This window comes from Oryzias latipes, chromosome 7 (assembly GCF_002234675.1).
Source record: "Oryzias latipes chromosome 7, ASM223467v1".
In the NCBI taxonomy this organism is placed as follows: domain Eukaryota; kingdom Metazoa; phylum Chordata; class Actinopteri; order Beloniformes; family Adrianichthyidae; genus Oryzias; species Oryzias latipes.
In genome coordinates this window covers 5181761-5251565 of record NC_019865.2, presented here as the reverse complement: position 1 = coordinate 5251565, position 69805 = coordinate 5181761, and the positions used below count along the sequence as shown (strand labels likewise).

The window sequence follows — 69805 nt, the reverse complement described above, 5'->3', positions numbered from 1 at the left end:
CCACAAAGGTTTGTACTTCTCAATAAGATAATTGTATGTGGGGAGGAGTCACTCAGTCAAGTTCTCATAGACAGTCAATAGTTACAAAAAAACAAAGGCTTGATCCAACACCAGCAGCAGCTTAATTATAAATAAAAGAACAATGATAAACACTTATAGAGATTGTTAGAGAGAAGGTTTTAGGAAGACCCGTAAACCTGGCATCTAGGGGTTGAACTGCTACAAAAAGAAAACTGGATCACAGTTTTGATATATTGATCAGTGAAAAGCATGTGTGGTTTTATCCTTAAAGCATCGCAGTGATCGTGCACACACACTCACACACACACACGCGTGCACTGACAGATGAAATGTGGTCGGGAGGTCCAGCGGGAGAGTCCAGTGGTGAGTGAACATCAAAACCTGATTTGTCTCGGGCCTGAAAGTCCCGTTCTGCTGTGATTTACTGTCCTCCTCACTAATGAGCTCCTCTGCAGGGGAACATCTGTTTCCAAGAGTCCAGGACGACCCACTGATGATGGTGGACGGGGACATTATCATGACATCTATAACTCTGAGTCATCTTGAAATATGAATCTCCATTCATGACAACAGCACATGAGCAGGAACGTGTCCTATCAGTATAAAAGCCACAGAATGAGCAGGCCAAAGGTTATGATACAAGTACCTCCATAAACCAAAGTACATTTTAGCAGAGGGGGCGGGGTTTACCGTGATGGACAGAGGCATGGTGCACACATTTACACACAACTGAACTACACATTAAAATAATTTTTGAAAGCTGCATTTTAAATCACACTAACATGTCTGCATGTGAAGAGTGGAGTAAAACAAAACTGCATAAAGTATTTAAAGCTTTGATAAAGAAAATATTTTTACCTGATTTCATTCATTTTTCATTCAACTCTACTTTCTTTACTTTCAAAACAAGAAGAATATTAGTCTTAACTAAACGTTTATTTATGGGATAATTGTTTTGAAAATTAAATTAAAATTAAAATAAAAAAAATATGTGTTAAATGTATTTTAAATCGTTTGTCTTTTTTCCACAATAACTGTTTCTGCAGTAAAACACGTTTATGTTTGTATGTGTTTTTTAAGCTGGTTTACAAATGTGTGTGTGTGCATGGTGTGTGTATGCATTGATTTGTTGTGCATTCATGTGTACGTGTTTATGCATGTGTGTATTTTTGTGCACGTGTATGTTGTTTGTGTGTGTTTGCATTTATGCTTGGGTGTTTGTGTCCGTATGTGTTCTGATGGATACATGTGTTTTCTGCATGTGTTTTTGTATACAAGTGCATGTGTGCTTGTGTGCAGGGGCGTGTGTGTGTGCATGCATTTGTTTGTATGTGCATTCATGTCGGTGTGAACATTTGTATGCGTGTTTTTGTGCATGCATGTGTATGTGTGTTTTTGTACATATATGTGTATAGGGCTTGTGTACATGTGTACGTATGTCTGTGCATGTGTGGGTGTATGAATCTGTGTGCATGATTGTGTGCATGCATTTGTGAACATGTGTATGTGTGTTTTTGTGCACATGTATGCATAAGCATATGTGTTTGTGAGTATATATGTCTGTGGATGTTTGTGTACATGTGTATGTGCATGTTTGGGTGTATGGATCTGTGCATGATTGTGTGCATGCATTTGTGAACATATGTACGTATGTTTTTGTGCGCGTGTATGTATGTGCATATGTGTTTGTGAGTATATGTGTGTGTGGATGTTTTTTGTACAATTGTATCTGTGTGCATGTGTGGGTGTGTGCGTTACATCGTTTGTCTTCTTGTTTCCTCCAGTGGATCGTCCCGTCATACCGCGTCCTTCCCTCCTAACAAAAGGCCGCCATTAATAGCGCAGCCATGATGACAGATTCATTATAAAGCAGACAGTCTTTACTGTTGATGCATGACATCCGTGTGACTCAAACTGCTCTGAGATTGAAAATAAAAAGAATCACGTTCAGAAAACAGTGTAAAGAACTGTTCCGGAGGTTTCCCACAGGGTTTGTGAGAACATGGAACCGACTCAGCTCTTCTGAGGAGGAGGCTGTTAGCAGCATCTTAAGGGTTTGTCCTTGCCTCGGAAATGTCATGAACTTTTTCATTTCTCTGATAATATTTAGTGCCAGCTTGTTGACAACACCAATGTGAGAGTTTGCTCTCTTTATCTGTGTGGGCGGACTCGTTGCTGTTTAAGATAAGCCTTTGGTGGATCAGCACATTGAATGATGGTGTTAGTGAGGAAGAGAGGAGAAGTACATGTACGTCGTGGTTTTCCTCCTCAGAGCTGGCATCTGGCTCCAAACTGCTCGCATAAATAGCTCTAATTTTGGTGTTCACACTGATACCAGCGCATGTACCTGCTGTTGGTAGAAGCTTGGAGCGAAATGTCGAAGCGATGCAAATCTTGCTCCAGGATTTGTCTTTGACAGATCTATAGGTATCACATAATTCTGGCTGCGAACAAATTGCATTAATTACTTTCTCCTCCATGATCAATTATTAAATGGTTAACACTTCCGTGAATTAAAAAGGACGCCATTCATATGTCACCACCAAATCCCAGTCTCGGATTGTTCAAAGGGCAATCTAAGAGGTCGGACTCAAAACCTTGTGTAGCGACACGTGAATGCGACTTGAACGTGGAAACCCACATATACGCACATTTACATAGACTTTTGATAGGAAGCGGTCACTCGAACGTGCGTTACTGAGGCTGGTGTGAACGTAGAATTACACAGGACTCTTTTGAAGCAAAGTTCTCGGTTTTTGAAGGTCAGTTTGTGCAGAATTCACATCCATTCATGTATATAATACTACTGGTTGTAAGGATTTGTTGAAAACTTCCCCACTCTGGTATGCTTCTGCATTTTTGGACAGAAATGTTTCCACAAAACCTCAGAGGAAGGACAGGAGTGTGGACGTTGACATAAATGAGCCGTTTCTACGGGAGCCTGTGATGGATGCTGGTGCCTTAGTTGCAGCCGGTTTTTGCTGTGAGGCGACAGAGCGGAGAGTCCAATGTTTCAGTGGGGAAAGTGTGTAAACTTTTTTAATAACACACTCATAGAGCGTGTCTGTGTATGTCCTATTGAAGGGTAGACAGGGCTTATTGATTTACCCCTCGGGGCAGAATTCCGTGACCCATGCCACTTCCTGTAACCTTTTTTCTTCCACCCAAGGAAACAATCACACTCGCGGTCGCGGAAGTCATCGTTCTCGGGTGTCTCCGTGTAATCCATCACTCCGCTGTTTTCCGTTTTATTTTCGGAGCTGCCTCTGCTGTTGTTTTCTGTTTTTCTGCCTAAAAATGGAAGAATACGGCTGAGCACGGAGCAAGTCTGGGTTAAGAGCTAACAATACCAACTGCGTGATTCATGGAGAATATAAAAAAGCCAGCCACGTCTGCCCACTCTCTTGAACTCAGCTATATGGGGAGCCAAATAATCAAAGCCTGGATGAAACATTTACCAGAGAGTAAGCTCTCGGCTGCCGGGTCGGACCTCTATTACTGCTGTGCAGGCTGAGTGTTGTTGACTCTAGATAAAATTATGAATGCAGCGCATATCGCTGAAGTGGTTGTCCCTTAAACAACCCGTCTCTGCCGGAGGGTTGGGCTATTTACCTGTATTCAAGTTCTACCAGACCATATGATTAAATGTTTACATTTGCCTTCAGCAGCACCTAAAAGCCTTTTGTAGCTGAGGAAACTCAAAGGATGAATTCCTTCTTCTTAGCTGGTATTGACTTGTTCTTTCGAGGAACCGTCTCTCACTTTGATTTTGGCTTTACTTCACAAAGACGGAGGCTGTGCTGTTCAGATTTTAAGCTGTTATCATTTTTAAAGTCCTGGACGAACAGTCTCTGAGAGATTTACAGGACAGTTGATAAACCTGGAAATAAAGTTCATCAACAGGAAGTTTCATCCACAGCAGGGGTAACCACTCTTTCTCAGCATGCGAGCTACTTTTGAAACAATCTACCTACATATGGTGTTCACCTTTCAGCCACTGAACTCTCACTGATTCCTACCGGCGGGTTGGCAGAGATTTTTTTTTTTTTTTTTTTATTCTTTATTTTCAGCAAGCAAACAATACAGACAGTACAATATCAAAACAACAAAAAAAAATAATAAAGAGAAGAAAGAAAAAGAAAAAAAGAAAAAAACCCTGCTATTTTACTATTGTGTGTTTAAATGGGGGTTGACTTGTCTATATACTGTTGAAATAGTCAATAAATGGTTGCCATGTTTCATAAAAAAGGTTTTCTTGCTGTGAAAATTTAATCTTTTCTAAATTTAAGTATTGCATTATGTTTCTCATCAAATGAAGATATGTTGGGGGAAATTTGCTTTTCCAATTAAGTAGGATTAGACGTCTAGCCAATAGGGTAACATAATTCAAGACATTTTTTTGTTTACTGTTTTAGCAAATTCCAGTAGTTGGCACTCCAAATAATCCTGTTATAGGGTCCAATGCTAACTTAACCTTAAATATTAGAGACAACATTTCAAATATTTTGGTCCAATAAGGAATGATTTTGTTGCAGTCCCAGAATGTGTGGGACAGTGAGGCAGAAGCGTGTCCACCACGTTCACATGAAGGGTCCACTCCTGAGAACATTCTTGATAGTTTTTTCCTGGACAAGTGAAGTCTATGAAGTATTTTGAACTGGATTAAACCATGTCTGCTGGACACTGATGAGGAGTGAACTCGTTGCTGAGCTTTTATCCACTGTTCTTCCGTAATTGTTGTTTTCATGTCCAAACTCCAGGCTTCTTTCAGATGATCCAATGTAGCGATACATTCAATGTTAAAAAGGTTATGATATATTATAGAAATTGAGCCCTTTTCCAATGGGTCATTGAGTAAAATCTCGTCCATAACATTTTCTTCTGGTTGACTGGGAAAGGTGGGAAAGATTGCCTTAATAAGGTCGCGTATCTGTAAATATTTGAAAAAGTCTTTGTTACCAAGATTATATTTTTGTTTTAATTGGTCAAATGTAGAGAAAGTCTTATTTATGAACAAATCTGCTACTAAGTGGATCCCTTTAGAGCCCCATTGTTTAAATGTATCATGTGATAGTAATTTATAAGCTTGATTGTTGGTCAATGGCATTTGTACTGAACAAAAATTCCATTTAAAATGTTTTCTTATATGGGACCAAATTTTAAGGGACTGAGATACAACTGGGTTCTGGCATTTAAATTGAGAAAGATCTGATGTACAATATAGCAGTGACTTTACTGTGTTTGGGAAGAAAGCTTGATTTTCCAACCGTTCCCAGTCAGTTCTGGTTTTTCCGTCCCAGAAGGACATACATCGAATACCAATAATACACACTAAAGCTGGGTAGTCCTAATCCTCCCAAGAATTTTGGTCTTTGCAAAAAACCTTTTTAATTCTGGGTGTTTTTTTATTCCAAATAAATGATGAGATAAGAGAATCAATTTTTTTTAAAAACTTTTTATGAATTATAATAGGGATGCATTGGAAAAGGAATAAATATTTTGGCAATACATTCATTCTAACTATATTTACACGACCAGCTAATGAGATGGGTAGATTACCTAGACGCTTAAATTGTTTGTCTGTTTGTTGGTAAAGATTCAGAAAATGTTGTTTAAAAAGTCCAGATATATCTTTTGTTATGTTAATGCCAAGGTATCTGAAATTGTTTGAAACAACAAAAGGAAAAGGTGCCAGTATATTCAAGTTTGTATTGCTGAAATTTATGGGAAACAGTATGCTCTTTGAAATATTAATCTTGTATCCTGATATGTCACTAAATTTAGAAAGGATAGTCATAATTGAAGGTATTGACGTGAGAGGGTCTGAAATGTACAAAAACAGATCATCTGCATATAAAGACACTCTATGCTCTGTATTTCCTCTCATAATCCCCTTATAGGTGCTAGAAGAACGCAAGGATATGGCGAGGGGTTCAATGACCAAAGAAAATAAAAGGGCCCTGTCTTGTTGAACGTTGGAGAGAAAAAGGACTTGAACAAATGTTGTTTGTTTGTACTGACGCCTTGGGATCGGCATAAAGTAACTTTATCAAAGAGATATAATTAGGTCCAAAGCCAAACCTAGACAGGGTTAAAAAGAGAAAATCCCATTCAACCCTGTCAAACGCCTTTTCTGCATCCAATGAGAGTAGCATCTCCAACCCTTCATTTTTAGGGTTACGGGTGTAAATAATATTAAACAACCTCCTGATGTTAAAAAACATTTGTCTATCCTTAATAAATCCCGTTTGGTCTGGAGACACAACAGTTGGAAGAATGCTTTCTAAACTAATTACAGGAACAGGAAATTACATTACAGTACTTACATTAGTTCTATAGAAGTTGTAACATAAGATAAATTTGTTCTTAACCGGATTAATTTTCAGCAATGATAATCCAAAAACACCACGGAGGCTTCCTTGAGAAAATGTAAAATCCAGATTAGCGAATTTTAGTTTGCTAATGCCAAAACATGATAATGTTTGTGAAGAGTTGTAGCAACATGGCCCCTTCAGGAAAGACACATAAAAAGTAATAATGTACATCTCTGGATTTTTGGGGTTTCCTCCATTTGAGTTGATGATGTTTTAGAATTCTTCAGTGGATGAAACAAACAGGTAAAGGCAAGAAAAACCAGGAAAAGATTTTGGGTGCGTCCACTTGAGTAGACATGGAGTGGGATCGGCGCTTTTGTGTGTTGTGTTGTTTGGATCAGGTGTTTTCCTGTGCTCTGATGGTTGGATCTTGTTGCTTCCCTTTTCAGTGAAACTCTGGTGTCAGCAACCTCCTGGTTGACCTTAACAAACCTGGTTCTTCCTTGTTTAGCAGCATCATTTTCAGAATTTACTGGTTGTTGAACTGAAAGATAAGATTCAAGATTCAAGGTTTATTGCCGCTTGCACATGCGGTACATCGGAATTTTTCTTTGGCATCTCTCATGTCAGGGTAAATAACAAAGGACAAAAAATTAGAAAAATAATAACCTAGAACAGCTGCAGCCTTGAAGAAAAGGTCTATAAGAACCTGAGCCCTTTACACCCTTTGCAGCATCAAAACCCCAACATGTGTTTTGTATTAAAGTCCACATTGATCAGAACTTTTTTAGCCCCAAATATCATTCCTTTGAAAGTCTTTAAACAATTAAAAACTTAGTGCTTCCTGGTTGGATGTCATGAGTCTTTTATACTTTTTTCAGAAGCTCAACTAAAGAAAAAGCATCACTTTCTCATTTTATGATGCTTTAAAAATCCTGAAATTGAAATAATATGTCAAGCTCCTATAGGCTGTCAGGTTTAGCTTAAAAGGAAGTTGGAAAACTTGCATGAATGTGTGGTTTTTAACTCTCAGAATGGGAAATTATATGATCCATCTCTCCACAGAGTCACAACTGAGTCCATGTCAATCTCAGCAACGCATAGTAGATGAGTTAATCCTGTCAATTTGACTGTTTGCAGAACACGTGTATCTAAAAGAAAAAGGGCTGAGTTGACGGGTTGGTTTAGTGACCTGAATGCTAACTAAGGGGGAGGGATGAGGAGCACGCTGGAGAACAATGCTCAGATCATCACACACCAGAACAATAAGGGCAAAGAGGGCAGCCTCTCCAAACCAAGGCAGGGGGCAAGACTCAACACCAGGGTGTGATCTGAAGTCTGTAGAATCATTCATCCAGGATGGTTCCACAGAAGAACACGTCTAAAAGGTTTGTTTGAAACAAGAAATGTTAATAAAAGAAGTGTGGATACTAAAGATGAAACCATTCATTTTCCCCACGATTCAGTTCAAAACTCCATTTTTTGGGTCACGTTATTGTATTTATTCAGCATCATTTATTCTTTGATTTAAAACGGGAGATCAGAATTAACGAAACGTAACAGATGCAAACACAAAGATTTGGAAAAAAAGAAATGGTATATTTGTCACATCAAACAATACCACACGCAAAAGTTTTTCTGTCAACTTCTTGGTTAACTTCAGCAGGAAACTAAAATTTAATCAAACTGTGGAGAAAATTTTCAGGATTTTTTGTTAAATAATCCAAAACAGTGATATTTATGTTTTGTTTACTGCTGAAGTTAACCAGGAAGTCAGCACTGAGACGTTATTTAAAGTAATAATTACTATTTCTGTCTTTCTAAATCTTTGTCTTTTTATCTGTTGTGTCAAATCGTGGTTTGATTTTTTGATTTAGGTCATTGACTTGTGAATTTAAGTGGATCACCACCTCAGTAATAATCCACAGCCCTGTTAAACAACAAATCCTGAAGATATTCTCCAATCTCGATTTAGATGGTAATATCTAAGTATTCAGATACTCGTCAAAGCCCCAAACCCTGGAGTTAAGTAATAGAACAATAAATAGCAAATCCTTTTTCAATGTAGCATGTTCCTGACATTTTCAACATAAACATATTCAAATGTATGCAGAGGGATGCACCTGTGCACTTTCCCCTACGATTTATGTCAATGGGAACACAAAACAGCTTGAAACCCCGAATTGCAGCCCCCCTGGTGGACGCAAAAGTGTGTTTGTTCATTTTTAACGTTTTTCTAATCTGCTGTCATGTTTTTAGTTTTTGGATTTTTTCTTCTTCTGTTGTGGTGGAGTCGACAAAAAAGGCCGGAGAGGCTGGGAAAGGCTCTGACGGTGAGTCAGTGTGAGTGTCTGCAAGGCTGCGAGGTGCAGAGTGATGGGTGCCAGGCCGGGCCCTCCAGCGTGGGCCTCCCCGCCTCTCTCAGAGCCGTTTCAGCGTGGCGTCGGCCGGCACGGAGGCTCCGAGCGTCTGCTGGTATTTTTACCAAACATCCACATGCTGACACTGATGGAGGCGTGTGTGAGTGTGTGTGTTCCATGCAAACACACACACGGTCAGGTGTTATCACCAGCGGGCCACAAACTTGTCACCGGTTGCTGACTGGACATTTTCACTGATAACAAGCACACACTTGGAGTCATATTCAACTCTTAGATGTTCGTCTTTAGTTTATTCCATAATTCAGAGTCAAGGGATGATAATGATAATTAGTTTATTTTTAAAAAAAGAGCTTTGTAAACATCTGTTTTACTTCCTGAATCAACATATGGTCAAAAAAGCGAGACCAGAGATGGAAAATCTACAAAGATTTCACAGGATATTTCTGCATGTTCACTTTTACTGTTGGTCTTCTGTGTCCAGGTGGGAAAATTTGCAAGACTATAACCTTTTTCTTTAAAGTTAAAATCGTATCGTTAGTATTTGTCTTCCTAATTTAATTCTGAATTAGTTTATATGCTGAACGAGACACATCCACAATCTGGACATTTCTAAGTTTTTTTTTTTTTCTAAAGCCAGAGAACAGGTCAATCTTGGGTTTTATTTCATGTTGTTATCAGTTTATCTGCTTATATTGGTTTATTCAGTTTCCTTGAAGAACCACTTTGATAAAAACTGGATATTTAGTGTTTTTAACACGTTTTTGAGCAGTTTTCTGATGACATAGTAGGACATAGGAGTATTTGTTTATTCAAATCGTTGTGTATCTGGAGCAGATGAAAAATGCTGTTTGAAGAAGATCACATTTGTGACAAAATACATTCGGCACAAAATCCCTTCTTTGAGGTCTCAGCAATAGGGAGGGGAAGAGGGGTGGGGTTGCTATTCACCAACGGTCGGTCCTTCGTCCAACTCAGAGATGAATTTCTGATGAACTCCTGATGCTCTGCAGAAAATCTGTCCTACAAAATGTCGCAGGTGTTTGATTTAGGCCATAGGATGTTAAGTTTTAATTGGGGTTTTTTGGGAAATTCTTTCTGTTTGGTTTTTTGTTCATGAAGTTTTCTGTTTCTTGCATTTTCACCAGGTTGGATTTTAATGGTCTCAGCTGCGTCTCGTTTCCGATTTCAATCTGAGGTCTTTTGTAAATTTAAGGTCTTTAAGTAAAAAGTGCAAATGTTTACGTTCTTTTTTTAATGTTACAACACAAAATCGACCTTAATTATAGGTGAATTTTATTTCCTGGGAGCAACTCAAACCTGGATTTAACCAATTTGATCAATTTCTGCAAGCCCGCTTCTCATTAGCCGTGGTTACATGCGCAAAACATGTTGATCGGATCAATGGTCGGATTAAAATTCAACCGTGTACATGGGCCCAGAAAACCTTTTTCCGATAAGAACGAACGTTCACATGGTCGCACTTCTCTTTAAAATACGGAGGAAATGAGTCCCGCTGTAAACAAAGTGAGCTGCCATATACATTTATGCAGCAGCTCGGTGATATACGAGATGATCTTCTAAATGTGCTTTTATTAATGTTATGAATATTATGAAGCGTCTGTTCGCTCATCAATTTATTTTTAATCCGTGTGGTCAGTGCTTTTTTTGTGGAAGAATGGAGCTGGAAGAAGCAGGATTAGGAGTAGGATAACACGCGCTAACAACATTTAGCCTTTGATGAACATAAAATCCATGCGAGAAATGCTGCAATCTGCAATTTGGGTGCACGTAAATATGTGGGAATAACGTCAGCCTTTATTTTGTCAGGACACGACTGGAAACACAAATCCACATGATTGTTTGAACAGTTTCTAAGGACTGAGCTACATTTCTGCTTTGAAAAGCTCACACACTACTCCAAAGCAGCCGTGCGGGCTGGCTCGGACACATGGTTCTCCTGAGTCCGACAGCCACTAACCCAGAGCGGTGGTTCGGAAGCCTCCCCCCCGGAGCGCACACGTAACAAAGCACCACCGCCCTGTCCGCAAACAAAAAGCTATAAGTCTGGCTGCTCTGCTCACAGACACGGTTCACTCGCGCGGAGCAGCTGGTCGGTCCCGTATGCGCTCCAAAGCTTTCTCTGAAGCACCGCACCTTCTATGCGTGACGTAAACCAGAGCAGTAGTGACACACAATCGGATGGACTGTTTACATGCAGCACGATCGGCATAACCCACCTATCTTAAATCAGAAAGAAATTTTGATCCGAACTAGTCTGATCGGGGTAGAGTATTCCGAACGGCGTGTTTACATGACGCATTTTTCTTCTGATCAGGCGTTTTTTCCGATTACTTTTATCCAGGTAAACGCAGCTACTTTGTGATCCGTTTAGTTTGTGAACCACGTCAGAAGATTGTGTCCATTTCATTTTCTATTCATATCTTCTTGTTGCAGGAATCTGCTTTTGTTGAAAATATTCAGATCTTTAAAGAAGTCCAGCACATTTAGAGTCCTCCAGTTGGTTCTTCCTAAAAAATGGAAAGCTTAAGAAATGGACTGGGTTCCTCCTCCTTTAATAGTCAACGATAATTGTCAACAGTTTTGATTTCCAAGCAGTAGCTTAGACCAAAATATTTTCTTGTTTTCTTTTAAACTGATGTTAAATTGCACAGTCCAAATCTACGGTGGGCCTGAAGAACCGATAACGCAACGCGAAAACATATTAAAATCACAACGCCAAATAAAACAGCAAAACAAATAATAAAAAAACACATTACATTTAAGAAAGAAAGAAAATTCAGAGACCGAAATGTAAAACAAAACAAAAAAACGCAATTAAAAAAAAGAGAATAAAAAGTAAATGTTTTGAAAAAGGAAAGTAATTTTAAAAAATCCAAATGAAATTAAAAAACGGTTGCAGAAGAAATATCTTCTGTCTAAAGATATCATCACGCCAAATTAATAACTTCCTGCTGGAAAGGTGAAAAAAATGTCATCATCCAATCAGTGACGTCCTGAAAAATCTACCTTTTCTGGGTTCTGCTGTTGTTTCGTTTAACATTTCATTTTGATTTCTGGAAATTACTTTAGTTTTCCAAAATGTTTTTTTTTTACGTAAAACTTCCTTCCCCTCCACCTCTCTGCCCTGTTGTGCTTTGAAGATGCCTTTTATATCTGCAGGATCTGCTGTGTTTGATGTTCCTCCACCCCCACCTCCAGCTCAGAGCTGCACCGACCAGTTATCACCTCCGTCCTCCTGGTTCGTTCATTTCCCCTTTGTCCGTTTTGATATCATTTTTCTCTGGATTCATTTTCCTCTAAAGTCTCCTCCTCCTCCTCCTCCTCGGTGGTGTCATTTTTAACTTCCCCTGAACTCTTCCTCTGCTCTTTCCATCTCCCCACTCATCTGTTTTTTCCCCGCCTGCTCCATTCCATCCTTCTTCTCCTCCGACTCCTCCGTCGTTGCTTTCATCCGTCTTTCAGCCTCATCTGTTTCTGTCTGAGCTTCTGAACGTGCACTCTGGATAACCCCCCCTTCCCAAAAGACCTCCCCCAGACCTGCTTCCTGCGTAGGGATGCACCCTATTTTGTTTCATGACCAAAGACTGACCCTCTGCAGGCTTCAGCTGAGAAGATCAGGGATGCAGACATTCATTCCTCTGAGCAGCAGAAACTATCTGGTCCTTGCAGTCCAAGATGCTGCAGGACATAGAAGTATTTGGACGTTTAGTCTCTTTGACCGCGCAGAAACAAGCATGGTTAATCAAGAAGATCCTCCTGCAGGCGTCTACCCTCTCCTCGGGCTGCAGATCGACCCGGCAGCTCTGAGACCAGCACGCGTTCAGGGACAAAAGACACAACGACGCACTTTGTGTTCACTCAGGTAAAGGATCGTAAACTGAACACAAAAGGGACCGACTGAAGTCCGACCTTCTGCAGCTCACCTGCACCTGTCCTGCTGCTTCCTCTTTTTTGAATGGAGCGTTTGACAGAAGCTGTAGAGTAAAGCAGAAGCAGACCCTCATGAAGCACAGGCACACAAACATTCACACAGAGAACAAAGGCTCATTACTGCATTCTTGTCATACATCAGGTAAACCTCCAGATAAGTGTCTTTACTGCACCTCACAGGAGAGAGCACAATGCAAAGAAGTAAATAGTTTCAGGACAAGAGAAGGGCCCACTTGAACTGTTGCAGGAGACGAGTCTGACAATCATTAAGATTTTACAGATTAAATGAAACAAAGAGGAAGCCCAAAAATGTTTCTGTCTTCAGAAAACAAAGATAAGCTGATGTAGAAGTGGGAATTAAAAATGTATTTTGTTTTCATTTGAATTTAGTTAATAATATAAAAAAAAATAATAGCTACAGGGGGCAAGAGGGGTACAGCTGCCCACCCCCCGCCCCACCCCAGCAAAAAGCTTTGGCTCACACTTGCCCCCCCAATTTCCGACTCAATGTTAGTATCATTATTGGCAAAGATTAAGAAATCATTAATACCAGCGTCATTAAGTATTGCAAAAATAACAAAGGCGACATTTTTAAATGAAATAAAAACAACTCATATTTTTGATTCTTTCATTTGTTAAGGCCTTCCATTCTGCTGTTTCGCCACCTTTCCAAAGTCATCCACCCCTCTCCTGGTCCCCCCCATATAAAATGTTTTAGCCCCGCCCCTGCTCCCTGCTCGTTAACACTCTGGTGTCTGTTGGTTGAAGTCTTCAGCTGTCAGCAGTGTTTCAACACGTAACAGCAAAACACCACACCTCTGCTCTGCAGAGACGTTCACACTTGCTAATGCTTGAATTAGCAGCACCTTGCTGCTGCTCATAAACTGAGGACCAGGAGTTCTGACTCGGGTCTGATGGGCGGGGGATACCGATGACTTTCACACTCTTTATTTGATTTGGTGTCCCTTTCACACTGAGGGAGGATTGGCACTGGCACGTCTGGCCCTCGGTGAATACAGGTTTGTTTTCTTTCAAGTTAACCTGAAAGGGAAACTGCTGGTCCGACTGTAGGGAGTCAGGTTACTGTCAAAATAAAACATGTCTATAGACACAGTTGTGCACAACTTTGCAAAACATTAAATAAAACATGTTTAACATGTCTTTTGGTAATACCATTTGGGTTTGTTTTAAATATGAATTCTCCTAAATGGCTGTCATCTCAAGGTTACAAGCATTTATATCAAGTCAGAACACATCAAGTCATCAAAGTGTGCATACGTACTGAGGTTCATTGGCTATTTCCATTCTTTTCTTTCTTTCTCTGAATGTTTTTCCTGGCATTCGGGAAGAGTTGTTTCATTGGAGCTTTATCTACACACCCCTAAATGTGGTGTCAATATTGTTCATGAAACTAGACTATCTATTGTTTATGACGTCACTGCTGCGATATGAAAGTTGGTGACGATTTACTGTGACCACTAACTTTAACAAAAAATACTAATGAAGTACCGGTAATGCTAATGAATATCAGTAATAAAGTCTTTTATAAAACATGTAAACTGTTCATCAGTACCTGTTTGTGCTCCGCTGCAGAGGCTTCTTCAATCTATGACGAAATAGCTCCCTGATTTATTTCTAACAGTGATTTGCAAGACAATATTTCATATTAATTTCATATTCATATTTCATATTCACAAGAGACATGTTCAACCTAATACCAAATGGATTTATATATTTTATTTTATTTTTTTCAAAGTGTACAAACTCTGTCTAATAACATGATTTATTTTGAAAGTTATCATTACGCCACGTTTTCCCATCAGGTATTTCCAACTTCTGTGATTTGTGCTGCTACAGATCAGCTCCTTGGACAGTTTTTTAAATGTTTTATTTCAGAGCTTTCTTGCACTGGGCTCCATTTTTGCTCTTGGGTTAGCTGGACAGTCAGTTTGCATAAACACTGTGGCTTTGTGCCACCAGGGTTCACTTGCAAGTGAACACAGACATTTCACACCTGCCCTTCAAAGAGGACTAAATGAACTCTTATCCAGACCAAACAGCTCAATGTGGATGTGTGAGTAATTCCTCTAAACATTTAGAGTGTGCTTGTGTTGATTCACACAAATAAATGAACAAAAAATAACAAAGTGTAATATCTTTGTGTTTTTCTTTTTGTTAAATACAACAATTTTTTTAGTTTCTTAAATATATCTTTTAAGGAAGCAGTTAGACCCTTAATTGTGTGGATGTGTGTGCATGTGTGGGTGTGTGTTTGTGTGTGTGTGTGTGTGTGTGTGTGTGTGCGTGCGTGTGCGTGGGTGTGTGTGTGTGTGTGCATGCGTGCGAGCTGAGATTCCTTGTGCCTCGATCATTGTCCAGGCCCTGTAAGACAAAGGGTTAAGTAAATGTTTGGGGAAGATAAGGCCACTCACTCTGACAGGCAGCAGGCCCCCGCTACCCAGGGGGATCCAGGACCAAATACATCACCCCCACCACCACCACACACACACACTCACTGTATGCGCACCCACACAAATGACTAATAAAATCATCCATCCCCTCTTCTCCCTCTCTTTAAGCAGAATGCATTTGTTCGTGTCTCCTAGAATTACTGTATTCTCTGCACCCACTAAATCACCCTCTGAGCGCGTGACGTGCACAGCAATGCTGGGCTGTGGCTGGATCTGGAGAAAACCTTGGGTAGGTTGCAACGCTTAGATTTCTGTCCCACTGTGAAGGTTTCAGCCTGGTGAAGCTGCAATAGTCTGGAAGACCCGTTTTATCAAACATGTGCTCAGGAGCTCACAAGTGCTTGAAGTATAAAAAAAAAGTGTTTGACTCATTTTAATCTGGTCCATTCCGCAGACTTTGTGTTTAAAAAGTCCTTCAATAATAACGTGTTTGGAATTTTAGTGACATTTTTTCTTTGTTTTTTAATAGCTTCTGCTCATTTAAAGGAAATGTTTGCATTTAAATAAGAACCAAAAACATCACATTTATGCATTTCACAGTACAATTTTGTCACAGCTTACTATATCTACACTTTTTTGCATGATCAGATAAATAATCCTTTTGTAATCCATTTTTTTTATTTTAATTTTCACAATTTTACTAACGTTTTGCTGTATCATTTATCCCAATTACCAGGAGATTTTTTTTTTACAATGTATTAAGAAAATATAAAAACTCCGCTAACATGAAAAAAAAACACACTTGCTTCAGCTTTCTTCCAGTATTTGAGCAGATTAAGTATTTTCATTTACCATTTTATGTTTTTATGTCAGGAATCTTTTTTGATTCTTTGTCATGCTGAATTGTTAAACTGAATGTAGCATCTACAGGTTAAAACGAGCATAACTCAGCTCATTTTAGGCATCATTTACAGTTAATCTTGTACTTTTAGCATATGTATTTTAAAACTTATTTTATTGATCTGTTTATTTATTTAACTTATTTTGCATTGAAATAAACATTTTCTATTTCTAAGATCATCACACATTATAAAATCTTGCTGGCTTCCAAAACATTAAAGTCGTTAACTATACTCCAATGATAAACATACTGGAAATTTTACATTTTTAATTTAGCATTTTATAAATATTACCTTTACAATTTCACTCAAGGATCTTCCGCCATCTTATGTAGGCTATATAAGCCAATAATAAATATTGAAAGGATTTAAAGAAATACATTTGTGTGTAATTCAGCATTTTTATGACATTTTTTAGTGTTTTAATTTATTATTTTGTTTTTGCAGCAACTTTTCTCCTCAACTAAGTTTTTTTCTAGCCGCTTGATTTAATTGAATTTCCTCTTTGCACCAAACAAGACCAGTTCCTATTGCTTTTTTTTAATTGTTTAAGTCACTGCAGCTGCTTAAAAAATACTCTGATTGTGGCTCAAATGAGTATAATGTTTATTGATTTTTTTTTGTTCAGTCAGAAATAAACGCCATTTGATTGATCTGCTAAAGGCAACCTCACCTAACATTTGGCAAAGTCAATTTTGCCACACTTGACCTCACCACTTAATCAGTCTAAGCAGGCAAAGCTCTGCTGAGGCTTTTGCAGGCTACTCTGAGCTTCTACACCTCCCCCAGCTGAGAATGAAATGATCAGAAAACCAACAGCAGAAGATTTATTTATTTATTTATTCATTTATTTCGTTAATTGAAAGGGACAATACACATAATGAACATCTACATCTATTTAGACCACATGTGTCAAACTCAAGGCCCGCGGGCCTAATGTGGCCCGCCATGTCATTTTATGTGGCCTGCGAGAGCAAAAATGTTTTTGATTTCTTAAACTAAAAAATAAAAATTGGTGTGTATTTATTCATATCTAGGGGGAATCAGACTTGAAATATCGGATTTGGCAGCTATACATTAGGACTTAAACACTGTCCATATAACTTAACCTGACAGAATCAAATGTAAAAGGATTCATGCTAGAGTAACAAGCAAACATATGTTTTCTATGCAACTGTAATTGTCACTTTAAAAAGTTAATATAAATAAATAATGATTTATTTAACATTAAGGAGTGGTTACATTTATTCTTCATTACATTTAGTTACATGTATAAGTTACATTTGGCCCTTTGAGGACAGCCACTATGCTGATGTGGCCCTTGGTGAAAATGAGTTTGACACCCCTGATTTAGACAGTGACACATGTAAATATGCCGGATTATTACAATGATGCTAATTGACATCAGTACTCCCTAGAACAATGATGTTACACTGGATGATACATTAAATCACCATAAAAGCACATCATGTGACAGTACAATACAAGAAGTTTAAAAATCAGTGTTTAATGGTCTGGTTTGCTTTCAACCAATGTTTGAGGCGAGTATTGATGGTTTGTGGCGTTCCCTTACAGAGAGTGGGAGACTGTTCCAGACGGAACAGCCTTTTTCAGAAACCATTTTGTCTAAAAGCTGTTTTTTTGTACGAGACTTCACAGTCCCCTCTCGAGAAGGCCAGTTCTCAAATTATGATCTTTTGAAAATGTATCTGGATAGTTTGCCTCTAAAGTAGCCATCTCTGCAGGGCAATCGAGTCCCGTCTGTAAGCTTTTATTTTGAAGGGTTGAATTCTTGATGTATTCGACTGTGGTTTTGTTGTAGTATCGGAGTACATGTGAGGCTGCGATTGTCCTAAAATACTACTGAAACTGAGCAGGTTAAACCAACAGCTTTGTCGGTCACTCGTGAAACAGACAGTTTTAGTTGCCTGATGCAGACAGGTGAGTGACAGCTGCCCCCTGGTGGGAAACAGTATACTACCTTAGAAAAAAAAAACAGGTTTACTGGATTTCTGGGTATTTTTGTTTTAATATGTGTAGCGTTTACAAAAGTTTACGAAAGTAAAAATACTGAATTTTCTTTTTACGCGTTAATGGAGGGCTAAGGCTGACTTTGCATACAGAGGGTTGACCCATACTGGTTTTTGGGTTATCTGTGCTCATGGAGGGTTGTAGAGAGGAGGGGCTGCATCTTAAGGGGAGTGCAGATGCGTCTTGCGGTTCACTTGAGGCTCGCACGGCCACCTCAAGGTACGTCATGAAAATGGTACGTCAGTGTATCGTCAAGTATTCAAAAGGGCTCATGTAAGTTGCGATGCCTTTGCGCAAGTGTTTGCCTCTTTCTGACCTCACACAAATGTCGCATGCACAGGGTGTGTGTGATACACACATAAGTGCCGGTAGGATGTTCACACAAACAACAGTCCGATTGTCTAAACTCCTCATTTCTAACACTCTGGCTGAGGAGAACACACTTGAGCAGCACTAATGGGAAGGATTTTACAACACGTCTGCGTCTCACCTACTTCACCCTCAATCACCCTTACATGTTGCTTCAGTGTTCTCTATGACCTGTCGCCCACAGCATACCTATTAAATCATAGAGCGTCTATGCCCTTGATATTTGGCGTGTGCCAACCGTGGTGCCCTGAACATGTTTACCCTACCCAAGTTCTTCTTGCTCATTTGTAGCCCACATCCGCCCAAACGGGTAGTTTTGACCTTTTAGCAACAACCAGGCTGCCGAACGTTTCTCACGCTGGTTTTTGTGTTTTTCCTAACCTGAGAAAGGCCTTTGTTGAAATGAAGCGTGCTCTAACACTGATTCATACTCTTTAGATTAGTCTGGACCGCCCATCTCCTCCGAGCGTCCATTCACCTCACAGATAATTACTCTTGCTGGAATATGAGTTCCTGATGTTTTCCACTTCATCACAGTAACAAAGACGGGCAGCAGAAGCAGATATTTTTAATACCACCCAGGACCTCCACTCACTCACTCATTAGCAGCTGCTGATCACCTCAGATTGGGAGTTTTCAGGGCAATAATAGCCTGAAAGGTAATCTCCTCCTTCAATTTTGCTTTTCACTTTGCTCCCTCAGTCTGTCTCTCCACCTCTCCCTCCCTGCTGGCCTTATCTGGAGTCCTGGTAAATGTCCTACTGTCATGTCTTGATGTGATTTATGTCATGGGCTGTGAAGTCGACTTATCTCTCCCAATTCTCCCTCCTCCAACCTCCTCCACCTCCTCAGCCGACCCTCAGAGGCTCCGCTCCCCGAGTCTCAGCCAGCCTGGCTCCTCCAGCGAGGAGATGTTGGTGCAGGGGAGCATGACACAGCTGATGTGTGAGAGGAGAATTCCTTTCCAAGCATTCACCTGTTTGGAGAAAGAAACGAGGAGGGTTCATCCGTCCAGCTCCTCCGTCCTCCTCTCTTTGATGTGCTTTTAAAGTGGCCCGCTCTCGCTCTGCTTTCCTTCTAAGATGACAATTGTTTAGGACTTTGGAAATGATCTCCATGGTCTTCTGCGTCTCTCGGTTGCATATTTAAGAGAAAATAACTGAAAATCTGGCTCTAAAACAAAGAGATAAATGACAGGAAAAGGCTGGGACACAAAAAATGAGCAAAACTGTTTATATATTTTATCTGGGTTGTTATGGTGAACTTTGCTGGCTGAAAACTTGTGGTATTGCATGAATTGGCTCCACAGAAAAATAATTGAAGAGGGAGAAGGAGTGTGGAGGAGAAAATGAGCAACGAAAAGAGCTGGAGGGCAGCAAACGATACTCCACATGTTCATCGACATTGAGGACACAGCTTCCGCTGTATTTTTAAAGGTCAGCACAGGCTTTTTTAAAACCAACAACCTTCACGCCATAACATCAAAGAAATTTTTTTAACAACAAATGAAGGTTGGTTGATAGAAAATCCATTTTCTTTTAAGTCTTTTAATACATGAGATTTAAATACAGTAACACACGCTCTTAGAACTACTGTTTGACTGTCATTTTCGTCATTTCCTAGAGCCGTAGAGGCTTGAGAATTGAAGTTTGAACTTTTTAAAGTAATCTCACCTTTCACTCCTTCACTTTCAAAGATAAATGGATTTTCATAAAGTGTCCCTGAACGTTGTGTCATTTTTTTCACATATTGCACAGATGAAAACTGGTGTGTGGGGTCAGGGGTCGCATGTGTTATTGGAGGGCAGTGGGAAGGGTGAAGGGTGGGTTGGGTTTTTATTGTAATATTGTCTGTTTTTTTGTTTTAAATGTTAATGCGCAAGGCATGAGAAGCGCTGTCTTATAAATAACGTTTGATTTAAAGCTTTTCTGCCTCTTTTCATCAGTCTTTCTCTTTTCTTCATCCCTCTTTGATGTAGCTTTTTCCTCATATGTTGATTCTTCTTCCTTTTTTCTGACTTGGCGGCTGCTGTCCTTTATCGGCCCTCAAAGAGCCTAAAAAAACAGTGTGAAGTTGGACTCTTACAGGACAGATAGACTGTAATTGCCTAATTGCTTTTTTCTTCTCTTTTAGGAGGGTTCTGCTTTCTCTCAGCCCAGACAGGAGCCCAGCTATTCTCAGCATCTCCCCTTATGCTGCCGCTTGCTTCAGTTTGATTGGCACAACTCCAAGGGAGCGTCCATTGTTCATTGGTCCCTGCCGGGATGAATAACCCAGCTGACAGCCAATGGGGCCACACCGGGGTGAGGAAAGCCAGTGAGAGGGTACGCAGCATTTTTATGAAGCCTTCGTGTAGATTTCCAAGCAAAGTTCCCCCCACCTGGCTCCCCAAGACAGACAAACAAGCTAAAGTTAGAGATGTAATCAGAACAAACAAGAGTTATCTATATATTTAAGGTTATTCATGTTGTCTAGGTGATCTCTCATCACCTGTAGGGCATCTTGGGTAACAAGAACCCCCTGAACTTTACAGAAGATATTGAGGTGGGAAGTTTGAAGGTGTAAGATGAAGGACATGACCTCGAAACAGAGCATAAATCCAGGAGAAAGTCTCCCTCACTCCATCCGAGGCCACGCAATTTGTCTGCTGAGGCTGAGAGCGCCGGTGAAGAAACTTTTGAAAGTGCTGACTGGAAACCCCCGAACGCATTGATCCTGAGTCCATCTCTGTCCGCTCAAAAAAAGACCAATGACTCTAATGAGCAGCTCTAAAAATGGATTCAGGTTGTGGCGACAAAACGCAAAACAGAAATAGACTCGGAGGGAAAAAGAGAAGAAACTCTGTTTTTATCAGCAAAGGCACACACTAATCCAGAAGAGGAAGCATGCCGGCGCCCCGCCATGGAGACGTACAGGAAACAGGCTGGTAAAGACAGGAAGTCACCAGCGATACAACAAGTAGGTTCACACAGTCCTGCAATAATATCTGCCTAAAAAGAGTCACCATGTGTGTGTGTGAGTTTGTTTGCTAAGGTCTTGCCATAATGTTGTATGTTTACAATAAACATGGTCTAGAGGTCAGAGTTCGTTGGGCTTTAGAGTATGGCTTTATCACAATGACTCACCCCAACTTCCATGAACTGATCCTGATCTCAGGAAATCTTGGGGCCGTGCTGAAAACTCCAGGCGTTAACCGCTGACATTCATAAGTCTGTCTGTCGTACTGGTTAGGAGTAACGACGCGACAATTTGGATTTCGTGTAACTATTTTCCAATTTCTAACAGGTCTTTCTACCAGACAGCAGTGAATGCAGTTTATTTTTAACAACAGAAGTACAGCCATGGATTTTAGGGATATCTTTAAATTACTTTTACTAAGACAGTTTCATCGGTATTCTAATCTTAAGGTTTTAAGGCAAAATTATTTATAGAGTAATCTATTTATATAGTAACATATTTAAATATTGATGCTTTTAAATAACATTCAAACAGGTTTGAGTTATCATTTCTTTAAGTCTACTTGATCTATGTATGTAATGCACTAAAAATTCCTTAATTCCCACAAAAAGAATTTTGTGGTTGTTTTGTCAAAATAGTGGTTTGCCCCCCCCTCAAAAAAAGAAAGAAAAGAAAAAGATGCAAACAAACAAACAGAGACCAAACTGGAGAAATGTCTGTTCAAAGCTAGGTCTAGTAGTTCTTTACAAGGTCACTGTTAACAAAAAGGCTTTACTAAACCTTTACAGGGTCTATAACCTGCTACGCGTAAGCCTTTCAGAGTAATCCATATATAGGAAAAATATATTAGTTTTGGCACACTAAAGAACCATTTTTGAATGAAATCACATTTATTAAATAACTAACTGCTCATTTTCCTACCCGGAAGTAAGACGACTCAATCTCTAAAGCCCCGCCTTTTGCTTCTTGTGGCTGCCGCCCATTTCATGACGTCAACCTAGAGCAGCGCGTCTGCGTCTCCCAACAAAAACAAACGACATCTGGAAGGGGCTGTTACCCACTTATCCATGACACGATGTGAGAACCCGGATTGGGATGGGCTGGTGTTTTTGCAGGAATAGTTAGAAAAGCAGGAATGGATCAAAACACATCTTTGGGATTGTTTTTTTCATGAGGGAAAAAAATTATAATACACATAAAAGCTCAAGAAGTTAGTTTTGCATGATATAGACCATTTAAGACTAAATAAAATAAAATGTTCAGTTAGTATGAAAAATCATTTGATTTGTCTTTTTTTCTGTAAAACAAACTAAAAAACAATGTTTTCTTTGGATCTCTGAGATTTTCAACAGACTGATGATCTGCTAGAACATTTTGTTTCTGCTGCCCCCATGTGGCTCATCATTTTGTCATTATTGGTCATTATGTAGTTTGATTGTGAGCAAACAAAATGAAACGTGAATACTAAGAGCCTCTAAAGGTGTATTTTCTTATTGACCTGTAGCTCTGACAGGAAACAGGTCTGTTGCAAATTTCAAAGGCAAATCACCAGTTTTCTTTTGCAGAGTGCGTTTCCCAGGCGTGTTACAGTGTGTTTCCAAACATGGGCTTGTTTCCAGCTGGCAATTTGAATTAGCTGTGTGGCAATAAAGTTTATCCAACTCATCGTAGCACTTCCTGTCCTCCACGGCCCGCCCAAGTCCAGCGACGGAGACCGAGTGAAACAAACAGGGACTCGGGGAGAAGGGCAGGAGGTGGAATGGAGTAGATTTCCACACAAACCCAGACAGTGTTATCTGTGATCGTGAGGAGGGCTTCATGGCTGCTTGGCAGTAACTCTTTGCACCCTTTCTTAGACGAGGTCATTTGCTGCGGTTGGAGCTGCTTGGTGCTGGTGTTGGGATGGTCTGATTTGTGGGTTAGGGGTTCTTGGTACTTGTGAGGTAATAAACTAAACGCAAAAGTGTCAAGGATCGTTATTGATAAATCATATTGGAGAATTCGCCTGAGTGGTTTACAGCAGATTAGGTTTTTGTTTTATGTTAGCCGTTTTGGTGGTCATGATCAATCTCACCAGCGCAGTTAAACAGTTTATTAGCGAGGAGCCCTGCCCTGCAATGTTGACACCAATGTTAAAGTATCCAAACTCCCAGTTAAGTCCATTCACATTAGCTACCACAATAAAAGCCCAACAAATGAAATGAACTCATCTCTCCTTAGATAAAAGGAGCATCATCTTCAAGTGGTCTCTGAACGGTAAACCACTTTTCAGGTAAAAGCACCACAACGTGCCAAACAGAATAAAAGCAATAAAAAACAGAGACCTTTACTCGTTGGGTAAAAGCCCGGAAATGACACTCACCCATGGAAATGACAGCTCAATAGCACCTTCCTACCTGGACCTCCTCATCCAGATCCAGGACTTCCTCCTCCTGAATGGTGACTGCTGGTCCTCTGTCTTTCCCTTTTTGTATGAGTCCACATTCTTCTCTGTTTTACCGTTTTACAGTCCCATTCACCCGCACACACAATCACACACTGAGGTGCCAACCTATAACCACCAAGAGCAACATGGGGTTCAGTGTCTTGCCCAAACCCGCGATTTTCCCAATCAGAACTTACACCGGAGCTATCGCCGGCAACAGGATATGACAGACACTCTTGAAACTACTGTTACTCTTTGACCATCTACTAAAAGAATGTCATTCTAACGGATGCTGACACAGAGAAAACCAGCTTTGTGCAATTGTAGTAGGTTTAGGGGATGTCATCTGGACTTGGTTTTTAAAGTTAGAAGACGTTTCACCTCTTATCCAAGAGGCTTTGTCAATTCTGAAATAGCTGGTCTAAGAGCTGGTATATATGCGCTCATGGGGGAGGAGTCAGACCTGAAACTGGAGGTGTTGTCCACTTAGCCTATGTGGTTTCGGGTCGTTAATAGTTCTTTGTCCTCAGCTGGGGGTTGGGGAGTCAGTGACTCGCTCTCCACATTGGTCCTCTCTTTCAGCGGTTAACGACTCAGGTGGAACTGGTTTGGTTTGTTTAGGTTTCAAAACACTGCCGTAGATGGATGGAAGAATAAACCTGAGACCACCATTCTTATTAAGAGAAGGTTTATCCTTCTTGACAAAGATGGCTTCTTTCACTCCTCGCTCAAACCATCCTTTCTCTCTGGCTAGAATTCGGACTTCACTGTCCTCAAAAGAGTGGTTTGTGGCCTTCAAACCACTCTTTTTTTCGCAGACGCCAAAAAATGCATCATGAAGAAGAAACATATAAATCACACTGGAGTATACGTGTCACTTTTGGTAGAAATGTATTTAACAAAATATGGGAACAAGAACGAATGTTTCATCTTGACAGGTAAATAATGTTAACAGAATAGGCAGCAATGATAGAGTGAAAATACCCATAATTCACTACTGTAAGCTATATTTAGCTTCATGAAACAAAGGACGAATTAAGTGTCTATCACTTTAAAACACTAAATCCATTGAATTTTTCATCCTCTTTATCGATTTTGAACAACTTACATTTTTTCAGTTGACGCTTCTTCTTCTGCGTTGATGTCAGTAGCAAACACTGAGAGGCACTCCTACAGTGCCCTCTAGTGGTTGTTACTGGGAAAATAACAAATACATGAGTCTATTTAGTTAGAAATCGCATGTAGGTCACACCTGAGTATGAGTCGCACCCTACGGTCAAACTATGGGAATTTTGTAAACAATGTGTCTATTACATTATACTAAGTATTGCATTTCAGAGCAAAGCTGCTTTTCTTTGTTCATAAGTCGTTGCAATGACAAGAAATGTTTAAATGCTTAAATGTTTAAGGAGCTACAGTAACTCAAAGGACGTCAACACTGGAGCTAAAGCTCTGGTGTTAAAGGATTAACTGCTCCAGCTAGAAAAAAAATGTGTTAATTTCACCTAAAATTAAACCTTTTTTTTTTTTTACTAGTGGATTGTATAGCAATATTAAAATGTTAAAATTCATTTATTTATTTATTTATTTATTTATTTATTTATTTTACCTCCCACGTTATACCCAAAAAAAGAAACAAAATGATTTGCAGTGTCAAACTGCAAAAGTTTGTTTCTTTTAGTCCTGCTCCAGAGTGTCAAAGTGTCAAAAAGGAGATTAACAAGGTGAAGCTAGTTAGCGAGCTAAACTGGTTTGTTGACGGCACATATGTGAGATTGTTCCAGCCGCTGCTTGGCTGGTTTGTTTCCTTTCTTTTTGGATCCACTCGGGTTGGGTGGAGCCAGGATTTGCCAAGATTGCTATGACAAGAGCGAAAATTGTCTCTTTGCAAAAGCCGCTTTGTGCAGACGCTCAGTGAAAATCACTTTGCCAAAACACACGTCATCAGATTCTCCTCAGTATGATTTCATTTCACGTTCACGTCTAATATGCATGTTTTTCTTTATGGAAACTAAAATGTGAAGGAACAGATAAAACAGACAAGTAGATTATCATTTCTAACAGGTGAGAGCAAACCACCAAGTCACCTTTCAAGGGTTTTCAAGAATAAAATGTCGACTCCTGTCCATTTTTTTACGCTGCAGTTAATTTCACGGTGTCAGGTCATTGCTCGTCTTCCACTGGAGCCTGACATGGACAGAGCTGCACAAACATTTGTGTAGCAGTATTTTTTAAGGGCCCTTTGCAGAGTCTTGTAAATCTGCCAGGCACTTTGATGTTTTATCAGCTATCTCTGTGTCACTATCACAGAGGAGCCCGTGGCCTGCATCTCTGTTTGAAAGTTTCTACACGCACAAACGTTTTGACATGAATAAACAGAGTTTACTGCGTATAATCACTGTAGGACAAACAAGGAATACGTGTGGTAATCTTTTTACATTACAGAAGTGAAAGGGAAAGGAAAATAAAGGCAAATCAAGCCAATAATCTTTCCCCCAAAAGAAGCTCAGCCTTCTGATAGTCTGACACTGAAGTCGCTCAAACAGATTCTTAACCATGTTATGTTCCTCAGTCTGACTTCATAAAGCCGTTCTGGCAGGAAACCCAGCGGTCAGATCTTCATATCTGATCCAATGAGCGGCCAAGTTAAGCCATACATAATTAATGTTGACTGACGCGCTGCCTTTACAGGTGTTTATGACCATTGTACTGTGGAACGTCATTTCTTCTGAATCCATGTTCCTTCCTGTGGACATGCAGGATGAGGGAACATTTAGGAAGCGGCAGTGAAACGTCTGGGGTCTCCCAAAAGAGAGGCTGGGAAGTTAAGCCGCTCAGGAAGAAGGCCAGTTAGAGTGGTTTGGATGTTTGATGACAAAGACAAACTTAGTTCTTACAAGTTTGTTTATTATAGGCATCTCCAGCTAAGAAGCCCGACAGCAGAGCCTGACTCACTGAAGGACCACATCTCTAATTAAAGAACCAATACGACGAAAATCCTGTTTTTGACATGTTCTCGTAGCAGTTTTCTGATGATGGATGTATAGAAATGAAATTAAGCTCATTGTTGCATTAAATACGTTTTTATTGATTCAAATCATTGTGAATCAGGAGCAGACTAAAAATTGCAGATGACTAGATCAATGTACGTCTTTGTTTTCCTCGTCTGAGCTGGAATCTGGAGCTAAACTTAACAGAACACAGACAACCTTAATGCCATAAAAAAACAAAAAAATACATGTTTGTATTCAACAAAATGTTTTGATGTTTGATTGAACAAGTTTGATTTAAAGCTGTACATTAAAGCTTCCTATAGTAGTTTCATGAAACAACAATCTGACAATTTAATTTATACAAAGACGTAAAGAATATAAAGATATAAGGATGTTTAATCCCTAAATATGTTTTCAACAAGATTCAGCTTTTGAAATTCATTAGTTTTATTGGCACAAATGGATGAAAACTATAGAGAAACAGACTTTATGCCATCATGACATCATTTTCTGGTGTTATAAAGAATAAGAATTAAAAAGACTTGCGCACTGTAGCACAGCAGGGGGGAAAGAGAGCATTTAAGTACATACAATAAATAAATATATTAAAAAAGAAAGGGAAAATAAAAACGTTAAGTATTTATTTAAAGCCACGTTTGTTCAATAAAGTTTGTCTCCTTGAACTTTCAACAATTTTTATCTCATCAGGAAGTATTTAATCTGGTTTACAAACCAGGTGGTATAAAAAGTGAACAAATAGAAATCAAACCAATCTTTTTGTATCGTCAGGGAGACCCTGGGGGTGTTTTCCTGGTGGGTACCCCTCCCTGCAGGTTTGTCCAATGGTGTTTATGTAACGCTGAGAGGGAGAGACCTCTGTGATTTACAGGCCTGTGAGTGCTTCAGTGATGTTGCTGCAGGTCAAGGTAATGATCATAAATAAGAGGTGAAGGAGAGGAGAGGAGGAGGAGGAGGAGGAAAAGAACAAGTGAGAGAACACCAGAGCAGGTCTGACGAAGAGTCTAAACTCTCACCTCTTCTCATTTCACAACTTTAGGGATATTGTTCTGATCCAAAGTCTGTCAGAGTTTTTTCTGATGGATTTCTAAATTGATTCTTTTTTTTACAGCAAAGCTTTTGTCGCATACTGCCTTAAGAAGATGAAAAACTTATTTAAATTTTATGTTTGAGTTAAAAAAAATATTTTAAAAGCTTATATTTTTCTGCTTTACTTTCTATAAATTATTTTTTTAGAAGAAAATCCTGAAACACTTGATCATTCTTTGCATTAAAACACACGTTATTTGTATTACTGATGTGAAACTTGAGCCTCACTGTGACGGAGCGCCTATAGATGCAGTCACCTGCGCACACGCACACACAAACACAAGCATACACACGCAGTTTTTCCACACATATTAACCTCTCACCGCATTTTCAGACGCTGTGTCACGAGGCAGGCGCTCCTTGGGTGGGTTGTGTTGAGGGTGCACACTCAATGCGCTTTACCGGGAGCCGTTAAGGACCGCGAGTTTCAAACGGAGGCGACACCTGATCAGCTGTGTTAAGACGCGACCGGCAGCAGTGGGCGGAAATGACGTCATCACACAAATGGGGGGGGGAACAAATTATTCATGTAAATATATTATTTATTATTGTTTGTAGCATTTTGGGATGGAGGGATTTATTCCTAAATGGTTTGGAATTATTCTATGTTTTTTTTAATTTTATTTTCTTTGTAAATAGGTGGCAGAATTTGCCAGAATGACAAGCAAAGGACTAATCAGAGGAATATGCAGAATCCAGCCTAATGGGAGGGGCTTAGCGTATATAAGAGGGAGAGGTTAGTTGCCGCGGGCGGGCAATGAGGGAAGACATGGATGTGCTCCTCTCCTGTGTAACTATGTAAAATTTCACTGAGGATTATTGCACTTGGGGGAATTGTGGAGAAAAATAAACCAGTTGCAATTGGAACACGACTGCCTGGATCTGTGAAACACCCATCCTCATCACAAGTGGTGTCAGAAGTGGGATGGCAAGTCGTGGCAAGAAGGCAGCTCGCCATCCCAGGCGTAGTGGATTACGCTCACAGCCCCAAAGAAAACCAGACCGGGCCACAGGTGCGGAAGCCGAGTGGGACACAGAAATGACCTCGGAAGAGGAAGAAGAGAAGCCCAACCCCGGCCTGGGACCATCAGGAGGAACAACTGACCTGGTTACCATGATGAAAACCTTCCTGGAGTCCCAGCAGCAGAGAGAACAAGGTCTCATACAGGAGTTACAAAATCTTAGGGTGGCCCTCCAACCTTCAGCCCCAGCAGTAACCACACCAAGCATGCATTCAGCCAGCAGCCCAAGATTGGTGCTTCCAACACCCTCTGCTGGTCGTAGTGCTGGTACCCCCTCCAGATCCTCATCTGAAGCTGAAACTGGGACTGACCGGCAGAGACCTGAGCCCAGGCCCAGGTACTACATGCAGCCAAAGATTCCTCCCTACCAGGAGGGAGAGGATATTGAAAACTATTTATTACGTTTTGAGCGGATGGCCAAGACTTGGAAATGGCCAGAGACAGAATGGGCATGCAGGCTGGTTCCTCTTCTCTCAGGAAAAGCCCTAGATGCATACACAGCCATGGATGAGGACAAAGCTGATTCCTACAAAGACCTGAAAGAAGCTTTGCTAACAAAGTTTGACATCTCTCCTGAGACATATCGACAGAAGTTCCGCTGTGCATCTGCACCTCGGGGAGAAACACCTCTGGAGACCTATCATCGGCTGAAGGGACTCTACCGGCGTTGGATTCAACCGGAGCGGCGGACCAAGGAGCAGGTTGGGGAATCCATCATCCTGGAACAACTTCTCTACGTGCTTCCGCCGGAAGTGAGAGCCTGGGTCAAGGAGCATGAACCGGGGGATGGATCAGAGGCAGCAAAATTGGCTCTTCAGTACCTCAATGCTCGGAGAGGAGGACCTTCTACACGATCCACCATGGCAACTCGACCCATCAACGTAGCCCAACCCACCACAGACGTACGTCCCCCAGTGTTTCCGACACCGCAGCTTGGGACAGAGCGAGAAGCAGCGGTGAGACACCGTCCAGGTATTTCCAGCTCAGTGACTGCTCCGCCTGGAACTGGTAAACCACTGATTTGCTATTATTGTCAGCAAGCCGGACACAAGGCTTCAGTTTGTCCACTGAAAAAAGCAAAGGTCACAGGGGCTTGCTATGTACCCAGAAATGAAGTGGAACCATCAGCAAATGACAATGTCAGGAAAAGAACTTATAAAACAGTGACTGTGAATGGTGTATCAGTATTGGCTTTAATTGACAGCGGTAGCTTTACCTCACTGATTAGCAAACGCTTGGTACCCATTGGTAGTCTGGACTATGGTCATCTTACAAATGTGGTGTGTGTTCATGGGGACAATCATGCTTATCCTCAAACTGAAATAACTGTGGACATTGATAAACAGCCCTATCTTCTGACTGTTGGGGTGGTTGATAACCTGCCTGTAGACCTGCTTTTGGGTAGAGACATACCAGTGTTGGTACAGTTACTACAAGGGGAAAGTTCAGGGGATGCTAATCAGGGTCATCACCAGAACAGTGTATCATGCCCAGTAATTACCAGAGCCCAGGCAAAAACTGGGGTTCTGCCTCTACCAGACTTGGATGAAAGTTTATGCGAAGGGGGTGGAAAAGGGCCAAAAAAGTCTAGACGACAACGGCGCTTTGAAAAGCAACTGGGCATAACTGAACACAATGTACAAGGTTTGAATGCTGATAAAATGTGGGAAATACCTGAAAACTTAGCAGAGTTACAAAAACAGGATGACACATTGAAACATTTGTTTAAAAAAGTGAAGAATATTGATGATGTAACCAGTATGGGGATGGATTGCTTTATTATTGAAAATGGGATGTTGTATATTTTGAATGACAACCACAAACGTCTTGTAATCCCGGTAAACTGTAGACCTATCATCATGCATTTAGCACACACAGTTCCGTGGGCAGGACATCTTGGGCGCCACAAAACATACATGCGCGTTAGCTCCCGATTTTATTGGCCTGGTATGTACACAGACATTCAATCATACTGTATGACCTGTCCAATATGCCAGAAAACAGCAGCTCCTCGCCGGTTGGATCGGGCCTGTCTTCAGCCGCTTCCAGTCATCTCCACACCCTTCCAGAGGATAGCGATGGACATTGTCGGGCCACTGGAGAAAAGCAGCCAGGGACATCAGTACATTTTGGTCGTTTGTGATTATGCTACTCGATACCCAGAAGCATTTCCCCTACGTACAATCACTTCATCAGCAATCATTCATGCACTAACTGAACTGTTTTCTAGAGTCGGGATCCCTGATGAGATACTGACTGACCAGGGAACCAACTTCTGTTCACGCTTGATGCAACAGTTCCACAGACAGCTGGGAATCAAATCCCTCAGAACTACCCCATACCACCCAGAGACTGATGGACTGGTGGAAAGGTTTAACCAGACTTTAAAGCGGATGCTGCGAAAATTTGTGTCCGAGACTGGTAAGGACTGGCATCGCTGGCTACCTTTTCTACTCTTTGCTTACAGAGAGGTTCCTCAGGCATCTACTGGGTTCTCACCGTTTGAGCTGCTATACGGGAGGAATGTTCAAGGACCTCTGGATCTCCTCAGTAAAGCATGGGAAGGATCGACCAGCAACCAAAAAGAAACTGGTGTGGTGCAGTTCATCCTAGAGATGAGGGAGCGTCTAGCAAGATACCAAGCAGAGGCTGAAATGAACCTAAAGGAGGCTCAAAGAGCACAGAAGACTTGGTACGACCAACAGGCACGTCACCGGGCCTTTAGACCAGGCCAGAAGGTTCTGTTACTCCTCCCTTCTTCAACCAGCAAGTTACTGTCCAAGTGGCAAGGGCCATATACCATCAGCCAGAAGATGGGGCCAGTCACTTATGAAATTCATCATCCAGACAAGAGGAAACAGTACCAGACGTACCATGTCAACCTACTGAAGGAGTGGAAAGAGCCACACCACAGCCCACCAGAACCAGTTGGTCTGGTAGTGAAAGAATGTGAGACAGAAGAGGACACAAGTTGGCATAACTTCACCAAGATGACGACACCTGAGCTGTCTCATCTCACCAAGACCCAAGAGACACAGATACAGCAGGTGTTGCAGGCGGTACCATCATTATTCAGAGGCAAGCCAGGCCGTACCAACCTTACAAAACACGCAATTCGATTGAAAGACAACAGACCCATCCGTCAACGGCCATACCGTGTCCCGCAACAGTTTGTGCGAAGACTGGGTGAAGAAATCACTAACATGCAGGAGTTGGGAGTGATTGAACCATCAGACTCCGAGTGGTGCAGTCCCATGATCCTCCTCCCAAAGAAAGATGGTTCGCTTAGGCCCTGCATAGACTTCAGGAAGCTGAATGCAGTCTCTGAGTTTGATGCGTATCCTATGCCAAGGGTGGATGAATTGCTCGAAAGGATTGGAGCGGCCGGATACATCACCACCCTGGACCTCTGTAAGGGATACTGGCAGGTGCCTTTGGAACCAGCATCTCGACCCTACACCGCCTTTCGCACGCCTGCAGGTCTTTTCCAGTTTACGGTCATGCCATTTGGCCTCCATGGAGCACCAGCAACCTTCCAAAGGTTGATGGATAAAGTCCTTCAGGGGTGTGAGAATTTCAGCGCAGCTTACCTTGATGATGTGGTTATTTTCAGTAACACTTGGGAAAACCACCTCCAGCATCTCAGGAGAGTCCTGGATGCCATTCAGCAGGCCGGGCTGACCTTGAATAGTGAAAAATGTGAGTGGGCAAGAAAAGAGGCAAAATACTTAGGCTACCTTTTGGGACAGGGAGAGGTGCGGCCCCAAGTGGACAAAGTAAAGGCCATTCTCGACTGCCAACGTCCAAGGACCAAAAAAGAAGTTCGGTCCTTCTTGGGTTTGGCGGGATGGTATCGCCGCTTTGTGCCACAGTTTGCAACCATTGCTGCGCCCCTCACGGCCCTCACAACCAAAGCACAGAAAAACCCAGTACCATGGGATGATGAGTGTGAAAAGGCCTTCAGAGCCCTAAAACAACAGCTATGCTCTTCTCCTGTTCTTCGCAGCCCTAACTTTGAAAATAAGTTTCTCGTCCAGGTAGATGCTTCAGCTGTGGGAGTCGGAGCAGTCCTCGCTCAAGGAGAAGAAGGAGCTGAGCAGCCCATCCTATACCTCAGCAGAAAACTACTGCCCAGGGAAACGAGGTATTCTGCAGTGGAGAAGGAGGGGTTAGCCATCAAGTGGGCCCTGGAAAGCCTGCGCTATTATCTCCTTGGAAGAGATTTTGATTTGGAGACTGATCATCGTGCCCTCACCTGGATACATTCAATGAAGGACCACAATAATCGACTGACCCGTTGGTATCTCGCACTTCAACCATTCAAGTTTACCATCAGACATCGGCCCGGAAGGACCAACGTGGTGGCTGACTATCTCTCACGGTTGCCACACAGTGTCAACCTGGAAGAGGAGGAAGGTGATGTGACGGAGCGCCTATAGATGCAGTCACCTGCGCACACGCACACACAAACACAAGCATACACACGCAGTTTTTCCACACATATTAACCTCTCACCGCATTTTCAGACGCTGTGTCACGAGGCAGGCGCTCCTTGGGTGGGTTGTGTTGAGGGTGCACACTCAATGCGCTTTACCGGGAGCCGTTAAGGACCGCGAGTTTCAAACGGAGGCGACACCTGATCAGCTGTGTTAAGACGCGACCGGCAGCAGTGGGCGGAAATGACGTCATCACACAAATGGGGGGGGAAACAAATTATTCATGTAAATATATTATTTATTATTGTTTGTAGCATTTTGGGATGGAGGGATTTATTCCTAAATGGTTTGGAATTATTCTATGTTTTTTTTAATTTTATTTTCTTTGTAAATAGGTGGCAGAATTTGCCAGAATGACAAGCAAAGGACTAATCAGAGGAATATGCAGAATCCAGCCTAATGGGAGGGGCTTAGCGTATATAAGAGGGAGAGGTTAGTTGCCGCGGGCGGGCAATGAGGGAAGACATGGATGTGCTCCTCTCCTGTGTAACTATGTAAAATTTCACTGAGGATTATTGCACTTGGGGGAATTGTGGAGAAAAATAAACCAGTTGCAATTGGAACACGACTGCCTGGATCTGTGAAACACCCATCCTCATCACACTCACCTTGAGATCAAATCTTGAATATAAATGTAACTTCTATTCCTGTTAAAAGGACAACACAAGTTTAGAATTTTGCTTTAGGAAGGATTTACTGCATTAAAACGACAGACTTGACCTTTAACCCCCAATCAAGTTCCTGAACAACTTCAGGGAGTGCACGTGACGTACACGTGGCTGTCTTTCAGTCATTTATTAGGACTATTAAAGTTTGTCATAAAGTCAGTGGCCAAACTTTCTGTATTTGACTCCAAGAGTTCCGTCTTTGTCTTTCAGCGTGGTAGTGCCCCCCGATGGACAAGAGTACTTATTACACTTGGGTGTGAGTCATCTGGTCTGATTGAGTTTAGAGTGGAGATGAAGGCTGAGGTGCAGGAAGGATCAGAGAATGAAGATGACATTTTTATGATCGTAATCTAACCTTGTTTGTTCCAATAAGACTTAATTGTCATGATGCTTTGGGTAATTATCACTCATGTTTGGTCCTAAACATGCTTTTATTTCCTTTTTTTTAAAATTTTCTGCAAATGTTTATGTTTTAAAATTTCAGTTTTTTCTCTAGTTTCATCCTTATTTTTGTATTTGTTTTGTACGGCATCTCTGTCTCTTCTCGTGTGTTTGGTTTTAGACCCTTTTCTTTCTTAGTGCAGGTTGTTTGTTTGTTCGTCTGCAACCTTCAACAGACCACAACCCAGTAGGAGCCACAAAGTCTTACTTCAGAAATATACGGCACTGCTTTGCATTTTTGTCGTTGTTACTATTTTGATAAAAATAAATACAATTTTGATCAAATGCAGGGAAGAAAATAGATTTTTTTTTGCTAATTATAAAATATTTTACAAGTTAGGACAGAGGTTTGCATGGTTTCGCTATAAATTATGAAACATTGTGCCCCATTAGATCGTCCTGCTGCAGCTAATAAAATGTAATGTCAAAAGTGATTTATTTTTTTTACACGCACAAAACTTTACTGTTTATTTTTTTGTTGTTGATGCACTTTAGCCATAAATTTGTAAATCAATCTAATTGAAATTAAATCAGAGCTAACTAATTTACCGTATTTTTTAAAAACTTTAAGGCGCACATACCGTATAATCCTTTGGTAATTTTCCCAAAAAGGCTGTTTGCTTTATAACCCAGCACACCAAAACTGTACATTATGGTTCAAACAGGTTTTCTGTGGTCCACAGTGCTCAAAAATTTGGGAAATTGTTTCTGTACAATTTTGGTAAACTGTGAAGTCAAACCGCTTGATCGAGTGTGGCTGCTGTAGTCAGGAGTCTAGCGGGAGTGATATATGTTATATATATATATTATATGGTGAATGAGTTTGACTTCTCTGACTGTTTTGGTTCACCAAATGTGCCCGCAGTCCCAAAAAAACTTCAACCAGAGACCCACTGTAGCCCTTGTGCTATCTTAAATGACCCCACCCTTACAGTGACATATTGTCCCTACCATGACAAAGGTGGATAAAGGTGGAAAGATTTCATGTACAAAAAAGGTTCAGTGCACTGTCTAGTGGGTCTAGATAACCCAACTCCCAATGTTAAAGTGCCTAGGATAGCTCAAGGGTTAAGAACATCTTTTGTGAATCTTCTATCAGAGTTTTCTGCCTCGCCATACTAACACGCCCATAGAAATAACACAGTGCCATAATTAGGCGCCTTCCCATCCCGCCTGCGCCACCAAACAAGTTGAGTGTGTTTGCGTAAAAGTGAGCACAGCTCTCTACAGGTTTAAGCTTGTTGAACAGGTGCTGTGAGAAATGATTCCACTGTTTTCATATTGAAAAAAAGCTGCTAACATGCAGCCAGGAACAAGTTTAGAAAAACATCTGGATGTCTTTGCTTCCCGCTAAACTACTGCCTATCCATTCATCGAAAATCATGTCAATTACATTAATACCATGTTTGCTATTACAAAAAGAGGAAGTTCTGGACTGATGAAAAATAAAACTCAAAATATTTAGCAAAACAGCAATAGGTATGATATTTAGCTGCTTCTTCCATTTTCAGTCTGTGAATTCCAAAGATTTTGTTTCACTCAACCAATGAGTGAAACATAAATCAGTTTGTCCAATTAACCAAAGTTTATTGGTTTGACGCCACAGGCAAAGAAACTTTATTAGAAAAGAAATAAAAACACAGGGGAGTTTCTTACATTATCAATTAAAAGCTAAATTGTGAGCCATTTTTACCCTCACTGCACAAGAGGATTTTAAGGTAAACAAGAAGTGGAGCAGAACAGATTAGTGTGAAGTTCTTGGAACGCCAGGCTTCTTCTATTACCTGGTATTGCTGTTCTGCTAAGTGACTAACTTCAGGCCTGCATGTTTGGTTCCTGTTTGGTGAAACCCGTTTTGTTTCCTGGTAAAGTGAACATCTCTGACAAGCCTGAAAACACGTTTGAACTTTTGAGCTGACCGATCAGGTGAAGGGAGAAGGTATTTAGGGGGTTAGGAAGACTTGTCGATTGTCCTAAAGTCCCACTCTGATTATCTGTTGATCTATTTTCAGTGTTCCTAGTGTTCTTTTAGTTATGAATATGCTGTTTTTAGCCAAAATAAAATAATTCTCTTAACCCTTGTGCTATCTTAGATGACCCCACCCTTACATTGACGTATTATCTATACCATGACAAAGGTGGATAAAGATGGAAAGATTTTTGGTAATCCATGTTCAGCGCACTGTCTAGTGGGTCTAGTTGACCCAACTCCCAATGTCAAAGTACCTAGGATAGAACCAGGGATACTATATGTCTTTGACCATCATAAAAATACACATCACAACTTGTGTAAAAAAAAAAAAACATTTTGTTTTGATTGGGTCTTTCATGCTCTTGTCAGTTATTATTAATAAAAGCATCCCTAATTGAGAAGCTCCTGGCACCACATGACTTTACCAGGTGATTCAGTTCACAGTCTATGAGTCATTATTGAGATTTTTGTGTGGGACGGCAAAATAGCTTCAAAGAAAAGCACAAAAAGCTGTCAGTTTTTAAATTTCTTCAAGGGATTTTATTAACTAAATGTATTAACTTGTCATTTTTATTTGTTTTTATAAACACATTACAAGAGAAACTACCTGTAAAGTAAGTAGTACTAAATAGTAAGTAGTGTAGTAGAAGAGCAGAGCAACAAGGACAAACATAGTAATGCAGATGAAAAATGTATTATATCTTGCTGAACAGCATTACTGCGAATGAAAAAGACAGATTGTTAAAAGATATTTTGAGTGTTATTTCCTAAAGCATAAAGAAAGCTCATTAAAGTCTCGTCCCTTTAAGGTGCACAGGTGGGCATGTTCCAAGAACTGGTCGTGTGGTTTGCTCCATACCCAGATTAGCTGATCAGATAAAAAAATGTTAAGCTTTAAGTTTCTTAGACATTCAGAAGATCAAGCAATGATTGCTTGTTATGGACAATTACTTAAAGCCCCCCTAGACATTCTTTTAAATGTTCCCAGTGGTGTTGTGATTATGATTATGAAGTTTTAACCAATGTCATAAAAAGCTAAATTTCATGTTTGTCTAAGGCAGAGGTTCTCAAAGTTTTTGTAGCGGAGGGCCAAATTAAGAACTCAACATTAGACTGGGGGCCAATTTTGGTGGGAAAAAAATGGATAAACAGAAAAAGTTGTTTTTAATAACTGCATGACCAAGTGTCATTTGTACAGTCAACCAGGCCCTCCAGATGTTTTCCCGGTTGCTGTCGGAGGTTGCTGCCCAGATCTTCCACTCGTCTATTAATTGTATCATTTGATAGACTTATTTCTTCAAACTTTTTCTTTTGGTCTGGACAAACAATGTCAGCTACATTCAGCATACATTCTTTTTACAAACTCTCCGTCACTCAAGGGTTTGCTACGCCGGGCCATGTCCAAAGACTCAACGTAACTTGCTTCTGCCACATCTTCACTGGATTTAGCCATTTTTGTAAACATCTCCTGTGCAGCATAGCCTCATTGTAGTTGTTGAAGCTTATTGTTGCGTTCCTCACCATTAAATTTGTCATAGTTTTTATGATTCGCAACATAATGACGATTTATATATAATTCTTTGAGCATTGCATTTACATGCTTGCAAATAAGGCACATGACTTTATCCAGCCCATGAGGTATGACAAAGTAAGCATTTGTCAACTTAGCTTGAAAGCGCCTTTTCTCCTAGCCAACACAACATTTTTTCTCAAAGGAACCTGCTCTGGCTCTCTTTTATTGAGGGCCACAAAAAATCTTCTTGCGGGCGGCACTTTGAGAACCCGAGGTCTAAGGCCTCTGTTGCCAAAATCTCCTCTAATAGGCGTGGCCGTTGGTGCTGAGTTGAGTATTCCCACCTTTGATCCCACCTTTCTGATGATGGCAGCTGTGTCTTGCATGAGTGAAGAGTTTGACACAAGAAAGGGCACAAACGATGGGCACATGGAGCTGGAGTGATCCCGCTCATTAATTCAAACCAAGTGTGTTTTCAACAGTTTGATTGACAGCGATTTAAAAGTAGAAATACTCACAAATATACAAGACTGAAATTATTTCCTATTATCTTTGTTCTCTTTCATAAGAAAAATGCCACACATTCATGTCAAAAACTCAAAAAACATGATTTTCATCTGAGAGGGCCTTTAAGTAGTGGAGAATAGCCTGATGGGAAAAGTTTGAAATGGAACGGGCTTGATGGGGAACTACCTGATGGGAAATGGTATGATGGGGAGCATTCTGAGGGAGAAAGTTTGTTGGGTAACAGTTTAAAGGGGAAGAGCCTGATGGGGAACAGCTTGAAGGGGAATGGCCCAATGGGGAGGGTTGATGGGGAATGGCCCAATGGGCAATGGCCTGATGGGGAACAGCTTGATGGCATATGGGCAAAGGCATGAGGGGAAACTGTCTGGTGAAGAATGGTTTGATGGGGAACAGTTGATGGGGGAATGGTCTAATGAGGGATGGCTTGATGGGGAACAGTCTGGTGAAGAATGGTTGTATGGGGACCAGCTTGATAGGGAACAGTTTGATGGGGAACATTTTGTTGGAGAATGGTTTGATCACGGAATGACCCGATGTGGGATGGCCTGGTGGGGAATGGCTTGATGGGGAATGACCAACGGGCGATGGCCTGATGGGGGCTTGATGGGGATCAGCTTCAAGGGGAACGTCCTGATAAGGAATAGCTAGATGGGGAATGGCCCGATGTGTAATGGCATGATGGGGAGCAACATGATGGAGAACACCCTGATGGGAAATGGCGTAACAAGAACAAGTCAAAGAATGAAAGTGGCCATTTGCAAAGAATCAAGCAGAGCTTGTATTTTCACATCAGACTTGACATGTGTCACATCTCGTTTCCCTGACAACACAAACTTGATGACTGTTGTCTATTGTTTCCTGACAAATTTACATACCAACATTGTAGTCATCGTGTTTACCACATGCTGGTGTTTCACTCACATCTGCCTGTTGATGTCTGCAGACACCAGATGACACGTGTGGCAAACAAAACTCTGATTTGCTCGAGTGTCTTTTCCCATTTTACATAGAAAGTGAGGAAATGTTTACATATCTATCAATAATTAAATAAATCAGTCAAGCTTCTCCTCCACAGAAGTAATCACCAGCAGCTTTCAGGTGCCATTTCTGCTCCCTTGCTGTCCCTCTATTGCTGCAGGCCTCTATGCGACTGGTTCAGCCGGTTCTGTGGGATTTCAGCAGAACAGGAATATCAAGGGAGAACTTGCCCAGGCCTCAGCGTTTGTGTTCCTCAAGGGGATGACTGCTCCAACCGGTTTTCTGGGGTGGAGAGATGGAAGAGATAGAGAAAAGACAGAAGAGGGGAGGAGGTGAAGGAGGAAGGGTGGGGGTTAGAGGCGTTCTCCTTCACATCGTTCTTTTCTCCTTTTTTTCTTCTGTATCACTCCGGCCATCTGCAAGGTCGGTGGCGACAGCGGCCTCCGTAGAGAGGAAGCAAGTACCGGCTGCAGGAGGTGAGTTGACTGGGGTGTGACTGAGGATGGGCTCACAGCTGCAGGAATGTGCGTTGAGAACTCAGCTGGCTTTCATGAAACAATCAAGCCCTTAGAAGATCAGGTGAATTGGTCGGCAGGATTTTGGGGAAGTTGTTGCATAGGATACACAAAATTGGAATAAAAGTGATTGTTTTGTGACGTAAACACTAAACTCATGAGCACAAGATGAAATGGGTCAGATCAGAGGCAAAAGTCTTAAATTCCCCCCTATGTTAATGATTTTTGGGTTGATTTGAAGGTGATTTACAATCATTTCATCTAGAGATGTGAACGTGTCTTCGTGTGGTTTCAACAGCTTTATTTAAAGGATCTGACACTGAGTTGTGTCTAACGCGGGAACAGCTAAAGCTCTCCTGGTCTCGAAGGTGTTTGACAAAGGCTTACATAAAAGCTACAGCTCCACTGGCGAGTGGCATCCACGACAGCATGGCAAGCACGCAGCTGGCAATCAATGACCGAGCTGAAGCACCAGAGCTCTGGAAATACAGGGAAACCAAGCCGTAGTGTTTGGGTGTGTAAGAGAGAGCAATGATCGAGAGACAGCATGGGGAGACAGGTCTTTTCATGCTCTGCTGAGGTGATCCAAACTGCTTCTCACTGACATATCCTGACTTGCCAAGACACCTAAATCTTCACAGAATAAATGAGGGGAAAAAGTCTCTGTGAGCGTATGCAATATTATCAGCATTTTACAAAAGGGCTTTGATTTTGTTGATATATTTGACATTTATATTTGATTTTTTATTTTATTTTTTCAAATATTTTGAGTATTTGAAAGAGTTTCTTTAAACTTTCTCCTCATTATTTTTTAATGTTGGTAGAGCCTTGTTTCCGAGCAATTCAAGAGGAATCTAAGGGTACATTCAGACTGGACACAGTTCATTTCCCGGACAATCAAATTTTCAGTCCGAATACACCCAAGCAAACCCTAGTCTGGGACCAGGAACTGCTCTCTGACCCATTTTTCGACGTGGTCTTGGTTTGTTTCCAATCTGACTGAGCTTCCTCAGTCTGAATAGGCTCTGTGCTCGCAGCAGAACAACTGAACCAAAAAGGCCACCGTAGTCAGGCATTACTGGATGTAAACTCTACAACACACCAACTCATTGAAATTTGGTCAGATGAATGCAGGCTAATAAAAACAACTTTTAAAGTGACACACTTTGTTTCTCTGTTTTACCAACAATCTATACGTCATAAATACTTATCAGCGTAAGTGTTTATTATTAACCGCCTTGCAGCATTCCTCCAAGAAGTACAAAGTGTTGTTCCTGACGTTGATACAGACGTTCAAAATTGGTCAGCGACACATAAGGTTTGAAAAAGTGAACTATCCCGACAAGGATTGCGAAGAGCAGGACCCTTGTAATTCCTGGCCAATGACTGAAGAGATCTTTAGTCACATGGTTTTGTTTACAAGCTTTGATTGGAAACATGAAAGTCTGTTGGACAGCAGTCTGAATACAGACCAAACGTATGGTTCAGGACTCAATCCAAACCAAATCAAGCAGGCTCGGTCTGGACCAATGGACCTTTCCAGTCTGAATACATCAAGTTTTTTTATGAACCCTTCAAGTGCAAATAATGAGCCAAACTCACAATCAGAAATCCAATTCAGTGTTCATTCTCTAAAAACCCATTTCACAACCTAATTTTAATCATGGGCAGGAAAAACATGAACAATCCCTAGACAGAGAGATGTCCATGTGCCTTTATTTCTATAAATTACCAAAAACACCAGTAGAGGATTTGCTACGATGATGCCTTAAGTCTTGGTCAAAACTGCCCTTACAGGTAGAAACGGGTTGTCTGTGGGTAAAAAATGGGCAAACCTGGACGGGTCACCCGGATGGCCAGTATGAAATATCAAGGTTGTAGACCGCTTGGTGAACCCTTAGAGAGAAAATAGTCATAAACGTTTTTTGTACAGTCGTACTGCAAGCATCAGGTTGTATTGAACACTCATGTAACACGTAGGGGTAAATAAGAGTGTGTTGTACCGATTTCTCATTTATTCGTCCTGGGCACTGTGCCATGAGCCCATTAGTGCTGCTAAAGTGGTAAGAGCACACCCCCTGCACTGGTCGGCCCATTTTCACCGTTATTTAGCCGTAAAAGCAGTAGTGCCTGCTCTGTGAGTGTGGCAGAAGGGGAACCGTATGAGTGCAACTTATAATAACCTTACGAATGCTTGACGAAACACTTACCACATGACACTGTTTCATGACGTCCCTTGTGATGGCCATATGAGCATCAATGGAACTGAAAGACACCCCCCTTAAGACGCTCCTCTCTATGACCCTTCACAGCCTGATCAACCCAAAACCAGCAGCACCCGTGTGGGTAAGCGTGCGACTACAGCTTTAGGTGGACTGGCAAAAGGAAAAATAAGAGGTTTTTGACGTCTGGTGCAGTTCACCGTTTGTTTGAGGCTCAGTTGCCCCTTTATAGCAAAGTCAAATTTTCAACAAATAGATAAACAGGAGTTAGAACTCGCATTTTATATTTTTCACTTTTGGATTTGGAGTCCTTCTTTGTTTGTGTTTAGGTCATCAAAAGAAGGTGTCTTAAAAAATAAAGGCAAGTGTTCAGCCGCCCTCTTTGTGTGTCATACCGAGAGCAAATTCCTCTTTGATTTGCTAAAGTGAAACTGTTTCCCACCAGACTTAATAGAAGTCAGAAAAGCAGCCAAGAATTACATTTTATTCATGACATCAAGTGACAAACATCCCCAATTTTTAAGTGAAGTTCATGTCAACACTTTCTGCGAACCATATTTACTGTAAACATCACACCAAGCAAAAATGAAGTTATACTTAAAATATGCTTTTGGTATCTAAGTAAACATCAGTAAAACTAAAATAAATAAACACAAAAAACATTTTTTTAATTAGAAGTAAAAAAATAAATATTTAAAAGTATGGATGAGGTTTCGCATCAAAATGTTCTAATATGAACTTTTAAAGCAGGGGTACTGCAAAGATTGTTGCTTTTCTTGGGTTTTGCTCTGTAATCTTTTAATGTTTACTTTGGAAGATGTCTGCAGTTTTTTTTATTTATGGCCTTTAAATTATGTCATGGCCTCTTTAAATTTGAATTTTAACTAGCACAACTGTCTTTATTTCCAGTAATTTTTCATATTCAGGTCTTCTTGTTTTGAATTTTAGTAGAAAATCCTTGAAATTTCCTCCCCTTTGCTCATTTTGTTTGCTCTTCTGGGTCGTTTGCAGCCGTTTTTCGAAGTCGTACAAAAGCTCGTCTGCCTGAAACCTGAAAGTCTGAACGCTCTCACATGTGATCCCTGGAAAAGTTTACCAGAGGTGGGTGGGGTATTAAAAAATTCTAGTTAAATAAGAGTTGTGTGACGATCATTTGTTTGGCTTCAGGTAGGGTTTAGATTGGCTTTTTACTGATATCTAATATTTTCAAACACATGCTGGTTGATATTGATTACAAATATTTGAAGCTTTGTTTTCCTTTGATTAAAACAAAACACCAAGGATCTCTGATGTTCAGAGGAATTTAGGGCTGTAAATATAGTTTTAGACCTGTTCAGGGGGAAGCTCGCCTTCACCCAGGAGTAGTTGGGATAGGCTCCAGCAATCCTGCCACCCTGAAGTTGGGAAAAGGGATGGATGGAATATTGTTTTACACACATCCCTTTGCAAACATCTCCAAGATGGATTATGTTCTGGTGCTGGAATTTAAGAAAAGACAAGCTTACCGGAATAAGGAAGAAAGTTTATTGAGGACTTGAGTAAAAGTCTTGAGGCAGAAGGAAGAGGAGTCTGTTGTGGGGATGAAAGACCGAGTTGACTCCAGCGAGGATGGGGTTGATGTCAGAGCGGTTGGTAACACGGTAAAACTCTGGGCTTAAGCAGGAGGCAGAATCCACATCCAAATCCAGGTCCAACAGGGGTCAGACAGAGTGAAGGGCGGGTTCAGAGAGTAATAGCTAGACTTAAACTGAGCAGACGCTGAGACAATCAGACAGACACCGGGTGAATGCAGGACATCTCCCAGGTGTGTCTGATGACAATGTTTACCTCAGCCAGACCCGGCAGGTGAGAAGGGGAAGGGGAAACCACATGGCATGGGTAATCAGAGGATGGCAGGTTCAGATCCCGCCTTGCCCGCCAATGAGCAAAACACGGAACTTCACATTGCTCCTGCAGGTTGGCACCAGTGTAAAGGCAGTGGAGCCGCCATCACATGTGAATGCGTGTGCGTGAGAGAATGGGACTGTGAGTGTAAAGCGCTTTGGGCCCTAAAGCAAGGTAGTAAAGAGCTAAACAAGTACTGGATCTACTATTTCCCAACATGGTGAAGTTTGAAGCCACACTAATGTGTCATAACTAAAACAAATCTGCAAAGCTTATTGGTGGGAATTTTTTGTAATGGCTGATACCATCATTTACCTTCCTTAGCAACAATCTAACAATGCTGTTATTGTGCTGAGATTATTGTGTCTCCACAGAATAAAAATGTTGCACACAAAAAGAAATGGAAGGAAACAGCTCACCTCGCTATCATTGTGTTCATATTTCATACTTGTTGTCTTTAGTGCAATTCTGCACGCTTTTGTAAAATGCCGTAACCCTTGTGCTATCCTAGGCACTTTACCATTGGAAGTTGGGTCATCTAGACCCACTAGACAGTGCTCTGAACCTTTTTTCTTCAATGATTTGTGAACCTCACTGGTGTCCATGGATTACATGAAATCTTTCCACCTTTATCCACCTTTGTCATGGTAGGGAGAACACGTCAATGTAAGGGTGGGGTCATCTAAGATAGCACAAGGGTTAAAGTGTGTTTTCTGTCCTGATTGACTGAACACTTTGTTAATCAATCTCCTCTGTGTCATGTCTATTTTACAGAATGCAATCTCATTCATAAATCTTCTCTTTTTTTCCCGTTCTATAATATTTTCTATGAAGGTTTGAACTTTAAGACTTCATACAAGAGAGAAAAGTTTCAAAATGTTCATGTAGGTCTAGAGAATGTGTATAAAGTGTGTAGTGAGGGGTTTTACAGCCTTAAAACATCTGAAATTATTGTAAAAAAGGATTTCACAGATTTAATCAATCATGTTTTGTTTTGGTTTTTTAAATGTGATTCCCGCCACAAAGGAGGAACCATTCTATTGTAAAGGATTCCTGTAAAGTGAAAAATATGTTGCAATACAGCCATTTTTAAGATATCTAAGATATCTATAGATGGAAGTCATTACCACCCATGACCTTCACTACAGTGTGAATGTAGGTATCAGGTAGAGCAAAAAGAGGAAATAGAAGAGAAAAATGAGAAAAAACAATCTGGCGTGATTTTAAGAAAGTGTGTCGAAGAATTTTCACTCTTTTATGTGACACATACAGGTAACTTAATTGTTTGACGTAGATAAGGACTGTCATCTGAACTAGTGGTTAAGAATGTCATGTAGTTTTTCCAGACTTGATTGAAGACTCGTCCACTTGACTCTGAGTGTTTACTTGGTACTTGACATGAAGGAATCTCTGCAATTTGAAAGGAGTAGACATGGTTTATGACGTGTTTGAACTAAAAGAAAAAAGGCTTTTTATTTAGACTTTAGTTACATATTGTAGGAGCTGCTCTTCCACAGCATCTATACTTTCCACTGTGTAACACGTACAAAGAATGAAAAAGACAAATCAACCTTAAATAATTAGCCGTTCAATAGCTGCTTATTCGTAAGAAATAAAGGGACAACAAAATGTCCAACTTTTGTTGTCCCTGAACAGCCTGAACCTGTTTTAACAAACTCCATTAAGTTCTGATAATGGACACCTCAAAGGCTGTTATCCCACCTATACCTTGGTCAATACAAAATAAATAAATATTCAATCAAATTTCAAGTACTTTAGTCTTGATTTTTTGGTTCAAATCACTTTTTTTTACAAAAAGTAGGCTATTTCATGCACGTTGTCATGGTTATAGCCTAGCCGGCAATGATTTTGCCTGCAGCAGCAAAGGAATGCGATATAAATGCTGATCGTCACTATGGGTTAAATAAAGCATCAGTTCAGAGAGAAAGTTAACCTCTTACTGCTGGTTTTTGTCCAGATGATGAAGCCAAAGTTTCTTTCAAAGAAGCCAGTCCAGTGATATAGAACATTTAAGCTAAGTTACCGGAACTTCTTTTTTAGGTGTTGTCACTTTTCAATCCACACCCAGCAGCCAATCAGAATCGAGTATTCACTCGGACCATGGTATCTAGGAATAAGTCAAGTCAAGTCAAAGTCAAAGTAACTTTATTGTCAAAATCTACACATACATAGAAATTGAAATTGCGTTTGTCTTCATTCTTCAGTTAAACGGGGAGACACCTTCGAATTGCACGATAAAACAAACTATAAATAGTAGAGGCATAAGTATAAAAATAACAATGTAAAAATGAGGAGAGAATAAAGTGGCTGAAGTCTAGTTCCTTGTTTAACTTAAATTTTTCACGGCACTGGAGGACTGGTGGAAAGTGCAGTTAGTGCTAATGAGGTAGGTGACATGTGTATGTCAGGGATCAGCAGAGCAGGAGGGCAACGGGGCAACAAGAGGGGAGGGGGTGCAGGGCTGGGAGAGAGTTCAGCTTCCTGGAGGAGAAAACTGTCTCTATGTCTGCTGGTCCTGGCCTGAAGACTGCGTAGTCTCCTCCCAGACGGCAGCAGACTGAAGGAGCTGTGGAATGGATGGGTGGGGTCATCTGCAATGCAGAGGGCTTTTCGGGTGAGGCGGGTGTTGTAGATGTCCTGGAGGGAGGGGAGGGGGGCACCGATGATCCTCTCAGCTGCCCTCACGATGCGTTGGAGGGACGTTGCAGGCGCCATACCACACCGTGATGCAGCTGGTGAGGATGCTCTCCACGGCACCTCTGTAGAAATAAGGGGTAGCACTGGCCGGCCATTTTAAACCTTTTGCTCTTTTGTCCATGGACAGTCTGTGGAGCATTTCACACTCAAGTGAACCGCACCTGTGTCCATTCGCAATGATAGTTGCGTTAGTTCTGCTGTTGACGCTTTTTGAAAGACCATAACTCTTCAACCAGTTACGCAATTAACATAATTCCAACTGATTCCTAAGCCCAGTGTGTTGCATATCAGCACAAATGTGTTACTCTCTGCTTCAGAATGCATTTGAATTACATCTGTTGTGCAAACAGTCGATAGTTGAGAGAGTTCAAAGAGTGTGTGTCATTCCTTGTTGTCGGTGACAGCTCCCCTATTAAAGGGTTAATTTGCATCAGAGTTTGGGTTGGCTTGAATCATTTAATTTACAGGAGAACTGGACTAAGTGACACACACCCCTCATGTTCCAAACAGGAAGTACTCGCTGTCTCTAAGAAACCAAAATCCCATAGACGTCTATCGAGAAATCAGCTATCACTCAGTCATTTCATTTGTGAGAATAACCATTTTTGCTCTAATACCATTTTTTCACATGTTCTCAAAAATCCTCATTTTTTATGCCATTTTTTCTGTAGTCCAAGTAATTAAAGTTATAAACTGGCCAATTAGATGCTTCAAAAAAAGTAGGTTGTCTCACATCCAACATCCACATCAACAGGAAACTTTACAAGGATAGAATTGATCTATAAAAACAAGAAAGCAAATAAGCAAATGTCACTTCTGCATTTGGTTGACATATTTCCTTTGAACTGGAGTTGTGCTGCCTACATGTTGACATGTGAATATTTTTGGAGCCAACAGGCATGTTTATAACATTTGAGTGACAGGCCCCGCCCCTTTCAGACTAACATTTGCACCTGACAGTGATGATTATAAAAAACTTCCAGCAACTTGTTGCTTTATGACTCTACCCCCCCCCCCCACTCCATAATCATCCTTCTAACATCCCCCTCTCTCCTTCCCTCCTCTTCTTTTCCGTCCAGTCCAACCAAAATGTAATCAATATTTTCTTTAATTCAATTAATGGGAACCGTTCCAAAATTAGCTCAACAAGAACATATTTTACCATAAGAACTGTTTACCAGAGAATATCTGGTAAACAGGGGCGGCCGTGGTGCAGCGGTAGGGCGGTCAACCCATGATCATAAGATTGCAGGTTCGATTCCCGCCTTGCACACCCATGAGTCGAAGTGTCCTTGGGCAAGACACTGAACCCCACCTTGCCTCTGGTGGTAGGCGGGCGCCTGTGTTTGGCAGCGGAGCCGCCACCAGTGTGTGAATGTGTGAGTGAATGTGTGTGACTGGGTGAATGGGTCTGTGACTGTAAAGCGCTTTGTCCTTGTAGGAAGAAAGGCGCTATACAAGTATACACCATTTACCAAAAATGACCGTCAAGAGACATTCTGTACACACTGTTTGTTTGTATGCCAAACATGTGTCTGAGCTGATCTGTATTGGTTTTGTGCATGTTGTCATATATGTTTGTACATTTGAAGCCAATAGGTATGTTTTACGTTTGTGGATACGTGTCTTTGTGGACAGGCTTAACCCTTATGATAAACATTTGATACTACTAATGGAATAGGCTGAATGAAGGTTTAAGACAAAGCAAAAGTTTACATGTATTAAAAAAAAACCTACAAGATCTCACTGATATAACTTTACGAGGCTAAAATTGATCAATAAAAACAAGAAAAAAAACAAGCAAATGTTCCTTCTGCGTAGTGCTATACAGAAGGTAATTTGAATGGGAAAAAACTCTTACATTCATCCTCTTAACCGTTTTGTAACTCCACCCCCTCCTCTTCTTGATCTTCATTTGTTGTCTTCAAGCTTTTTAACACCCCCCCCAACCTTTTTTTCTTGTGTTAGTATCACACTCTCTGCTTCGCTTCTCTTCTCCGTCCAGTCCAAAAATTAAATAAAAACACAAAATACATATGAATACAGTATACAAATAAAGTTTTAAAGGGGTTTGTACAAATACATACCTCGTGTGTCCAAAGATTGTAGCAGCAACAGCTGTCCAACACAAAAGGTTTGTATCTGGCTGCTCAACAGCTGGACAGTACAGGTTAAGTTTATTAATTTATTAAGTTAATAAATAAATAAATAAATATTTATAAATTACCATTTTCCTATTGAGTCGATGGTACATTTTTCTCTGAAAGTGCCAAACGTACCAACTTCCAGATTTTCCTCCAAAAAAAAAAAAAAAAAAACAAAGGGCAAAAATATACATGGCTTTCTAAGGTTGATTCAGGTTGATTCTTTAATGTATTTTTTTGTATATTTTTCAAAACTATTTGACATTTTAACTTCCACATATTTGGTACAAACATTTTCCCTTTGGCATCACAGAATTTCTTCAATTTAATAAGCAATTATACTCATAGTAGGGATTTTTTGTGTGCAAATTTAATCATTTTTCATCTGTGTTCAACTTTTTCACTAACATTTCATTGAATTAGAAGGGGAAGTAATGGACACAAAATACAGATTTGTTTTGTTGATGAGACACAAGTTTTAAAAGAGCAAACAAAAAACACGTTCAAACTGTCAAGGTTGTTCTTCATATCGTTGCAACACCTTCGGCAGACTGGAGTCTGGCCTGGTGGAACTGGTCTAACTAGTTATAATCGTTCTTGATAAAAGAACAACAAACCCAAATGTTTTCACATGAGTTGAAATGCACCATGTCGGCTGTCATTTCTCAGGACCTCCCCTCGGTCCTCAGGCTATAACGCCTGTGAACTCAGCTTTTCCAACTGATTTACTGTTTTCCAGAAACCTGATCATTTCACAGAAATGCTGCAGGTGGAGATGATTCTAATTAGAGATAAATCTTTTAATTCTTTGTATTATTTACCTTAAAAATGTTGTTTTTCAGTTGATTTTTAAGCTAAGAAGAGATGGAGAGCTTCGGTGACACGCTGCGAAAGCTCCAAGAGGCCCATGATCGTGAAGTGGAGGGTGAGTGGAGACCTGAAGAACTTGAAGGGTCCAATTATCTAAAGCCCTCCTGATTGAATGTGGTTTGCTTTCCTCCAGTGTGGCAGGTGAAATTCAGGGAGCTGTCCAACAAAAAGGGCTGGTGAGTCAACCGTTCATGCTTTCTCGTCTATGGGAGGCACCAACGTGGAGTGGAGGTTGGCCCTAGAGGCTCTGTGGGCTGGGTGGGCATGCAGGTCCTGCATCTGGCTTTGTGTTTGTGCACGTTATGCTCGGCAGGGGAGGAAGATCATGTTGCAACAAGTCTGTTGATGACTCATTTCTTACTGCAGCTCAGAAAAAGAACAAGATATAGACTCATGTTACAACCAGAGAGAGATGTATGAATTAAGCTACGAAAGGGCAGTGATTTTATGAACCTGCATCACAATCCAGACCGTTTTAACAGTGAGATTTCATCATTATCCGGACAGATAATCTGCTAAATGGGTTCTTTTTAACTCCAATCCCAGCATCACGTCGTGTCATGAGGAATTGAAAGGCAGAAATAAGATTTAAGGGGAACACATTTTCAATTTTTAAAGAAAAATGTTCACAATTAGAAATATTTAACCCTCGTGCTGTCCAATGGGGTCAAGATGACCTTTGACATATTATTCCTACCATGACAAAGGTGAATAAAGGTGAAAGGATTTCATGTAACAAGTGAAGATCACAAATCATTGAAGAAAAAAGTTCAGCGCACTGTCTTGTGGGGTCTAGATGACCCAACTCCCAATGTCAAAGTGCCTAGGTTAGCACAACGGTTAAGAGGATACAAAGAAATCTCCTTATTAACGGGGCGAGGTCAAAAATGTTTCTGATCTTCAAAAGTCTTGCAAATCTGATTCAGAAACTGCACTGATGAATGGCTGTGATTGGGTAACTGTAGCCCTGTAGTGTAGTGGTCGGTTGTCCTGGTTCGAATCCCAGCTGGGGTCATTCTGGGTGCATGTTCTCCTCATGCATGTGTGTTTGTCCAGGGACTCCGGTTTCATCCCACAGTCCAAAAACAGGCTAGATATGTTGACTCATGATGCTAAAATGTCCCCCAGGTGTGAAAGTGTGTTGTTTACTTCGTGACCCTGCGATGCACTGGCAGTCTGTTCAGGGTTAGACCCCGCCTTTTTCAAGATAGCAGCTTGATAGGCTTCAGCAACCCTGTGATCCCAAACAGGAATAGAAAATGAATAGATGATTAAACCTTTAGTGGCTAAAGCTGTGTGTTGTAGACATCCACATGGTACTGACATCAAGCAGAGGAATTCTCACGAAAACCATCCAGTAAACAGAATTTACCTCACATAATGGTCAGAAATTCAAAGAACTGTTTCTAGAAATGACTCAAGAATCCAGAACAGGTAACGATGACCAAATACTACTAATCAGCACAATATGCAGCCAGAAAAATAGCTACAGTAATCGCCTTAAAGACCCACACCAATAAAATCACGTTTTTGGTGTTTCTAACTTGTTCTAGTAGTTTTTTTTCTGACAATGGAGGACATATATGAAAAACATCAAGCTAAAAAATTGCATTTCTGAGTTTTTATTTATTCAAATTGTTGTGAACCAGGGGGAAAAAAAAAATGCATATTTATGAAATAGAAAATACGCCGGGCGTGGCACGATCTCGGTGCTCCGCTCCATTCTGATGCATCTACTACAAATAGATCCATGAACGTCTTTGTTTTCTCGTCTGAGCTGGATCTAAACTGTACAGCTGGATAGCCCTAATATTGCTCCCCATTTTTGTTCCGTTTCCCTGCATTTATCTCCAGAACATCTAGCATGATTGTTCCTCTGACGGATTCATGCCAGATCTCTCTCCATCCTGGTCTCTGGCAAAGAGAACCTCACCATCTTCATCTCTGCTACCTCCAGCTCTGCCTCCTCTCTCTGCATCAGAGTTTTTACACCAACAATTCAATCGTTCAAACATACTGAGAGAACAGGGAACACATGCTTCGGTGTTTCAACGCCAGTAAAGAAAAAAAGTTCTCATTTGAAAGAAGATATTCTAGATTCCAGACATACTGTTATCGTTACTGTGTGACAAAAACTTGATGCTTCAAAGAGTAGTAAGTAAAAGCTTGATGGAGGTGAGACCTGATTAAATATTCATGGAAACACTTTATCTAAAGGTTGAAATATGTCAACCAACATCCAATTGTCTTGAAGGACCTCAAATACATGCTAACAAAACCATTCAGTATACAGTCTCCAAAAAAAAGACATAATGTGAGTCTTTAGCAGGGAGGGAGCTAACAAAAAAATCCTCCCTTAAGCTCCAGAATTCACAATTTGGTCATTTCGTTTATTCAGGCTTTCCATTCACGTTCGTCTCACTACTGTGAAGATGCAGCTGAACCACCCTGCCGACAAAGGCAAAAACAATCAAACATGCATCTCACCTTTGATTTTTTTTATTTCCTCATGAAAACTTTTACTCCTGTTAAAAAAAAAAGAAAAAACTGCTGGGATCCTCCTAAGTGTCTGTCGTCATCAAATTACTGCGAAGATTCACTCTGCTGACTTTATCTAGGAAAAACCCTGTTTTGACCCTGTTTGCTCTCTGCCGATCCCTCCTGACCCCTAACAGGTGGACAGACCTGCCTTTCTTCTTAGCAGAGCGAAGATTTTCCAGAAAAACAGACGTTTCAGCACAAAGCTGCTTTTACCCTGAAAGAGTGAACGACCAAACCTGCAGTATTTGAATGGATTTGCAAACTATTGTGTAATAAATGTAACAATTTATTTCAGTCTTGGTTCAGTTTTGGAGATTTCTATAAGGAAATTCTAAAATTGTTCGTCTTATTTTTTTAAAGTCCCACTCTGATCATCTTTTGATCTGTTTTCAAAGCGTTCCCAGCGTTCTTTTAATTGTAATGCCATTTTTAGCCAAAATCAAAAAACCTGAGTCAATTTCTAGGACATAGTTTCTGCAGAGCAGCAGAAGTTCATTACAAATTTCCCTCTGAGTTGTGGACTGGACTGTTGGCACATAGCAACCCTGCCCTCCTTCCCAGCATCCATAACTGAACCATCTATTTACCGGTATGCGCTCTCCCGCTAGCTAACAGTCCCTCACACCCCCAACCTAGCATTACCGGTGCAACAAGAATGGCGAGCAAAATCAGAGCTATCCAGCCGTACAGTTTAGATCCAGATTCCAGCTCAGATTAGGAAAACAAAGACGTTCATGGATCTAGTCGTCTACAAGTGGATTCATGGAGTTGGAGCAGAGCAGGGAACTTCTGCCTCTCAAATTCCCTCTTTTTTTTCAGCCAATGTCCATTCTGACAATACAAGGTTGTGAGTTCTGATCCAAGGCTGAGTCATAAAATGGGACCCACTGCCTCCTTGCCTGACACTGAGCATTAAGGGCTTGGATTAGGGGGGGTAAAACCACCAAAATGGTTCCTGAGAATGCCCATGTTTGAAGCTCACCGCTCCCCCAGGGGATGGATCAAATGTGTCACACCCAGGTGTGTGACAAGTAATGGGACTTTTTTCAAACCACATTTTTTCTTCTGCTCTTGATTCGCAAAAAATTTGAATAAAGAAATACTCAGGAATGCAGTTCTAATCTAAATGTCCTTAATATTTGTCCTCTATTATGAGAAAAATGCCACAAGAAATTGTTAAAAAAAAAACTAATTTTCAATGGAATGGGTCTTAAATGATGAAAAATGATTTGAAGGTATTTTTGTCTGAAGCCTTTGTTGTAAAAGGTCACAATGATAGACGATCAGGCTGGAAATAAATAAATAAAACATTTTCCAAAATCTTAACAGAATTTTCTAGCATTCAGATCCATTGATTTGAAGCTTCTTTTTTGTCAGCTCGTTGGTGGGATGACAAACTAAAGCATAGAAACAAGAATGATGGTTTTAACTGATTAGCAAAGCTAAGATGATGCATCCACCCTCTTATCTGAAGGTCCAGGAAACAGTTTCCCACAATCAGGACCTTCATGATGAGCTCTTCTCCCTAAAAAAAACACAATAGTGTCTCTTTTCTGTAGAAGACCTAAAATATCTGAAATCCTCGTTTTGTTTCCACAGTGACACAAAGCGGATGGAGGAACTGTTCAGCAGAAACCAGCAGATGAAGGAGCAGCAACGGTTGCTCACAGAGAACATCAGGACGCTGGAAAACAGGTCAGTCACACTTTCACACACATGACATCCTGCCCGGTGGTGGCCGCCTCAAAGATCTGGTTCACCCGGGTGTGATCAAACAGCTGCGTCATGCAAAACCAAAGAATGACCTGAAAGGTCAACCCAACTAACATTCGACTGAGCTCTGTACACGCCAAATTTTTTGAAGAAAAAAATAAAATAAAGCAAATTTGTGATTATTCTAGAGTTACTCAGAACTGATGTTGCTTAAATGTTTTCAGAAGCGCCGTCAAAGTTTAGCCGTAAATTCAAGTATTTGCAAACATGTTGCCCCACACTTGCACAAGTATTGCATGAAAACTGTGCATTTTTGTTTCTGTCTCAAAGGGGTATCGATTCATTTTAACGGGCCTGCGGACTGTCAAAGCTCACTCACGATTCTCACAGAAAAACCTGCAAAGCCCTGTTGAAAGGATTTGATTTGCTAGTTTCGTTAGCTAAAAAGAAAGGATCTGAAAACAGTAGAACATCAATGAGGTCTAGGCCAAAGTCATAACTGCAAGATCTCTTCCTCTCAGGAAATTAAATTTACATAAACAAGTTTAAACGGGGGCTGCATGGTGGTGTAGTGGCCAGCACGCCTCATAGTGAAAAGGCCCTGGCTCAAATCTCCATTCTGAGTTTGCATGTTCTTTGCATGTCCATGCTTCATTGGTTAACTGGTGTCTAAAATTCCCTCTAGATGTAAATGTGAGTGTTTTTGGTTGTGTGACCCTGGGAAAGACTGGTGACCTGTCCACGGCGTACCCCGCCTTTGCCCAAAAGTAGCTGGGATAGGCTCCAGCAACCTCAAAAGGAGTCAAGGAGGTGAATGGAAGAAGTTTGCTGCAGCTTAAGGAGAGCTGTGTGTGTCTTTGTCAGTGCACTCCATGATAGCACAAAATATTTACTCCTTAGTAAAAGTTACTCTGAAAATTTCCATTTTTTTTATTCTCATCCAGTTCAACATTTCCTTTTATTAATTTACATGCAGTTCAAATATTTTCATAGTTTCAGTTCCTTCCATCACTCATAGGAACTAATTTAATACATTTAATTGAACCCCTTAGAAATAATGGAAACTGCCTTTTTTTAAATCAGCAAAAATAAAAGTCCGCCAATAGGGTAAGAAAAATGGTCTTACTAAGAATTCTTATTTTAAGAAAAAAATTATAGTCACTAAGACATGTTTTCTCAAAGTACGGTTATTTTGCTATTGAAAACGTTTTTTGATAAGATCGTTTTTCTTGCAAGACAGAAATAAAGCTATTTCTGCTGAATCAAGTGTTTTTTTTTCACTGTGGTTGACAAAACCCAGGATGACGAGCAGCATCACCTTCTGTGTTAGCACTATTCAGATCTGAGCGTCTTCTTGTCGCCCGCAGACTGAGGGCGGGGCTTTGTGACAGATGCTCAGTGACCCAGGATGTGGCCAAGAGACGGCAGCAGGAGTTCGAAGCCTCGCAGATTCAAAGCCTCCAGCACATTTCCATCCTGGGTATTCCACTTTGCCTCATGAATGCTTCACTCGTGGTGGTTTCCTCACACAATCCTTCTTCTAACCCCCGTCTGCTCCGTCCTTCATCTGCAGCTGGAGAGATGACCAACCTGAAGAAGGAGATCCTGAAACTCAAAGATGAAAACAGGGCTTTGAGAGCCGCCCTCAAGTGAGTGACGATGCATGAGACGCCAAAAATCTGTTTTCTAAGCAATTTCTGAATCTTATGTTTTAGACTTTATTGGGTTGGAAAACTAAACTACAGTAAAATGAAAAAGAAAAGAGAAAAGAAAAGACAGCTTTACCAGCTTTTTTAACATTCAGTTGCCTCTTTTGTTTTTCAGTCATTATTTTTGATCAGTTTTTAAGGAAACATTTTAGGGAAAAGCCAAATTAAACAGAGAATGACCAATATTTGTGTGTATAACCCTTAGTAGTCAGGGGCCTTTTTCAGGGTTTTTTTTCTTTTGCAATTTGGTCTGAATAATTTATCTTAAAACTTTTTTTGTGGCAATGCTTGATATCCACCTTTTTAGTGCAACTTCTTCTTAATTTTTATTTTTTTTACAAATAGTTTTTCTTCATTATTACTCAATAATTTCACAAAGAACCAGAAACTGAGCTGCTGTCTGAATTGTCATTTTGTTACTGTGAAAGTCTCCAAAAACTGATATCAAACTGTTTTTATGATTTTAACACGTAGCCGTAGAGGCACATTAAAAATGTATGCAAATGTGTGCAAATTTTGGTGACTGTGGTGGGGGGTCCACAGTCCAGAACTTCAGCAGGACAAAAATCAATCCTAAATTGATTGCCCTAGAAATTTCCCAGAAGTCTCTGCGAAAAGCCAGTGTGCATTAATGCTTACTGGATTGGCTAATATAGACCACAATGCATTGCCTCTGAACAATTTTTGCCAGAACAAAATGTATTTAAATGTACCGTTTTTATCTGCAGAAGACTGAGTGAAGTCATGAATTGTTGTCGCAAAATGCTCATATCAATTAGATTAGATCAGAAATTGATGACGTCACATTCCTCTTAAAAAAAAAAGTAGTGAGCACAGTGTCCAGGGCACTTCGCTCTGTATAGTTTTTTAGTAGTTAGGGAGTAGGGTGGGAACTTGACACAACTTTCCCCTACTGAGGGTGCTAAAACCATGACCTCACAGGCTGAAACCACCTCTGCATCCCATCATCCGTTCAGGTGTCATCAGTTTTAAACCCTCACTAAGGGGTTTCTGTCTGTGCAGCAGAGGATCTGAGCCGAGCAGCAGCACCGACCCCAAAACCAACGGCTCCCCTGACCAGTCGCCCAGATCCAGAACCATCAACCTGATCAGCCCGCCGCCCGGCAGAACCAGGCAGCAGCCAGCAGATGGCGACGTGGTCGTCAAAATGGAGGCAGACCAAAGAAGTGAGGGTGAGGAGGAGGAGGAGGAGGGACACAAGGCTGCTTGCGTTTTTGTTGGCTGACTCAGCTTTTGTCTCCTGAACAGAAATTGAATGCAGGGAGGTGAGAGGACTGAGCCGCAGCGGCTGTGTGAGTTTTTTCCTCATCCAAAAACATGTTTCTCCTATGGAAGTAACTGGAGGAATTGGATTACAGACCCGTCACTCACTGTCCTGCTGATTAAAAGAAACAGAGCTTCACTTGTTAGCTTCCTCCTCAGGGTTTAATTAACTCAATTACAACAATCTCAACTTTCCAGCATTAGTATAATTATTGACAAATATTATTAAATCATTAATACAAGCTTCTTTTGGCAAAAAAATAAATACCAAGCAACATTTTTCAAAATTAAATCTTGAGAATATTTTCGATCCTTTCATTGGTAATGGCCGTCCCACAAAACTAGGGGAACGTTTATGAAGTTTTTGCTTCTGAATGAGCATTTTTCCTTTTTTTCAGCGACTTTACTGTTTAGCAGTGGATTTCAGATTCGTTTTTAGAGGATAACTTGTCAGAAATGTTGAGTTTACTTCATGCTTAGAAATATTTGGGCTCCTTTTTTTCCCCTTCTTCTGTAGGATTTTTTTTTCTTTTATTATTATGGGTAAAAAATAAATGTCCAGGCCAAACAAACAGAAGATAGAACATTAAACAACAAACAGGAACTGGAATCTTTTTTATTATTATTGTAAATGATGTGATCAGTTTAAACTATTGTTAAGGCTTCATTAATTTTAAGAGATAAGAAGAGCTTTAGATTTTGACAAACCTCTTTTTTGATGGCACGTCTTCTGTAGAGTTAATGCATTTATTGGGATCTTTGTGTAAAAACGTTATTTTGTGACATTAAAAAGGAGAACTGAAAGAAGAAAATTGATTATTTCAGCCACTTTCACTTTAGTATTAAAACCATTGGTGCATTTTTCTTAAAGTCACTTTCATCAAATGTTTCTGACTCTTACATTAAAATCCTGAGCAAACACAGTTTATTTTATCGTGTTTATTTTATTTATTGTTATTTTGGGAGCAGCCAACTGCCACCTAAGGGTTTGATCCATGATGGTGATGATTGCTTCACCATGATTCCTCGTTGGATCACAGTTTGAAGCTCATTTCTGCAGGAATAAACCGGAAAGTTTTGGTTCCTGTTTTGATTAAACAAAACACGATGGAATACAGACGAGCGCCGAATAAAAGGAAAATACTTCAACTTATACCCGTGTTCCTCCACCTTGTTTAATATGATTTCCACGTTCTTTGCATACTCAAATTAAACAACTAATAATAGAAAAAGGCCAGCATGTTTGTGTGAGTCATAGTTCAAAAGCAAACATCGTCTGCAGCACATGCAACCGGAAATGACTGTAACTTATGCATTTTTTTTTTTTTGTAATGTAGACATTTTTACCAAAATGTGTCCCGTTAAGGAGGAGGGTTGTCGACCTGGGAAGATTTTTTACATCTCAGAAAAAATACTCAAATTTGACTAATCTTTAAGCCCAAATCCATTGACCGTGTATGAAAACTGAACTGTGTGGTCCCTCCCCTGTGGGATTTCCATCAGGAAGTACCCACTGGCTCTAAAAAGCCAAACTCCCAAAGGCTTCTGTAGAGGAATAAACATTTTCAGAATAACCATTCTTGCTCTGATACCTTTTTTTTAACATGTTCATGCTAATGCTAATTTTTTTCCTTAATTTTTTCTGTAGTGCAACTTATTCAGGTTATAAACTGGCCAATCAAATGCCTCAATAAAAGTAAGTGGAGCCTGCTGGACCCCATGTGCAATATTCAAAACCTTTGATTGACAGATTTTGTGTTTTCTCACTTTCAAATGGAAGGCATGTGGACTTTCAACATATCACCCCCTGATTGGCAAGAGTGGTCGCCATAAAAACAGTAACTTAAACCAACCAACATGGTGGGATCCGTATCGTGAAAAAATGGCAACTGAATTGGCATCACACTCACTCAGTCCAGGTCCCATTTATGGACAACGGTAAAACCCTTTGGTCATCCATCATTCCATTATCTAATGTGTAGAGTCATGGGCATTGCCATATCCCAGGTGTGTGAGGTCAAGGGTCTAACCTGGACAGGTCGCCCTTTGAGCCAAAGCCACAAATCTAATTCAGCCTTTAGTTTTCTGTCCATCTTAGATTTCAATCACTGAACACAACGTGAGTCTTAAAAACTTCAAAGTTAATGCTCAATTATGGGTTTCTTCATAAAAAGAGAGTCATCTCCTGCTCCCTGTTTGTTTACACCAACATTTTTCCAAGCTTTACTGGTCCATGGAACAGCTCTGAGCTCCAATCAACCCTTAAATCCCAGAACGTTAGACTGAGCTGAGTCTCCAATTCACTTCATGTTTGTTTTTGCCCACCTGTGTGGCTTCAAAGCCTCATAGATGATCTCAACTGTCTCTCACAGGAAGTCGTCAAGCCTCGGTCATCACCAGCCTGGAAGACAGACCCCAGCGGGGCACCAGCTCCAGAGAAGAGGTGAGGCGTCATCGAAGGGAAGTTCTGTGGTATTCATGAGAAAATATGACTTGGGTGAGGTTTTTTTCAGAGCGAAGTTAAAAGCTCAAATTCCAGCCCTACAGAGACTCTAAAGATCAGTTGACCAGCAGTTCCTGGCTGATAGTATATACACATGTAACATCTAAAAAAATAACACCCCACCAAGGCTGAATCTAAGTTGCTTCCCCTATGGATTCTCCCTAACCCTACAGAGAGATGGACAAAACAAGGTCTTATTATCGCTAAATGACAGCATCAAGAGTTGCCTGTCATTTACAGTAGCCATGCAGATCACCCTACTGGCGGAGGGAGAGCCAACCTCAAGTCACTACAAACCTTAAAGAACACCTATGCACACCACTGCAGCTTCCAATGCAATCAGACCAATAGGGAGGAGCCAAAGGGGTACAGACGCAAATCGGATTCAGCCTTAGTATTTTTGTCTACTTTCCGGTTTGAATATCTCATAACAAGTTGGTTTAGGAAGTCTGCACGGTGGCGTAGTGGTTAGCGCTCTTGCCTCACAGCAAGAAGGCCCCCGGTTCAAGTCCCGGCTGGGGGACGTGAAAAAACACAACATCAATGGGGGACCTTTCTGTGTGGACCTTGAGTTACCTTGAGTTTGCATGTTCTCCCCGTGTATGCGTGGGTTTTCTCCGGGATCTTCGGCTTCCTCCCACCGTCCAAAAACATGCTACATAGGTTGATTGGCAACTCTAAATTGTCCATAGGTGTGAGTGTGAGAGTGAATGGATGTGTGATTGAGGATATTCCCCCCTGCGACAGACTGGCGACCAGTTGCCTACGCCCAAGTGGCCGGGATAGGCTCCGGCAACCCCGTGACCCCGAAAGGGAATAAACGGTTAAGAAGATGAATGAATAAAAAAAAAAGTTGGTTTAGGGCAAAACTAAAATACAAGTAACGTCGCAGTAAGACTTAGCAACTTGTTTTACGATACTAAATCTTGAAATTATCTCACAAAAGCAGGACAGAAGTCATCTTAAAATGGGAAATTCTGGTCTAAAAGATGATTATGGATCTGGAAAAAAGGATAGTTGGACTGCTTTATAACTGAAATAGATAATATTTGGGGGAAAGTGTAGAAATGTACCTACTTTAAAAAGCCTGTATCATGCAAAATCAACCTTTTGAGCTTTTAAGTGTATTTTAATGTTAATTCTTCACGAAAAAACATCCCCAAAGTGGTTTTCAGATCCATTCGAGCATTTCTGAGCATTCTTCTAAAGCCCTGCCCTCTGAACACCCTCCCCTCCCGATCTACAAAAACAAGTAAGTCCTCACATTGTGACATCACAAAGTGAGGAACTGCCCCTTCCAGGAAGAGTCTGCGCTGCTAGCACCGCCCCCAGGCTAACACATACACCCACTTTCTCCATGGAGCTGGCAGTGCTTAGCCAAACGCTCTGATTTTATCGGCGCAATATGGACATTCATCTTTGCAAAAGTTCGAATGTTGTTTGTTTTCGTGGGCGAGACACAGACACGCTGCTGAGGCCGGCTCTAGCTTGACGTCATGAAATGGGCGGTGCAAAGGGCGGAGCCTCACAGATCGAGTCGTCTATTTACTCTCATTTCATAAGAAATTGGTCTTTAGTGTGCCAACAGTAATATATTATCATACATTTAGATATAGTTTACTCTGAAAGAAAAGCGCGATATAGACCCTTTAAAGATACACAACTCTTTTTGATGCTTTAGGAAACAATATTTTCAGTGACCGGCGCATAAAACCTAAATGTGAGTGTTCATATGTCATTTTAAGATTGAATTTCATCTTAAAATGTCATCTTACTTTAAGAAACCTTACCATGACCAATTTTACTGGTTCAGGTTTTTTCACTTAAAACCATGGAAAAATATCTTGTATTTAATATTTTTAACTTGTGCTGAAATGGACATATTTTCCAGTGTCATCAGAGATTAAAGTCTCATTTTTTTACCTTGCCCCTCTGACGTTGTATTTGGGCTCGGAGCTGCCTGTAGCTGGTTGGTGCTGCCGCTGGTGGTTTCTCCAAACACTCCAGCTGGCAGGAAAACAAACTGCCTCTGCCTCAGGACACAAGAACTATTATTGTGGCATCAAGGAATTGGAAAGCAAACACGCTCCACCCACGCTGCCTGCCATCCACTGTGACATCGCGGGGTTTTTCAGTAAAGGAAGTAACCGTAGTTCACTAAAGTGAGAGCTTGATCCACGGATCAACAGGTTCAGTTACAATTTAACAGTCAAAGTTTATGATTTCTGGAAATCACGGATACTTTCCTCGGGGGCATTCCTGAGTCTGTTCACATGCCCACAATATAAGTGACTGAATCTTTATTCATACAGATGTTTGCAACGCCTTCAGGCTGCCAAAGGGCTTTGAAATAGTGAGAGATGAAAGGATAATTACAACTGGAGCAAATCAAGAACAAAAGGCAGTACAATACATAAAAGACATAACAATTAAAGTAAACAAGCAAAAGAAAATAAGATGCAACTAATTTTTGAGTATTTAAAGCCATTCAAAAAGTTGACATTGAACACGGTTCAGGTCTGATAGCAGTGTTTCTGTCATGATCTGGACCCATCAAGTCGATTCTGGTTAGCAGAAATCTAGAAATCACTTATTACGTGATCTGGGGCAAGACCATTAAGAGCTTTAAAGACTAGCTCCAATAAAAATTGTATTTTTAACATGGTCTTGTGGCATTTTTCCAAAGATGGAGGACGTGTTTATAGAAAATTAAGTGTAAAATTGCATTTCTAAGTATGTTTTTATTCAAATTGTTGTGAATCAGGAGCAGCCAAAGAAATACAGTTGAAAAAGAGCGTATTTGTAAGGCGGAAAATACTCTGCTCCATGCTCCACACCATTCCGAATCATCTACTTGAAGACAACTAGATCCATGTACGTCTTCATTTTCCTTGCGCAAATTGGCATCTGGATAAAAACTTTACGGCCGGGTGGCTCCAATATTGCTCGGCTTCTTTGTTGCACCGCTAATTTCAGGTTGGGGGTGTGAGGAGCTTTAAGCTAGCAGGGGAGCATGTGAACAGTGAGCTCTCAGCAACAGGAAGGGGAAAGAGGGCGAGGTTGCTCTGTGCCATCAGACGCAACACAACTCAGACGCAAATTTCTAAAGAACTCTGCAAAAGAAAAAAAATATGTCCTAGAAAAACAAACAGTTGCTTTTTTTTTGGCCTTAAAAGAAGATAATTAAAATAAAACACTGGGAACGTTTTGAAAATAAATGGAAGGATGATCAGAGTGGCTTTATGACAAACGGTGAAAGGAGCCCAGTGAGCTGGTTGCTGGAGTGATGTGTGTTTGTCTGGATGTTTCAGTTAACCTTCTGAACTAACTGCAGTTGGTTTGGTGAGCGCGGAGCATCCCCAAAGTATAAAGAGTCACAGTAATCTATCCAAGAACTCGGGCTTGGATCGCTGTTTCCAGATCAGAAGGTTTCGCTTTAGCAAAAACACAAGTGATAAAAGCTAATTTTGACATTTTTCTCCATCTTTAGCTTGCTAATTCTCTGAAATGATAAAAGTGAGGTGCTTCATATTATGGCATTTATGAGCTATGAACCGGTGCTAAATCTGAGTAAAGTATAAATTATTTGGTGTAGCCCCCCCCTTTAAGCTATGCAATAAAAATCATTTCCTGGAAAAACAGACCTCTTGGACTTGGGCCCTTTTTGGACTAACCGATTCAATTCCTAAAAAAGGATTTAAAAAAAAAATTTTTTTCAAAATGGCAGCTTTTCTTCTTTTCCATAGCAACCATATTATTTTTTGCTCGTCTGGGGGTGACAAACAGGTCTATGTCATTTTTAAAAGAATCTGCAAAAGTACATTTGGGAATTTTCTTGGCAACTGAGTTTTTTTTGCTAACCACGGCCTCATTCCTAATATGTTCATATCGTATGTTATATTGTTTCATTTGGCTTGAGCCAACTATGCATGCATTAAATATGCGAAGCGACAGAAAAAACAAGAGTTTGGGTTTTTTAAGATGACCTCTAAGGTCACCCAAACTTCTAATGTGGTTGAAAAACAAAACTCTTGGCCTTGGGCCCCTTTTGAAATAACTGATTCAATTTGTCCAAATTTCTATCACTGGGAGGACAAATTCTGTCAACTGACTTTGAAAATCATCAGAAAATCGCTGTATACATTTGTTTATTCCTCTGATTTATGGAACGTGCGGACGAAATGTTAATTTCTCAACACGCCCGGTTATTTTCCCGGTGAACGTTCTACCGACAGCCGTAACATTAGCTTCTGTAGAACGGGCGACACGAGGAGGAAGCTGCTGTTGGATCACAATATAAGCCTGGATTTCTCATCTCCTGCATTTTGTTTGCACAAAACAACTACAAAAAAATGAAAGGTTACAAAGGTTTATTGCTTTATTTATTTGGGGAAATGGGGTTAAATGTCAGCTGCTTTTTATGTTTTTTTCAAGTTTAAATTTGTTGATAATTAGGTTAGTGATAAAGGGGGGGTTGTGGACCCAAATTTTCCCATTTTGACTGAAACACGTGTGGGTGGGACTGGTGTGATTGGGGTCCCATGGGGGCTCGGGGTCAAATTCACAGTCCTGCATCGTCTTTCTTACCTAAAGAAACATTTCTGTCGTTCTCATCTCAGATCTCAAAGCATTGAAGTGCTTGACCAGCGTCCGAGCTTTCCATCCGAACGGAGGAACTCCTCACCCGCTTCTGGAGTAGAGGTCAAACCAAGGCGACCCGTGGTTCCCATCCCCTGCCATCCTCGGGCAGTCAATAACAACCCCCTCTCTCTGCCCTGGTCCTTATCCGAACCCTCAAACTGGGCTAACGTTGCCGCTATGGTCAACAGCCACCAGATGCAGAACACAAGGCTTCAGTTGCCACACTTTCCCAACCTGATAGCACCGCCCCCCCAGCTCAACCCCAGAAGACTTGGGTTTTCTCCTTCCTGGCATAAGCACAGCATTCCTCGCCCCCCCAGCAAAGAGTCCACGGTGGGCCACAAGTACAATATCACAGGAGAGCACACAGACAATCTACCGAAGCCTCCGGCTGAGAGAGTTCCCAGAGAGGCCATTCGAGACGCCCCTGACGGGCCTTTGGACCTGTCAGACCGAGGGAAGACAAACCCAAACCAGAGTTCCATAGATGACACGTCACCAGGTGAGGGGAGGGCACAGAGGAGCAGTGACAATGACGGCAGGACTCGCATCCCAGCATCCTCCCCGTCCCTCTGTGTCCTCCCATCCTCCTCCCATTCAACCCCTCAGACACAGCAGAACCTCGAGTCCGGCAGCGAGCGCAAAAACGGGGTAATGCCGAGCTTTTTCACAGCAAGCGTAAAAGAGGCAAAAAGGGGAAAAGACTGACGCTGCGGTTCCTCTGATCAATGCAGGTCATCAAAGAGCAGGAGCAGAAAGAGGAGCTGATCAAAAGGACAGAACAGAGTAACGGAATGAAGGTTCCTCTGTCGTTACGGCCAGGTAATGAATTCGCACACGTGTCTGGTTGTGTGAAGGTAAAAGTCCAAAATGTTGGTGATCTATGTCAATGTTTAATTAGGAATTGTTCCGATTTTTTTTTTTTACTTTGTGATATTTCTCTCAGCTTTTCTATCAATAAATTACTTTGAGTTGTTTGGGGTCAAATTGGAATCAACGTAAAGTGAACAAAATCCAGACTTTAAACTTAAATTTTAAAAAAATGTAATTTTTAAGGAGGAATGACAAAGAATAGACGCTGTTCTTGTGTGGAAAAGTCACTGTCGATGTCAATCATGTCTCTAATAAGTCTCTCTTCAAGTTTTAAAATAGGTTAGGGAAAATTCTGACAGTGAACATTCTGAATAGAAACTGTAAAGACTGAAAGCAAAGAGGGAGCCAAATGAAAAAAACTCAAATTAAAAAATACAAACAACAGCTGTTACAAATACTCTTTTTTTTCTTTTGGTAACATTCAAGTTTTCATTTTTTCTTCGTCATATACAAATATTTGTGAAATTTCCCTTTTTTTAAATGCTCAAATATTTTTTTGTTTCTCAATATTTATTTCAAGTTTACAATGTATACTTTCAAGTTTAAAATTTTTTAAATTTTAAAATATTTTTTAAATTTTAGTTTTGTTTGTCAAATTTACAGTCTTTAACACTTAATATTTCTTTTAAGTTTAAAATAGCTTAACATTTTCATTTATTATCAAATTTCCAATTGTTTAGAAATTTACAGTTTGTTAAGACAAATTTTGTTTACGTTTTTTAAATTTCACAGAATATGTATAAATTTACAAAACGTTTCTATTTTTTAAAATTTACAATTGGTTCATACATTTTTAATATTACTTTTTAGTTTAAAACTTTTTTGAATTTTTTTTATTTTTTTTATTTACAACTTTTTTTTCATTCATCCATCTATTTTTTACAGCCCCTGTGTTTCTTTTCGGGTCATGGAGCTGCCAGAGCCTGACCTGGCTACTGTTATGTAAATATTTCAGAAAATGCTTTGAATATTACGAATCTTTTTTTGTCTTTTTCAAATTTACAAATTGTTTTGAAATTTTCCATTTTTTTCAAGTTTTCAAGGTCAAGGAGGATGTTTTCTAATTATTCCTTTTTTTCTTATTTACTCTGGCTTTTACCTACTCTACCTGATCCCAATTTGACCCTCTTTTAAAGCCTCATTTTTTCATAAATAAATTTTTTTAGCATTTATTTAGCAGATTGAAAGACTAATTTTGGCTTCATTTCAACCTATAGGAAAATTGAGCTACAACCCTAACCCTAACCCTGTTTTCAGCTAATTTAGCATTTAGATAAATGTTTAATTTGCGTCAACCATGGTTTTCTTTGGCTTGCTTTCTGTAAATGTTGAACTTTAATGTTCTTTAATGTTACCTATGTTTGCACAAACCTCAAAACTACAGCAAAGTTCTTTTCTGTTTACCAGTTTTCGGGAAACTTTTGTGTGAGTTTAGTTTTTTGTTTTTAATTATTCTGCAACTTTATTTATACTGTTATGACATCCAAGGTTTGTCTGTAATGAAAGATTTTCAGATTCTGTGAGAAATCCGACCTGTCGGTTCTGCTTGTTCTGCATTAATTTAGTGTTTTGTGGTTTTTCGGCAGCAGTGGTAATGTTGGAAACCCTAAATTCCGCTTTACAAAAGCAAGAGTCTCAGTCATCGAATGGAAAGCTGACTAAGGTAACGCAGTGCAGGTTCTGCTTTAAAATAAACTCTTTTTTTCAGCCGTAGTAAATTTGTCCTCCCCGGTCTTCTTCTTCTTCTTCTTTTTGTCACAGATGTCCTCACCTGCGAATGTGGTGGACAGCAGTTCAGACGAACAAGACGAGAACCTGAGCAGCTGTGGAAGAGAAAATGCCGCCAACGGCAAGAGGAAGAGGACAACTTTGGAAAACGAAACTGACAAAAACAGTGCGTAGCACTCTATTTATGTCCTTCCATTGCATTTCTTTTTTTTTGTCCTCTCTACTGCAAATTTGCTGTACAAAGGCTTCTCACCAAAACCAAAATGGTTTCACTCTTGACATTTTACCAGCTCACATGGTTTTTGATCATATTTGTTTTTTAAGTTACGTTTTTTGAGATACTTTTTTTCCTACAACAAGAGATAGCATCCATAAAAGCTTTTCAAAAATGCGGATGTGGGGAAAGATGCCCTTATTTTTAGATAAAACCTCAATTTAACTGTTTTCCCTTTTTCTGTGAATCTTTTTACCAAAGAAAACAGATAATAATAACAACGTTCCAGCACAAATGCCAAGTTTCAACTTTCAAGCACGGCGGTGGGAGATTAATGATTTAACCTTGCTGCACAAACACTTTCAATAATTTAAACAAAAAGCATGTACAAAGACTATTTCAACAGCAGCCCAGATCCAGAAAAAAAGAAAACGAATAAAAAAATCATTTAAAAAATGTGAATTAAGGTTTTATATAAGGATAGTCCAGAAGGAAAAGCTTTATTTTCTTCTGACTCATGAATAAAATGACTAAGATAGATCAATAAAAGCTTTTTTTCTCATGGCAGATCACTTTAAATGCAAAAATCTTTCAAAAAAATCATTTTTTTACATCTCAAGTGTCAAAAACAACAGATACCCTGCAGGTGTGTTTAGCCTGTTTCAAACTTTTCCTAATAACTTGAAGATTTCTGTTTTTTAAACATTTTGAGACAAACTTTATTCCCAATTTAATGTCGTGATTGAAAAACTTCCTGATTTTTTTTTTGTTCTAGCTTCTACTATTTCTTTTTTACAAGATTTCTTCCTTCAGTTTGAACATTTTCTGTTTTCTTCTCACAGACATCCAACCGGAGAGAAGAGTCAAGATCAGAGTGAGGCCTGAAGAAAAGAGTCCGACCTAAAGAGGAGGGATTCCAGAGAAAAGGACAGAGAAGATCAAAGCATAAATGTTGAGATAAAATACAAAGAGGAAGAAAAGAAACCCCAGTGGACCTGCTTCCACTGTGGATTCGTCACTTTTGTTTTTACTGTTATCTAAACTACAGTCTGTATCTTTAGAGTAGCTCGAACATTTCTAGTTTTAAAGTTTAGTTGAACTAAATTTAGGACCAGACGTCCTTCTGTCAGGTTTTCCTAACCCAAACTAAGACAGTATTTCCTCAATTCTGGGACAAAAAGTCCTTCTGCAGACACGCGGGACATTAGAGATGCTTTTGATGGTGAACAGAAGCAGCAAAAACTCACTTCTCCTTTCAGATTTTGGATTTTTTCTGTGTCAACACACATTTTTTACAACCCCATTCTCGTTACTGTTACACCAGATGAAAATAACGTAAATATATATTTTTGCTTATTGTGAATGCTAAAAACCACCATGAGTGTCATTGGTGCCCTGAGATGTGATGTCTTCTGTGGTTTTTAGTACGTTTCATGTTTCAGTCACTGTTTGTGTCGTCATGTTTCCAGAAATCCTGATCAACCTGATGCTCACAGAGCTCCCATCAAAGCCTTTTCTCTACTTCACTATGGAATGTGAGCAAAGATCCATCAATTATGCTGCATCAGCTCTAGTCACAGTGCAGACTGTTCTCATCTGGGAAAATCCTCCTTTCTGGAAGAACGGTCGGGCTGCAGGTTGCTGAGGGAAACGGTGCAGATGCCAAACAGGCAGGAAAACAGCTGTTTCCAAATGATGCGACCGAAAAAAGAGACAGGCTGTTTGTTTTTGGAAGCAAATCAGATTGAACTCTGGGAAAATCCGCTCTGGAAATCGGCTTTATGTTTGGTTTTCTTCCTCTTCCTGCATGAATCTGTCCCCTAAAACTGTGAATGTTTGAGCCGAATTTGGAGTTGCCATTTCCTCCGCACCGTTCAGTTATGGAGGTAAAGATTTGGAGATTAATTGGTACAAACTGCACTTTGCTGCTGAGAGTGATCTGTTCCTGTGGAGGCAAAGAGGCGTTCCATCTGGACGACCAAAGCAGTTCTCCAGTTTGCTCCGCTGCTCTGTATATCGGCTGTAAATTGTGATGAAAGAAAAAAGCACTTTGTTGTTTTTTTTTTCTTAGGAACTGTTGCTTTTTTATTGACCCATTTTTTTAGTTCATTTGTTTTTGTGTGTCCACAACTTCAAAGAGAACTTTGACTTAATAAAATACTTTGAACCAAAAATGTCAATAAATAAAACCAATGTTAAAGTTGAAGCTTTACCAAAAGGAAAATTGTTGTAAAGAATCGTTGGAGAGGTTTCAGAACCAGAATGCCGTGATTGACATCGCCCACAATCTCCCCATTTCTGCCTTTTTTTATTTTGTACATCAAAGGTAAAGGTGGAGATTGATTGAGAGATCAGTACAAAGTCTGCATCAGGTCAGAGGACAAAACTCTTGATTCACCTGTCTGTCTGCTTTCCCACTTCACCAAAGTCACCGGAATACCAACCTGATGAGACAGGGGAACCAGGAAAGACCAAGGAAATTCTTTCTTAACCCTTGTGCTATCCTTGGCACTTTAACGTTGGGAGTTGGGTCATCTAGACCCACTAGACAGTGCTCTGAACCTTTTTTCTTCAATGATTTGTGAACTTCACTGGTGTCCATGGATTACATGAAATCTTTCCATCTTTATCCACCTTTGTCATGGTAGGGAGAACACGTCAAAGTAAGGGGGGGGGGCATCTAAGATAGCACAAGGGTTAAGAATGCTTCGGTCCTCAGAAGAGCTGGAAACGGTTGCTAGGCAGCAGGAGGCCTGGCTACCTTCAGA

General features: G+C 40.5%; 2 protein-coding genes and 1 long non-coding RNA gene across 10 annotated transcripts; 2 read left to right on the top strand and 1 right to left on the bottom strand.

Moving 5' to 3' along the window:
• Positions 1-28057: 28057 nt before the first annotated feature.
• On the top strand, positions 28058-32079 carry LOC110015013 (the record flags this gene model as incomplete). Its single annotated transcript, XM_020702838.2, has 1 exon — positions 28058-32079. A coding segment is annotated over exon 1 (3294 nt), but the record flags the coding sequence as incomplete, so codon positions are not given.
• Positions 32080-39840: 7761 nt separating this feature from the next.
• Positions 39841-69241, top strand: rbbp8nl (RBBP8 N-terminal like). Of its 8 annotated transcripts, none has more exons than XM_011476808.3 (14): positions 39843-39954; positions 49804-49886; positions 49965-50007; positions 53972-54067; positions 55453-55565; positions 55659-55734; positions 56821-56987; positions 57064-57107; positions 59451-59521; positions 64201-64873; positions 64957-65044; positions 66682-66758; positions 66857-66989; positions 67880-69241. In XM_011476808.3, exons 2-14 carry the CDS (start codon positions 49826-49828, stop codon positions 67939-67941), a joined length of 1704 nt encoding a protein of 567 aa, XP_011475110.1. In that variant the 5' UTR covers positions 39843-39954; positions 49804-49825; the 3' UTR covers positions 67942-69241. The 8 variants fall into 8 exon arrangements, with proteins under 8 accessions (XP_020560117.1, XP_020560120.1, XP_020560118.1 ...); XM_004070590.4 differs by having other exon boundaries at positions 39844-39954; positions 56818-56987; XM_020704458.2 differs by having other exon boundaries at positions 39841-39954; positions 55453-55734.
• Positions 55580-62263, bottom strand: LOC110015330. Its single transcript, XR_002290509.2, has 3 exons — positions 61505-62263; positions 59404-59545; positions 55580-55690 (listed from the first exon to the last, which is right to left on the bottom strand). It is a non-coding gene; the product is annotated as an uncharacterized LOC110015330 (long non-coding RNA).
• Positions 69242-69805: the final 564 nt, after the last annotated feature.

Coding starts and splice junctions, on each gene's coding strand:
- rbbp8nl (XM_020704456.2), top strand. CDS start 49,826: ATGGAGAGCTTCGGTGACACGCTGCGAAAGCTCCAAGAGGCCCATGAT. Junction 49,887..49,964: donor CCATGATCGTGAAGTGGAGG/GTGAGTGGAGAC, acceptor GCTTTCCTCCAG/TGTGGCAGGTGAAATTCAGG. Junction 66,990..67,879: donor AAACGAAACTGACAAAAACA/GTGCGTAGCACT, acceptor TTCTTCTCACAG/ACATCCAACCGGAGAGAAGA.